The sequence below is a fragment of the Prionailurus bengalensis genome, chromosome A2 (assembly GCF_016509475.1).
Source record: "Prionailurus bengalensis isolate Pbe53 chromosome A2, Fcat_Pben_1.1_paternal_pri, whole genome shotgun sequence".
Classification (NCBI taxonomy): domain Eukaryota; kingdom Metazoa; phylum Chordata; class Mammalia; order Carnivora; family Felidae; genus Prionailurus; species Prionailurus bengalensis.
Window position 1 is genome coordinate 192,496 of NC_057348.1, and position 66,161 is coordinate 258,656.

The 66,161-nt window shown below is 62.0% G+C and overlaps 5 protein-coding genes, 2 long non-coding RNA genes and 1 other non-coding gene across 13 annotated transcripts in view; 5 read left to right on the forward strand and 3 right to left on the reverse strand.

Moving 5' to 3' along the window:
- The first annotated feature begins 3,585 nt into the window (after positions 1 to 3,585).
- Positions 3,586 to 13,042, forward strand: BSG (basigin (Ok blood group)). 3 transcript variants are annotated; one of them, XM_043585969.1, is made up of 8 exons: positions 3,586 to 3,729; positions 9,822 to 9,978; positions 10,718 to 10,800; positions 10,927 to 11,063; positions 11,146 to 11,422; positions 11,994 to 12,018; positions 12,179 to 12,240; positions 12,365 to 13,042. In XM_043585969.1, the coding sequence occupies exons 1-7, from the start codon at positions 3,663 to 3,665 to the stop codon at positions 12,237 to 12,239; spliced, it is 807 nt and encodes a 268-aa protein (XP_043441904.1). In that variant the 5' UTR covers positions 3,586 to 3,662; the 3' UTR covers position 12,240; positions 12,365 to 13,042. The 3 variants fall into 3 exon arrangements, with proteins under 3 accessions (XP_043441904.1, XP_043441903.1, XP_043441905.1); XM_043585968.1 differs by having other exon boundaries at positions 3,608 to 3,798; XM_043585970.1 differs by lacking the exon at positions 3,586 to 3,729 and adding an exon at positions 4,107 to 4,140.
- Positions 13,043 to 14,895: 1,853 nt separating this feature from the next.
- On the reverse strand, positions 14,896 to 17,894 carry LOC122486606. Its single transcript, XR_006298190.1, has 2 exons — positions 17,563 to 17,894; positions 14,896 to 15,255 (listed from the first exon to the last, which is right to left on the reverse strand). It is a non-coding gene; the product is annotated as an uncharacterized LOC122486606 (long non-coding RNA).
- Positions 17,895 to 18,054: 160 nt separating this feature from the next.
- On the forward strand, positions 18,055 to 39,786 carry HCN2 (hyperpolarization activated cyclic nucleotide gated potassium and sodium channel 2). The gene is made up of 8 exons (XM_043585972.1): positions 18,055 to 18,674; positions 29,086 to 29,509; positions 30,045 to 30,206; positions 30,720 to 30,938; positions 32,368 to 32,514; positions 35,885 to 36,125; positions 36,325 to 36,489; positions 38,329 to 39,786. Exons 1-8 carry the CDS (start codon positions 18,055 to 18,057, stop codon positions 39,039 to 39,041), a joined length of 2,691 nt encoding a protein of 896 aa, XP_043441907.1. The 3' UTR covers positions 39,042 to 39,786.
- Positions 39,787 to 39,865: 79 nt separating this feature from the next.
- Positions 39,866 to 54,308, reverse strand: POLRMT (RNA polymerase mitochondrial). Its single transcript, XM_043585971.1, is given in 22 exon segments — positions 39,866 to 39,977; positions 40,077 to 40,147; positions 40,232 to 40,323; positions 40,535 to 40,607; positions 41,497 to 41,595; positions 41,679 to 41,731; positions 41,814 to 41,927; positions 42,012 to 42,098; positions 42,392 to 42,571; positions 42,818 to 42,940; positions 43,205 to 43,327; positions 43,648 to 44,436; positions 44,619 to 44,843; positions 45,121 to 45,288; positions 45,364 to 45,528; positions 45,788 to 45,937; positions 46,748 to 46,940; positions 47,064 to 47,194; positions 50,524 to 51,131; positions 53,574 to 53,672; positions 54,205 to 54,262; positions 54,264 to 54,308. Coding segments are annotated over 22 exon segments (3,681 nt in total). The 5' UTR covers positions 54,294 to 54,308; the 3' UTR covers positions 39,866 to 39,927.
- Positions 45,808 to 46,319, forward strand: LOC122486609. Its single transcript, XR_006298191.1, has 2 exons — positions 45,808 to 45,919; positions 46,038 to 46,319. It is a non-coding gene; the product is annotated as an uncharacterized LOC122486609 (long non-coding RNA).
- Positions 54,309 to 57,255: 2,947 nt separating the features above from the next.
- On the forward strand, positions 57,256 to 57,340 carry TRNAR-UCG. The gene has a single exon. It is a non-coding gene; the product is annotated as a tRNA-Arg (tRNA).
- A 3,344-nt stretch (positions 57,341 to 60,684) lies between these two features.
- Positions 60,685 to 64,908, forward strand: FGF22 (fibroblast growth factor 22). Its single transcript, XM_043585978.1, has 3 exons — positions 60,685 to 60,949; positions 63,339 to 63,442; positions 63,616 to 64,908. The coding sequence occupies exons 1-3, from the start codon at positions 60,736 to 60,738 to the stop codon at positions 63,808 to 63,810; spliced, it is 513 nt and encodes a 170-aa protein (XP_043441913.1). The 5' UTR covers positions 60,685 to 60,735; the 3' UTR covers positions 63,811 to 64,908.
- Positions 64,909 to 65,193: 285 nt separating this feature from the next.
- Positions 65,194 to 66,161, reverse strand: part of RNF126 (ring finger protein 126) — an 11,250-nt gene continuing 10,282 nt past the window's right edge. For all 4 annotated transcript variants that reach the window (XM_043585976.1, XM_043585974.1, XM_043585977.1 and 1 more), the window contains exons 7-9: positions 66,006 to 66,099; positions 65,810 to 65,925; positions 65,194 to 65,696 (exon numbers count right to left, since the gene is read on the reverse strand). In XM_043585976.1, the coding sequence (XP_043441911.1) occupies positions 65,547 to 65,696; positions 65,810 to 65,925; positions 66,006 to 66,099 (360 nt within the window). In that variant the 3' untranslated portion in view covers positions 65,194 to 65,546. The remainder of the gene's footprint in view (positions 65,697 to 65,809; positions 65,926 to 66,005; positions 66,100 to 66,161) is intronic.

Consider the following 66,161-nt stretch of genomic DNA (forward strand, 5'->3'; position numbering starts at 1 on the left):
CCTCTTCTCAGGCCCCTCTCCCCTGGGCGGCTCTGATGTCTCCCTAGAACACAACAGACGACGGACCGCCCTGGCTCAAACCCCTCCCAGGGCTCCCTAACACCAGAATAAAACCTGCCCTGTCCTCCTTCAGTCACTGCCTGGAGGGGGTGGATTTCAAAGCTCCCCCTTTCAGAAAAATGCACATAAAAAACTAAGCTGAAACATTTTAGCAGTGGACAGATGGGTAACAGAATGAAAGTCTGATGTCATCTCCTCATCTATGAGTTTGAGGGTTGTTTTTTGTTTTGTTTTGTTTTGTTTTGTTTTGTTTTGTTTTGTTTTTTACGTTTATTTAAGTGACCTCTAAGCCCAAAGTGGGGCTTGAACTCACAACCCTAAGGTGAAGAGCTGCAAACACCTCTGACTGAGCTGGCTGGGTGCCCCTGAGAGGTTTTGGAAGAAAAAGCAGAAGGCAAATGAACCAGAGCAGACGCCGTGTCCTGTGATGGGGCAGGGGTGGCATGCTGGGGCTGAGGTCCTGAAGACACGCTGCCCAGGACAGTCTGGTGGTCACTGGGGTGCAGGGAGGGAGCCAGCGGCACCACACGGCAGGACTCCGAGGCAGGACACGGGCCAGTGAGGCCTGAGGGGTCGGCAGGGGCAAGGTTTGCGGGTCTCCAGAGATGCTGCACAGAGCAAAGCTGCAGAAACAGGCCAGAGAGCTGGGCTGCTTCCTTGCCTTTCTGTCTGAGGAAGACGTCCAGATCCGGAACCTGGGACCGTCCCAGTGAGGGTGCAGGCCTAGAGGCCAGGGGTGGGGGCGCGGAGTGAGGAGGGTACCCTGTGTCCCTGCTCTCACACACAGGTGGGTTGGACACGAGGTCACAGAAGGGACCAGTGCAAATGAGGGAAATGACAGTGGGTGATGAAGCTGGGCTGCTTTTAAGCAGATCAGATATAGAACAGATACATTTTAGCATAAGTCTACCCCAGATACTGCATGGGATAGACTAATACTTTTAAAATCACTCTTGTTTTTTTTTTTTTAATCTGAAATTCAAATGTACCTGGGTGTCCTGCCTTTCTATTTGCTAAATCTGACAATGGATGGCCCTAGAAGGCTTCTCCTGCCCCAGGTGGGGCTGGACTGAGCAGCAAAGGGATCCATCTGACCAGTGGGAGGAGACAGGGAAGACTTTCCAGAGAGGGAGCCAGAAAACTGGGCCTTGGAGAGGACACAGCTTGGTTTTATAAACAAAAGCAAAGACTGCCTGGTGGCCCTAATATTTCCCACGAGATCTGTCCTCAGCCCAGCCCGGGGAGGGCAGGAAAGGGGGCCGTGGAATTCTATCCAGGCCAGAGGGACTTTGAAGCCAGCTGGCTGCTTTCCGCCTCATTCCGCACGTAGCCCTTGAGCCCCGACACTGCCTCCTCCCCACTCCCGACCGGCTGTTCTCGGACTTGCAGCTCACCTCCCGCGGCTGCGGCCTCTCTGAACAGCACAGCCTTCAAGAAGCGGCTCCAACCTAGAGCCGCCCTCCCTTTACCCACAAGGGGCAGAGAAGTTGCCCTGCTTCCCTTTCAGGTGCTTTGGCTGCTCCAATGATTAATGGATGTAAAACAGATGAGCAGGAGAAAAACAGGCAGAAGAAGTTTCGTAACACATGTACTGAATGGGAGACAGTCGCGAAAACCGAGTGACACTCAGAAGTGCGGAAGCCATCCCCTTCAGAGAAAGCCAGAGATGGCGCTGGGGGTGGGGGTGGGGGGTGTTACAGGAGGTGACCCGGAACCGCACAGTAGACGGGGGCAACCTCCTTACAGGGTTCTGAAGGGACACACCCTTACCCAGGGACTGTCCCTTGTGAATGTAAATGTTTCTTGCAAAAGGGTAACGGCTGCTCGACTTTTCAGAGCATCTCAGGTATCTGCGGCTCTTAAATATCCAGTTGAAAACAATCAGGATGCACAGGAGGGACGCGGTGCCTCACCTGGCTGTGACCGGCACTCCCTGATGCCTCACGATGGCCGGCGTCTCCTCATGGGCTTGTTGTCCATTTGTAGGTCTTCTTTGGAGAAGCGTTGTATTCAGACCCTTCATCCATTTTTTTTGATACTGATTTTTGAGAGAGAGAGAGAGAGAGAGAGAGAGAGAGAGTGTGTGTAAGCAGGGGAGGGGCAGAGAGAGGGGGGACAGAGGGTCTGAAGCAGACTCAGTGCTGATAGCATCAAGCCCAACGCAGGGCTCAAACCCATGAACCACGAGATCGTGACCTGAGCCGAAGTCAGATGCTCAACCACCTGAGCCGCCCAGGCGCCCCTATTTGTACTTGTTTTAAATTGAATTGTAAGTGTTCTTTATATTGGATGTGAGTTTCTTATCAGATCTATGATTTCCCAGTGTTTTCTCCCATACTGTGGGTTGATCTTTCACTTCCTTCTTGGTGTTCTTTGAAACACAAAGTTTTTAATTTTGATGAAATCCTATTTATCTATTTTCTTATTGTTGCTCAGGCTTTTCGTGTCACAAGTAAGAAACTACTGCCTAACCCAAGATCATGAACAACAGACTACCTGTTTTGTTTTTTTTTGTTTTTTGAAATTATTTTGTCATTTAACAAGGTATTTGCTGTGGGGGCGCCCGGCTGGCTCAGTCAGAAGAGCATACGACTCTTGATCTCAGGGTCATGAGCTCAAGCCCCGAGTTAGGCGTGGAGATTACTTAAAAATAAAATCTTAAAAAAATAGGGGCACCTGGGTGGCTCAGTCTCAGTTAAGCCCCGACTCTTGGTTTTGGCTCAGGTCATGATTTGTGAGTTCAAGCCCCACACCGGGCTCTGCACTGACAGCTCAGAGCCTGCTTGGGATTCTCTCTCTCCCTCTCTCTGCCCCTCCTCTGCTAGTGCTCTCTCTCTCGCTCGCTCTCTCTCTCAAAATAAGTAAATAAATTTAAAACGTTTTTAATAAATAATCTTAAAAAATTAAAAAAGTATTTGTTGTAAAGCATGGGGAACCTCAGGATGGGTTTTCCAGACAAAATACAGGACAGCCAGTTAGTGTGAATTTCAGATAAACAGCGAATGTTCTTGCACAGCCACGTCCATATGTTGCACGGGATACTTACATTCAGAAATTACTGGCTCTCCACCTGAAATCCACACTTAACTGCCATCCAGGTATTTTTATTTGCTAAATCTGGCAGCCCACCCCAGCCCAAGGCACACATCCCACCTGTTCACAGGGATCCCCACCGCCTCCCTTAACGCTTTGTTTCTTTTCCGTATTGTGGTAAGATGCACATAACATAAAGCGAGTATTTTAACCTCTACAGAGCACGCACTTATCTGTTCTGTCATCACCCTCCCGAGAGGCTGAGGAAACAGAGGCGGGGCCCAGCCCAGCCCTCGCAGGCCCCGCCCCCGTTTCCTAGCAACGCAACCACGCCCCTAGCCCGTGAGGCGTGGCCGCCAGGGTCACGTGGCACCGCTGCAGCGCCCGCTCGGGCCGTCGCCTGCGTATGTGCGTCCGCGCGCATGCGCAGGGGGCGGCTGGCGTGCCGTGCGCGCCCCCGCCCCGCCCCGCCCCGCGACGTTGCCCTGCGCGCGTGCGCCCGGCTCCTCCCGGTTCTTATAGTGCCGCGGGCGGCGGTTGGTGGCGGGGACGGCACGGACGGGGGCGACATGGCGGTGCGGCAGCTCGTGGTCCTGGCGCTGGCGCTGCTGAGCGCCGAGGGCGGCTCGGGAGCAGGTGAGGGTCCTGCCCGGCGCGGGTGGAGGCTCAGCCACGGCAGGGGGGGCCCGCCAGGCGGCCCTGCAGGTGGAGTCCCTAAACCCCGGCGGCCGGGGAACGCGAGGGGTCCGAGGGCTGGCCTGACCCCTGGGTGAGGGGACCTGGGGTGGGGTCTGGAGGCGGAGCCCCGCCCTTCCGCCGTCCCCGCGTCCGGCGGCGGAGGCCCGGGCCGGAGTCCAGGAGCGGCCCCCTCTCAACCGGCGGGGTCCGCGCCCGCGGCGTGCCAGTGCCACCGCGGGGTGCATTGGCGCGGCCCCGGGATCCCGCGAGCCCTGCCGAAGCCTGTGCGGCCTGGAGCGGTGGCCGCCTCCACAGGCCCTCACGTGGACGCTGGAATCAAGGACTGAGGAATGCCCGCCCCTGAAGCCGGTGGGCTGTCTGGCACAGGAAGGGATTGTCATTCTTCCCAGGATTTAGGTCCCATGTCTGGCTCTGGGTAGGCACCTGCCCCCTGGTGTTTGCCCAAACCCTGAAACCTCCGGCAGGAAGCCAGCACGCTCTGCTTCCTTTAGTTTTGTCTGATTCCAGGCCACAGAATGAGGTGGCAGCTGGTCCACCCTCCTCCTTTAACAGGAGTGGAAACTGAGGCCCAGGGCGCGGGAGGAGGGGACGTGTTCCAAGGTCACCGTGAGGTCGCTTTGGCAGCCCAGTTCTGGGCAGGATGTGTTGAGAGGGTGTTTTTAACGGAGTCACAAACAGCACTTATTTCTGGGAGGTCTGCACCGTGTAGAGAACGCTCAGGGGAAAATGGATCAAAGCGTATTTTTCAGGGGAAAGCAGGACAGCCTCTCTTTTGCCTGATAGAAATTTTCTTCCTTGATCGAGACTTCCCGTTTTGTTCTGGGTTAAAGATTTATAGTGATGGGCATGTAGGGAACAAAGTGCAGAGAAGGGTCTGGGGAGGCAGGAGTGCAGGGTCACACTGTCTGCTGGGGGTGGGGGGCAGGAGGAGCTGCCTCTTGTGGGAGCTTCACCCACTTACTCCTGACCCACTTCAGGAGCTCAATTGGCCTCTTTCCTCTTCCTTATGATCAGAACGGCCGTTCATTGAACGCCTCTGGGCAAGGGCCTTGGCGCCTGGCGTGCACATGGCTCACTGCCCGCCAGTGGGTCCCTGGCCACTGGAGCCCTTCAGGAATAGCTCTCCCTGGCGGGAGGTGGCCACGGACGGCCCCGGGGACGGTGGCGGGGGGGGGGGGGGGTAAGGAAGTCTCTGCGCTTGCTCCTCCCGTCGGGGGAAGCCCTGGGTTAGCGCCTTTTCACCTGTTTCCTGGGACCAGGCACCGGAGCTGTAGCTGGAAGCCCTGCGTCTCGCGTAGGGTGTGTGTGCTGGGGAGTCTAGGTGTGTCTGTGCCGTGTCTGAATCCACCTGGGACCTTTTTGTCACCTTTCCCGGGGACCCTCACAAATACCATGCGTCCCTTTTCTCCTGGGACGTGTGAATTAGTGACCATGTTCACCTCTCGTGGCTGGGTCAGCTAGCTCCCCAGAAACTTGTTTCAGGAGCTCTGCCAGGGGGACCCCTGCTCTCCCTGGGACTGTCCAGGGCCCCGCTGTCCTGGTGCACCAGGTTGGGAGGGCACACACGGGCACCAGGTTGCTAGCTGGGTCCTGCGGGCTGGTGATTTGGCCCGAGCCTCAGGTGAAGGGAGCAGGAGCAGCCTCCTGGCCAGATGGGGGGGAGGGGAGGGTGGAGAGGCCCAGAACCCACGCCTGGCATCCCAGAAATGTTCTCTTGCTCCTCCTACCTGAGTAGAGCTGCTGAGTTGGGTGGGGAGGAGGGTGGGTGCCGGGAGCCTCAGTCTCATCCCCAGCTCGTGGGCTGTTTCCCATAAGGCCTGCCTGGCCCTGTGCCCTGCCCAGCAGCCTGAGGTCAGGGAGGAGGGGTGGCTGTTTTTAGATGAAGGTGACTTTACTTGAGAACGTGGGTCACAGTCACATGGCCAAAATGGGGGGGGGTCAAATGTTCTCCCTTGTTCCTCCTTCCTGTCCCTGTGGCCCTTAGGGTCCCTGTGAATTCCGCGGGTGCCCTCCCCCCTCAATCTGCTGGGCCAGGTGGGGCGTGTCTCAGTTCCCTGCTGTGTGCTACCCTCAGGTCAGGGCAGGGGTGTCAGCCTGTGGTTCCTCAGACAAGGGAGGAGGGAGGCAGGGTGGGGGAAGCTGTGCCCCGGCCCTCACTGCTCCCGCTGGTGGAAGTGGCCCTCAGGCCTGTGGCCTTTGGGCGACTTCTTTCTCTCCCAGGGAGGCAGGGCGCGGCTGGGTAAGATCGGATTGACCTTTCTAGCAGCCTCTGGGTGAGGGGACAAGGGCACAGACGCGAGGCTAGGAGGAGAGCATTCTCTGGCTTCACTTCCTGCCCTGACTCACCCTCCCGGCTCTGCACCGGCTGTTGGGTTTTGCAATCTTGGGAAATCTTGACTCCTGAGAAATGTGGGTTGCCGGGAGGTGATCCTTCTGAAGAGACAGCACAGCCACAGAGGGCTCAGGGCGGCCACAGAGCCCCAGCTTCACCCTTCTGCCTGCTTGGGATTGGCCTGTTTTGAGTCCTGTGAATGGGCTTTGGGCCACCCCAGGGGCAGGCATGAAGGTCCACCTTGCCCCAGAGCAGTAGCCCGCGCCCTCCGATACGGACTTGAAGCCGTGAGTGTGTGCACGCACGTGTCCCTATGTGTGCTTTGGGTGTGTGTCTGCACACACGTGTATACGTCTGTACTCACGTGTCGTGTGTATGTGTCTGAACCCATGTGTCCACGCGTGCGTACACGTGCTGTGTGTGTGCGCACGCCCGTGACCACCCCCGTGTGTGTGCACGCGTGCGCGTGTGTGTGGTGCTGTGTGCGTGTGCTGCATGTGCGTGCACGCGCCAAGGGTGGGTAGTGCCTAGGGCAGCAGAGAGGAGCCTCCCCGTAGCTCCTGTCTGGCTGCTGCTGAGCTGTCTGCCTCTTCCCCTGCCCGTCTAGAGTCCTGGGACCTTGTGTCCTGCCCTCCGCTGGCCTCAGGTCCTGCCTCTTCCACACAAAGAGGCCACCGCTCCCCGGACTGGAAGTGCCTGCCTGTGGCCAGTCTGTAGCAGGACAGGGGAGGGGAGGATTCAGTGATCTCTCTCCAGTAAAGCTCGCCTGCTGCCCTTTGGGTCAGGTTAAATTTTCTTAATGACCGACCCGGTCTCTGGACGGGAGAGCCTGCTTCTTGTCGCTGCTTACTTCACACTGTGGCTTTTTAAATACAGTCTCACATTCCGATTTTCCACCCAGTTTTGTGCTGTAGGCGTCTCCCTGCAGACTGGATGGAAAAGAAGCTTATTGCCAATAGCCCCGGGATGGATCTCTGTGCCCAAATCATCTGGGCGTGGTCTTCTAGAAGGGACGCCTCTGGGGCATATGTCACCGGGGAGGCGAGCTGGGGACAATGTGGGATTCCAGGATGATGGCACCAGAGCGTCCCTGTGACACCTGCTCTGAGCCCCGGGATGGGGCTGTGACGTGCACAAGGATGGGGCTGCCGCCTCACCGATGCCCAGTGTCTGGTGTGGAGGGAAGTGGGGGGGGGGGTCCTCCTGGTTCATTCTCATAGCTCCGTGCCCCTCACCTTCGACCCGTGGGTCCCCTTGAGCGCCTGACAGTCTCTCTCCCTGAACTCTGCTTCCTGGAGGGCAGCCCTCCCTGGCTCAAGCCTCCTTGCCTCAGCAGGCTTCTTACCGTCTGGTTCTAAGTGATTTTTTTTTTTAATGTTTTTATTATTTATTTTTAAGACAGAGTGTGAGTGGGGGAGGGGCAGAGAGAGGAAGACACAGAATCGGAAGCGGGCTCCAGGCTCTGAGCTGTCAGCACAGAGCCCGACGCGGGGCTGGAACTCAAGGACTGTGAGATCGTGAGCCGAGCTGAAGTCGGACGCCTAACCGACTGAGCCACCCAGGCGCCCCTGGTTCTAAGTGATTTTTGATTCCTAAAGAGAACGTCTCAAGCCAGTGGGGAGGTTTGCCTAGTTGGAAATTGAACAGAAGGGCCAGGCCCTGGGAGTCCACCAGCAGTGCCTTGGTTGTCCCTACAGAGAGGCTTAGTGGCGAGTGGGGGTGCGCTCTTGACCTTCCGGAAGAAGGTGCCGTTCAGGACGGGGCAGCTGGAGCCAGCAGGCCCTGCCCCGGTGGGAGGTCCCCACCTCGGATGGCCCTGCCTTGATGGGAGGAGGGGTGGGGGGGGTTCCCCAGGGGCCTCCAGGGAATGGCGGCTGGGACTATGCTAGATTCACTTGTTTATTTATTTGTTTGTTTATTTTTGAGAGAGTATGTGAGCAGGGGAGGGGCAAAGGGAGAAGAACTTTTTTTTTTATGTTTATTTTGAGAGAGAGAGAATCCCAAGCAGGCTCTGCTCTGTCAGCACAGAGCCCGACATGGGGCTCGAACTCCTCTGAGCTGTGCAAGTATGACCTCAGGCAAAATTAGAAGTCAGATGCTTACCTGACTGAATCACCCAGGTACCCCCAGTGGATTTATCTTTTTTTTCTTTTAATTTTTTTTTCTTAATGTTTACTTCTTCTGAGAGTGAGAGCATGAGCAGGGGAGGGGCAGAAAGAGGGAAAGAGAGAATCCCAAGCAGGCTCTGTGTTGTCAGCGCAGACTCCTGTGTGGCGTTTCATTTCCCCAACTGTGAGACCTGAGCTGAAATCAAAAGTCAGAGGCTTAACTGACTGAGCCACCCAGGCGCCCTTAGACTTATCTTTTTTTTTTTTTTTTAACATTTTTTTTTTTTAATTTTTTTTTTTCAACATTTATTTATTTTGGGGACAGAGAGAGACAGAGCATGAACGGGGGAGGGGCAGAGAGAGAGGGAGACACAGAATCGGAAACAGGCTCCAGGCTCTGAGCCATTAGCCCAGAGCCTGACGCGGGGCTCGAACTCACAGACCGCGAGATCGTGACCTGGCTGAAGTCGGTCGCTTAACCGACTGCGCCACCCAGGCGCCCCTTTAACATTTTTTTTAACATTTTTTTTTTTTTAACATTTACTCATTATTGAGAGACAGACACAGGATGTGAGCAGGGCAGGGGTATAGAGAGAGGGAGACACAGAATCTGAAGCAAGTTCCAGGCTCCAGGCTGTCAGCACAGAGCCCGACACGGGGCTCGAACTCCTGAACCGTGAGATCGTGACCTGAGTCGAAGTCAGTCGCCCAACCGATGGAGCCACCCAGGTACCCCAGATTTATCTTTTAAAAGAGGAATTTCGGAGGTGCCTGGGGGGGCTCAGTCAGTTAAGAGTCCGACTCTTGGTTTCAGCTCAGGTCATGATCTCGCAGTGTGTGAGTTCAAGCCCCACATCAGGCTCCGTGCTGACAGTGTGGAGCCTGCTTGGGATTCTCTTTCTCTCTCTCTCTCTCTCTGCCCCTCCCCCACTCACTCTGTCTCTCCCTCAAAAATAAATAAATAAAACTTAAAAAAAATTAGAAAATAAAAAAAAGAGTCCAACTTCAGCTCAGGTCATGATCTCACAGCTTGTGAGTTCGAGCCCCTCGTGGGGCTCTGTGCCGACAGCTCGGAGCCTGGATCCTGCTTCTCATTCTGTGTCTCCCTCTCTCTCTGCCCCTCCCCCCCTCACAGTCTGTCTGTCTTTCTCAAAAATAAATAAACATTAAAAAAACTTTTTTTAACACAAAGGAATTTCAGGTCTGTGCTGGGCTGGACCCAGCAGTCCATATCTTGGCCAGGTTCTGGGGCCAGGGGTGGTTATTGGCTTTTGTCTCCAGCACCTGAGGCCCAGCTGGTTAGAATGTTTCCCGACAGAACCTTCATCGAGCCCTCTTCTCTGCAGCAGTAGCTCTGCAGACCCCAGGCTCCTTTAACTCCACAGAAGGTGTCCTTCCAGAAGGAGCCAGGTGTGATTCAGGACTCCTCTCCTCTGGGCCGGCTCAGGACAGTGTGGATGGCCTGGGGTGTCCGGGCCGGGCCATTGCACGCTTGCCACAGGGACAAGTGGGCAGGTGGTTCAGGGTCCTGGGTTTGGGTCCTTTCTTTCCCTGACCTTTTGCCAATGTTCTCTCCTGTGGCCACCTAGGGAGCGGGATCTGGACATCTGTAGATGATGCTGGCTCCAAAACACGCCTCACCTGTGCCTTGAACCACAGCACCACTGATATCGTCGGCCACCGCTGGGTGAAGGCGGGCAAGGTGCTGAAGGAAGACGCGCTGCCCGACCTGAAGACAGAGTATGAGTGAGTGGGGCCTGCCTCAGGGCCCGCAAACACACCGGGCCCCATCTCAGCCTGCAGGCGTCACCCCCAGGCCCCTTCCTGCCCCTGCTCCCACACCGTGTTGCTGCTCACGGCCTCTCTGGTCAATCAGAACTGGGGTTGTAGTCGGCGGGCCTGCTTTGGACAGACGTTAGACACAAGCTCTGCTCAGATCCCTCAGTGTGAGAAGCCCAGGCTTCTGGGGTCTGAGATGGCCAAGGCCTGGCATCCAGCGAGGGTCCCCTGGCTGCTGAATGTAAGGCTGGACTCCAAGACCCTTCCCTTCTTTCTCCGGGGTGCCGGCTGAGGAGGGCAGGCAAACCTGGGGTCTCCCAGCCCGGAATCCCCAAGCACCTGGCTCCCTGAGGTCTTGGGGCCTCTGTGCCACCCTGCTCTGAAGCCTGGTCTTAGTCGATGCCTGAGCCAGCTCCAGAACTAGAGTCTGGTTTCAGGGGTGACTGGGCACAGGGGCTCATCGATGCAGGCACCGGGTCAGTCAGTGGGGGGGACCAGTTCCATCTGCCACCCATGCCTCCTCGTCTCTCCCTGATGGGAAGCGGGCAGCCTGTGCCCTCGTACCCTGCAGGGACTCCCGAGTGTGGCCTTGCTCTGGCCCCCGGTGGGAGTCCCCTGCGGCTCGCAGAGGTTTGAACTTCCCCGAGGACAGGATGGTGTCCGTCCCCACCACGAGCCCCGCTCATGGCTGCGCGTCTGTTTGCAGGGTGGACCTGGATGACCGCTCTGGTGAGTACTGGTGCGTCTTCCTCCCAGAGCAAGCAGGCAAGACCAGCATCGAGGTGAAGGGTGAGCTCTGGGGGCCCTCGGGGGCATCGGGGGCGGGGGCGGGGGCCAGAAGGACCCCCAGAGAGGGACAGCTCCTCCTCCAGGGTCATGGGCTCAGGCTCCTGCCTTGCTCGGTTACCCCTGTAGGGCTCCCCAACATCAAGGCCGTGAAGAAGTCCGAGCACGCCACCGAGAGGGAGTCGGTCGTGCTGGGCTGCAAGTCTGACTCCTTCCCCCCGGTCAGCGACTGGGTGTGGTACAAGATGGAAAGCTCTGGTGACCAGGTGAGGCCCACGCCTGCCGGGGGAAGAGCTGGCCTCCGCCCCGGCCCCGGCCCCGGCCCCTACAAAGTCCGCCCACCCCCAGGTCATCAGCAACAGCTCCCAGAACAAATTCTTCGTGGTGTCCTCGGAGACGAAGACGGAGCTGCACATCTTGAGCCTGGACCTGGAGACGGACCCCGGCAGGTACGCCTGCAACGGCACCAACTCGGAGGGCACCAGCCAGGCCGTTGTCACGCTGCGCGTGCGAAACCGCTTTGCCGCCCTCTGGCCGTTCCTGGGCATCGTGGCCGAGGTGCTGGTGCTGGTCACTGTGATCTTCATCTATGAGAAGCGACGGAAGCCGGACGAGGTCCTGGACGGTGAGCCCACGGGCCCTTTGCTCGCTGTGCAGCGGGGGGGTGGGGGTGGGGGTGGGGGCAGGCCACTGTCCGGGAGTGCGGGACAGAGGAGGGCGCTGTGGGGTCAAACGGGTCCCCGGCTGGAGGTCGGCTCGCCTGTTGCCTGGTCTGCCCCGCTGTCCTCCCTCACTCGGCTGCAGGTGGGTGACCTCCGAGGGGAGTGGCTGTCCTCTTGGCTGCTCTGCCCCTGCCCATGGCGGCTGCTGAGGGCCCAAGGGTTGTAAGCACCAAGCATGCTCTTGACTTTGCACATGACGGAGCTCAGGAAACCTGAGCTTGGCCCCTGCCTGGCTCCTGCGGGCCGAGTTCGTGGGGGAGCGGGCAGGGCTCCCAGGCACCCCTTGGGCCATGACCCCAGACAGCTCATTTTGAGGATGCACGTGCTGGCAGCCGGGCCGGTTGCCTGCACTTAACAGTCAGGGAAACTGAGGGCAGGGCCCAGCAGGACCGGTGCCAGCCCACGAGGGGCCTTGTCCCGGGACACTTCCTGATGGCCTGTCCTCTCTCTACATGTGGCCGCGCGTCTGCACAGATGAGGACACCGGCTCCGCTCCTCTGTAAGTCGTGGCCTTGCTGGGCTAGCAGGCAGGCAGTGTTCCCCGGGCAGGGCCTGGAGGGGCTGCTGGCCTGGATAGCCTGCACCCTGCACGTGGTGGGTGGGAGCAGGGACACCGTTGTGTCTTCCCGAGCGTCCGTCAGCCCTCTGTCCCTCCCCAGGAAGAGCAGCGGGCACATCAACGACAAAGGCAAGAACGTTCGCCAGAGGAACGCCAACTGAGGTGAGATGGGGCGGGGGGGGAGGGGAGAGAGGACTACCCCTCCCCACCCCACCCCACCCCCACCCCACCCCCCCCCCCCCCAGCTTCGGGCTGCTGTCTGAGCGTCTGTCCTGCCTTCACACAGGCCTCCAGCCTCTGTCCGGAGCAGCTCAGTGTCTGCTGTTCGCAGAGTCCACGTTCTTTCCTCTTAAAGGAGACCCGCCCCACGAAAGCAGACCACACTGTGGGTCAGCTCACGTTTCTTTCCTTTTTAAAACTAAACTAGGGTTTTCTACATGTAGATTCCATTCTTTAGGAGTTTTGGTTTTCCTTTTTAAATATTTTGTGAGCGCCTTGAGGAAGCCATGAGCTTCCTGTGAGATTACTGGTGCCCTCTGTCCATCCCCTCGCTGCCCACTTGTCCCCTCGCTGTCCTCCCCCCCCACACACACACGCAGACACCTGTCCCTCCCGTCCCCCCAGCCCATCCCCTCGGCATCCCACCCCACCTTGGGGGTTATGAAGGGCAGACTGGCCTTCTTGTGGGGCTCTACCTCCTGAGGCTGCTGGGCCTCGTTGGGACCCTTTGCAGAAAGTCACGGGTTGTGCGGTGGGAGCATATCGTGCCTGCCTGTCTGTCTGAGGTCTGTGCTGCCGGGTCGCCTCCAGTCTGTGTTGCGTGTGGGGACAGCTCGAGGCAGGCAGAGCCCCCGACATCCCCGCCTGGCTGTGGAGGAGTGGTGTGGCGGCCATCCTGCCAGAGCTGCGTCCTGACCTGCCCGCCACCTGCCTGCTCACCAATAAAGGCTGACCCGTGTCCGTCTTTCCAGGCTCCTGTGTGCGCCGGCCCAGGGTCTCAGCAGGAGAACCAGGGCAGGGGCGGGGGGGGGGGGGGGGGGGGGCAGAGGGGCCGGGCCTGTGGCAGGTCTGGGAATGGGGGGGGCTCACCAGCTGGTTCCCTCCACACAGCAGCCCTTCCCTCTGAGTTTGTTTCTTGCCGTCAAAGAGGACCAAACAGGGGCACCTGGGAATCCTTCCCATGGGCCCCCCAGGACAGAACAGACAACCCCCACCCACAGCTGCCTGGCACCCACCTGCCCTGGGCAGGAAGCTCCCTGTGGTTTGAGTGGGAGGTGAGGGGGTGGGGCGTGGGGCAGGCCCTCATGATGGATCATCCCAGCAGGTGTCCGTAGTGGAGCCAGCCCCTTGGGACTTTGTCCAGCTGAAGGGGGGGCCACTGAGGCCTAGAAAGCCCCGAAGGGCAGTGCTGTGGTAGGGAGGTGGCCCTCTGAGCTGGCCCCCGGGAGAAAGGGAGTCCCTGTTTGCACAGCCCAGCCTGACAACTGCAACAAACATGGGTGGGGCTGAGGGTCTGGGGAACACTCCACAGGAGGTAGGGCCTCATGAGCTTCGTCCTCGCCAAACCTGGGGGCTCTGGCCCGTGCCATCTAGGCCTCCTGCTTGGTACAGAGGAGGAGTGACCCCGCAGCCACTCCTAGGGAGTGTGGTCATCCCATACCTCCCCTCTGGGGTCAGGAGGAACCAGAGGCCAAGGAGCCCTGAGCCAGCTATTCCCAAGTCTCCGCAGCAGCCGGAAATCGGGGCTTGCATGTGAAATTCTTAATTTTCAATGTGGGCAAAAACTCCAGCGTAACGACGCCCGCGAGGCCAGGCCTGGCCCGCGAACTGCCAGTTTGAGACTCCGGGCTCTGAAATGGAGCTGACCGGGGTGCCCCTACCCCCGCTGAGCTCTGGCGGCCACACTGTCAGCTGCAAGTATTCCCTGGGCTTCTGTGGGCAGAACGGGTGTCCGTGATACAGCCCCCTCCCACCCCCAGGTCACCGGGAAGAGCTGAACCCGCTGGGCTGGGGGAGCTGCGGACCCGGCCTTCCCCCCCTGGCCGTCACCAGAGGGCGCTACGCACTTGCCGTGGAGCAGGCTCTAGGGGCCAGCGGAGCCCCTCCTCTACAGAGGGCTCTTGGGGCTGCACCAGCCTGGCCCTGGACACAGCTGGCCCAACCTCCCTGCACCCTGGGGTTCCTTGGGGGCACCCACCACTCACACTTTGTGGAGATCACGAAGCAACGCTGGCTGGGCACCCGTGTCGTGGCTGGGCTGTGGCGGGGGAGGAGGTGATGACGAGCTGGCCCCTCGCTGGGGAAGCTGCCGGGGCTCAGGTGCAGCCTCCCTCGTCGCCCGAAGTCAGAAGGCACACGTGCGCACTGGGTTGCTGGGGCTCTGTGTCCCCTGGGAGGCCAGGGCCCTGTCCGTCTGCTTCCTGCCGCGCTCTGCACTGGGTCCAGACGGGACGTACGGGAGCTTCTGGCCGGCAGAGCCTGGGGCAGGAGCGGGGCTTCCTGGAGCGTGGGGGGTGCTGTGGCGAGGCGAGCGAGGCTCGGCCTCCTTAGCAGCCCTCTCTGGTCCTCCTAGCCCAAAAGACCCTCCCCTCACAGATGCCCCTCACGTGGACGCGTAATTAGCCAAACTGGGACCACTCACAAGCAGCTTTGTAAGCTTCCTTTGTAAGTACTTAAGTATTCATCCCTCCCTCTGTAAGCATTTAATGAGCACGGCAGTGTGCGCTCTGTGCCGCTGGGGGGCGTTCTTGTTAACAGCCTGCTGGAGCCTGCCTCAGTTTCCCCAGAGTGGGGTGAAGAAGTGACAGCAGCCAAGTCTCAAGAATCCATGGGTTCATATTTGGCAAGTGCTAGGAGGCTCAGGAACCGGTGTCTCGGGGTCCCAATCTGGGAGGGCAGAAGGGCAGAGGGCTGGGGTGTCCATTAGACGAAACGGCACGTTGCCGGTGCTGTTTGGAAGTGCCCCACGGGCATCTCTGGGCCCACAGAGGGGGCTGTGCATCCTCTCCCTGGGACACCCCACCCAGAGCACCCCAAGGTCTCACACCGGTTGGCAGCAAGGGAGGGATTGGGGGTCTTGCCCGGCAGCAGAAGACAGAGCAGGAACGAAGTAGGACAGAGGTGGCTGGGGGTCATCAGGTTTGGCTGTCCCGCCCCATCCGCCGGGGAGAGTGATCTCTGTGAGGAAAGGAAAACCCTGCTGAGTCCTAGGTTAGCAGAACGGAGGGCATCCTCACTGCAGACACCAGAAGCTGAGGTCACTTGCCACTCTGGGCGGGACCCCCAGAGCACAATGGTGGTTGCATGTGTGGCTCTAAGACCTGGGGCACGTCACCCTCTCTTTCCTAAGCCAGCCGTCCTGCCACCCATGTCTGATCAGACATCTCAGTATTCTTTGAGTCCGGCAGCCCCTGAGGCTTAAACTCCGGGACAGTCACTGGTCTGGGGCCTGCCAAAGCCCTGGCCTCGTTTTGTCTTCTTGTTCTTAAATTATTTTTCACTCAGAGGGAGGGTGCCCAGACTGTCTGGGCTTCAGGGCCTCCAGCCTGGACTTGCCCCAGCTGGAGAGGGAGCAGGCTTCTGAGTGGAGGTCCGAAGGTGCCCCCAGAGCCCGTGCCGCGGGTAGCACCGAAGGAGGGACGGTGCCAGGGGCTCAGCGCAGCAGAGGCACTGTCCGTAGAGTCCAGGAATGGTGAGGAAGGATGGGGGGCTAACTGGATGGTGCGGAGGGATTGGGGTTTCCTTCCAAAGGCACTGGGGAGTCCAGAGCAGTTTCAGGCAACAGATCTGCCTCACCCACTGCTGTCTCAGTGTCCTCATCATCTTCACCCACCCCCTGGGTCCTTGATACCCCTTCTTCTCCCACAAGCCAGGCACCATCCTGCCTCAGGGCTTTTTTGCACAGGCCTTGCCGCCTTTCAGACACTCTTCCCGCAAATGTCCACATGATACCAGCCCTCTCTTCCTTTTGGTTTTCCCTCAGGGAAGCCTCTGGACATCACCGCCCCCCCCCCCCCCCCCCCCCCGGCACCTTTTGCCTCCCTTTCCTGGCCTGAGTTGCGTGGCACTGGCCACCTTCTAATTATCTCTGAAACGTAATGTTTACTGTGTTGACTGTCCCCCCTGCTTAACTGTTGGCCTGTGAGAATCAGTTCTGAATTCCAGCCCCTGATCAAGTGCTTAATGAAGATTTGTTGAATCAATGAATTGAATGAATGCAAAGAACACTCTGTCCTGGGCAGGTGGTGACAGGGTTGGGAGACGCACGCTGGTAGCCATCTGGCCCAGGGTGGAGTCTGTGGGAGGAAGGGGAGTTGTTGGGACCTGTGAACAGGGTCCCCAAGGCTCAGGAGGGGCCGGGACCCCCCCCCCCCGAGGCGACTCCCAGGTCCAGGCCTGCCTCTCCCACCCCCAGGCCTGGTGGGTCCTCAGGCTGGGCCACAGTCCGCCTCCCTCCCGCTCTCAGCCACAAGCCCTGGGGCTCTGGCGGCCTGCCCAGACTGACATGCTCCCAGGGTGAGCATAAAAGATCCCCCTTCAACTGGAGCACACATCTGCCCGGGGCGGGCCGCAGCCTGGCACTGCCAACCCTACTGCCCATCTTCTCGCCACCACCTCAGGACAGAGAGCAGCCCTGCCCGCCCACCCGCCTGGCCGTAGGTCTGGCCACAGGCAAGGTGGCAGTGACCCCAGGGAGGCCAGGCCTGCCTCATGGAAGCACCGGGGTCCCCGGGGCTCGAGGCAGCCTGGTGGGGGCTCAAGATGGCCCGGCTCAGTCCCTCTCTCAATCACCAGTGAGCACCCACCGTGTTCAGGGACAGTTACATCTCTGCTCTCACGGACCCAACATCCCAGCAGGTGGATGTGCCCACGGAACAGTGCTATGAAGGCTGGAGGCTCCCGGAGGCCAGGACGTGCCTTCTCCTCTCTGTCTCCCTCCATCACCTGCCTCTCAGGACGCCTCTCCCCCACTCTGGTTGAGCCCAGCTAGGGACGAGGGCCTAGGGGCTAGGGACCAGGGGCTAGGGCCTGTGCTCCCATGTCACTTAACACCAAGTAAGTCCCCAACCTGGCTCCTGGTCCCGGCACAGAGCCTCAGGTGTCCCCCCAGAGGTGGGGGCTGGGCCCAAGAGGCAGAGAAATGGGGCAGTCGGGTGGGACTCCCATGTGGGCATCAGTGGGAAGTGGGCAGGGACTCTGAGTTCCCCTCTATGATCCTGGGACCCGCCAGCCTTACAGGAGATCCCAGCCCTCCATTGGATTTTAGGGGGTAGGTGCCAACACCAATGGGTGGCTCTTCCTGTTGGCCACAGTTTTCTTCACACGCAGGAGGCGAGAAAGACCTGGAGACTGGCCGCATGGACCCCATTTTGCCCCTCCGCACACAACACACTCCCACGGGTCTTTCCAGGGCCCTCGAATTACAAAGCCAAGGCCCTTCTGGCCTTTAAAAACATCCTTCTTATTACGGAAATTCTCACTTACAGAAAGGAAGGAGGCTGGCACGGGGGCGGTCTCGCTTCCCTGCGCCTGGCTGTGGCATCCAGGCGGGTGAACCCTGCGCGCGGGGAAGATCCCTTGCGAAGGTGGAGCGCGGAGGAGGCTCTGGTCCCCGGGGCTGGGCTCAGTGACCTTGGACGTGTCCTTCCGCCTCGCGGGCCTCAGTTTCCCTTTCTGGAACGAGGCCTGAGCAGGTCTCCAAGGCCTCAGGCCGCGTGCCCTTGGGCGGTCACCGACCCCGCGGCCTCAGTTTCCCTGGCGCGGGGGTCTGGGCGCGGCGCGCCGGGAGGGGGCGCGGGCAGAGGCGGGGCCCCCAACCCGCCCCTGCCCCTGCCCCTGCCCCTGCCCCTGCCCCTCCCCGGGGCCCCGCCCCCGCGGCCCCGCCCCAGCCCAGGCCCCGCCTCCCCCCCCTCCCTCGGGCTCGGGCCGGCGGCGGCGGCGGCGGCTCCGCTCCGCACTGCCCGGCGCCGCCTCGCCATGGACGCGCGCGGGGGCGGCGGGCGGCCCGGGGAGAGCCCGGGCGCGACCCCCGCGTCGGGGCCGCCGCCGCCGCCGCCGCCCGCGCCCCCCCAGCAGCAACCGCCGCCGCCGCCGCCGCCCGCGCCCCCCCCGGGCCCCGGGCCTGCGCCCCCCCAGCAGCCGGGCCGGGCCGAGGCGGCACCCCCGGAGGCGACGGACGAGAGCGGCCCGCGGGCCCGGCTCCGCAGCCGCGACAGCTCGTGCGGCCGCCCAGGCACCCCGGGCGCGGCGAGCACCGCCAAGGGCAGCCCGAACGGCGAGTGCGGGCGCGGCGAGCCGCAGTGCAGCCCCGCGGCACTCGAGGGCCCGGCGCGGGGGTCCAAGGTGTCGTTCTCGTGCCGCGGGGCGGGCGCGGGGCCGGGGCCGGCGGATGAGGCGGGCAGCGAGGAGGCGGGCCCCGCGGGGGAGCCGCGCGGCAGCCAGGCCAGCTTCATGCAGCGGCAGTTCGGCGCGCTCCTGCAGCCCGGCGTCAACAAGTTCTCGCTGCGGATGTTCGGCAGCCAGAAGGCCGTGGAGCGCGAGCAGGAGCGCGTCAAGTCGGCGGGGGCCTGGATCATCCACCCGTACAGCGACTTCAGGTGTGGCCCCGGCGGGCGCCGAGGGGGGCGCCGTCCTTGGAGCACCTCGGGGAGGGCGGGGCTGCGCGCCCCGTGGGTGACCTCGGGGCCCCTCGGTGACCTCGGGCGCGTCCGAGACCCGCCCCGTGATGGCCTGGGCGCGGGAGGCTCCGCCCTGGGGCAGGGGTGGGGGTGGGGGGGCTCTGGGAAGCGCGCGCAGGCTCCCGCGGTGACCCCTGAGCGCCCCCTCCCACGCGCCCTGACATCCCCATCCCTGCGGGATGGGCGCGCGTCATGAGCCGCAGGACCAGGGTCTGAGCGCGGAGGGGCGGAGAGGACGAATAGAGGGGAACGTGGGCGCAGGGGAGGCGGCAGAGCGGAAGGAAGGAGGAAGGAAGGGCGCCCGGGAAGGACGTGCCTGGGAGAGGCCGGCGGAGAAGGGGTTAAGCGAACGTGGCTCGCTCCCAAGGTCTCCACCTGCGCCCCACAGCTCAGGGAGGAGCGTTCCGGTCCGCGGGCCTGGGTATTGCGCGAGGAGAGGGCGCTGAGCGTGCTGGGGTCCCCAGGCTGTGTTCTCTGAGCCGCAGCAGCCGGAGCCACTGGGTGGCGTGCCCATGTGTCAGTGGGTGTGTAGACGTTGTCTGTGTTCAGGCGGTTGATAGGTGCAAAGGCTCAGAGCAAGGCCCAGCGCAGGGTCACGGCTGAGTATGTTTGTGGTTCTCGTTCCTGGGTGCGCGCCCTGTGGCCTGCAAGCGTGAAGCGTGCATATCACTGCAGGCTATGTGTGTGATGGGGAGCATGTGACTGCAGGGGGCGTGGGCCGAGCGATCTAGGGGGCAGGCGGGTCCCTAGGGGTGTGTGTGTGTGTGTGTGTGTGTGTGTGTGTGTGTGTGTGTGTGAAGTTAAGTGGCCGTCAGGGAGGTGTGACTTGGCACGCAGAGGGTCTTCACGGGGCCGAATCCCAGGGCGGGCGCGGCTTCAGCACCACGGACAGCGGCCCACGGCGCTCTCGGAACCGCGGGTTTCATCAAGCTCTGGGTCCTGCCCGGAGCCTGAGCCCCTCGCCCCCACCCGGGAACTGGTTCCGCGTTTGCTCCCGGATGTCCGGAGCTGGGAAAGGGGGCTGTGGGATTCTCCCCTGTTCTGACCCTTCCGCAGCTCCAGTGCTTGACAGCTGAGGAAACTGAGGCCCCAGGGGCACACAAGTCAGGGACAGAGACTGGGATTCCACCTGCCTACTCTTCAGACCTTCCCTGGGGGGTGAAGACACCCTTGACCAATGGCTTGAGTTCTGGGAGAGGCCACGGGTGGGGGGACCTGGGGTGTCCGAATGAGGTGCATCTGGATGGTCCTGACCTGCACAGGGGCTCCCCATTCCGTGCAGGTGGTCCAGGCTGGGAGAACTTGGGTCAGTGTTTCTGCTCACGTTCCAGCGACCTGGCCAGCTGGCTGGGAAGGGACATCAGGGACATGGGGGGGGGCAGGGGAAGGTGCCTGCAGAAAGTAGCCATTGCCCTGGGTCTTCTCCAGCACGTCTGCCTGCAGCCAACCTCCCCCCCCGCCCCCCACAACCACCTGCCCACTGCCAGCGGTGGGGGACCCTGGGCTTCCTCTTGGCTGCAGAAGGGGCGGCTTACAGCCTGGGGGGAGGGGATGTCAGGGGGAGGAGCTGGGCTTCCCGGTGCTTGTGCCACTTGGAGCGTGGTCACCTGTGAGGATCTGGGCAGGCCACGTGGTCTGGGCTGGGCAGATAAGCTGTAAAATAGGGTTGAGCAAGCAGGGGGATGGGGACTAGGGGAGACACTGTCAAATTGAAAACAGGGTATTTCCAATCTGGGATGCCGTGGGGCCTCTACAGCCCCCTGTGTCTTAGTGGAGGGCTGATTCAGTATGGACACAGGCCCCAAGCTTCCTGAGGCTCCCTGGGCGGCCCAGGTGCCATGGCAGCACCTTACTAACACTGATTCAGTCATGTCAGCTGTAAAGTGGGAAGGGCACAGAGAAGTTGAGTCACCTGCCCAAAGCTACACAATGAATCGGGGCAAATTGGGGGTTCGCACCCGGGCAGGCTGGCAGCCCAGCCTCTGGCCGCGTCCCATCCAGACCGGGAAGACACGGCAAGGAAAAGGCTTGCTGGAGACTGTTCGAGATATCGGGGTACCCGAAGGCGGGCTGCAGATCGTTGCTATGCTTCTATGCGTGTGTGAGTTTTTGCGAAACTGCTCACGGAGCAAAAGGCGGAGGAGCCTTTCTGGGCCCGCTTTTCCACACGTGCCCCCTTGAAATCTGACCCGACGGTGCCTGCGTCCACACACTGTGCAGGCTCTCAAGCGGAAAGAGATTCTGAGGTGCAGGCTCCCACGCCAGCCCCCACGCCTGCCCAAGACCAGGGTGTCTCCACTTCCCTGAGCTCTCGCTGTTGCTTGCCTGTGAAGCCCTTCCCGTGCCCATCGGCCCGGCCCCCACCTGGCACGGAGAACGGGACGACGGGTGTCCGCTGAACTGGAGCCGCCCTGGCACCGCCTCGTGCGCCAGCGGGCATACACCTTCCAGGGCGTGGGGTGCTTGTGGAGGCCTCGAGGAGGGGGAGCTCTTGGCACGTGGGAGTGGACAGAGGAAGGTGTCCGGGAGGAGAGAGCGTCCGGGGGAAAGGCCAGAAGGCAGCCATCTGCAAAGGGCCCCGTGCTGCCTGCGGCTGGGCTCGCGTCCTCTCTGGGCCTCCCGCCTTGGTTTCCCCAAACGTGAGAGGCGGTGGTGTGAGCAAACGGGGGTGTGTGACTTTCTATGCCATTCCGGCCCCTCCCCCTGTTTCCCTGGAACGACCAGCCTTGGCACACGCTGTCCCCTTCCCCACCCCTGCCCGCACCCCAGCTCTGACCCACTGCCGCCTTGTCTCACGGACGCGCTGCCGGCACACCCCGACGCGGCCATTTCCACTTCATGTTGCTGGCCTGCCTGCCCCTCAGCGCCTGCCGTGGGCCTGAGGGCCCGTGAGGTCCCTGTCACGTCTGGGGTCTCAGGTGTTTGCGAGCTCGCTGAGCTCACACAGGCGCTCCGTGGTGCCCGTCCCTGGGCTGCGATGGACCAGCCCAACCCCTTCTGAGGCTGTTTCTCCGCGTGGAAACCGGGCATGTGGGAGGCACCAGGGCCAGGACGGAGAAGCCCCGGGACCTGTTCCAGAGGGGCTCGCAGGGGGCAGGGGTGGGGGGAGAGGGGGAGCAGGCGGAGAAACAGGTCCAAGGGACAGAGGGAACAGTTTGGGCTTGGGAGGCTTGGTGTTCCTTCTGGGCACCCTGAGGTCCGTGCCCCAATGGGAACAGGTGTCAGAACAAGAGTGCGAGGCAGGGGGGCAGCCACGGGGCCGGTGTGGAGGGCCACAGTCACAGCCGGCACCTCACGGAGTCCCCTCCCCTCCAAAAACATGAGAATATAAGTACAGTTAATTCCCGTTCCTTTCACCTGGACCAGCACTGATTCTAGAGGGCAACAGGCCCCACGTGTGTGAAGCTCATGGGGGAACAGTGGGTGGGCAGGGGACCCCAGCAAGGGTGGCCCCTGTGGGGCCCGGCTGGGACCTGCAGAGACGACCATCACTCATTCTGGGTTGTTCTCCCCCACTGCCTCCTCATGTGGTTGTCACTCTGGTAACTGAGGCAGCCCCGGGGCCCGGGGCCCCGGGCAGGTCTGAAAGTTTGGGCGAGTGGCTTTCAACTTGCTCCTGTCTGTAAGTGCCTCTGAGGTCTGATCTGAGTCTCTGCCGCTGCTGCTGACTTTCCTGCAATGATCCCCAGTTGTCTACCGCGGGGAGGCCCCGTGTGAGGGGAAGAGATGAGTCCTTTCCTGCCCCTCAGAGGCATTTAGACAAAGCCGGGACCAGTGGACGCTGACCTGTGTCTGTGTCACGTTCTCTGGGGTCCCCGGGGGACTGGGCCGGTGGAGGGGCTGGTCTGAAGAACCGGATGGGACTGGAGGCCCCTGTCTCCTACCCCAGATGGCCTGGCGGATCCGAGGGAGATCAGTGTGGGAGCACTGTCTGCAAATCCCCGCATTAACTCACGGGAATAAATCCTGCATTATCCGGGGAGGGGGGGGGCGGGGGCAGGGGTGAGACAAGGGTTTCCCTGGCTCCAGACCCAGCACGGAGGCACGTGGGGTGGGGACAGGGGACAAATCCACTTCCCCAGGTGAGGGTTGAGGCCCAGGGCCCACCTGGTGGAAGGAAGGAAGCTCCATGATCCATATGAAGGGTGAGAGGCCATCTGTGGCCGAGGTCCCCCTCCTCTCTCCAGGGCACTCCTGCCAGAATTTGGAACTTCTGGTCCCTGCTTTAAAAACCTCATGTCTCCAACCCCCTTGCTCCAACATCATGGGGACTGGGCCTCCTCAGACCAGACCCTGCTTCACTTTTCCCCGTCAAGAAGCCGGCCCCAAATCCAGCCACTACAGGCCATTCCATCTCCCTCCTGCCCCCTTCCTAACCTCCCCACTGCCAGCACGGGCCTCTCAAGGTACATTTGTCCGTCTTTCCCCCTCACTTATGGCCTCCCAAGGGCCTGCAGAACCCAGCTCCTGCCCTCAGCCATTTCCTTTCGTGCCTACTCCAGCACCAGGCCACCTGGCCAGCCTTGAGAGGGGAAACCCCAGTGCAGCCACAGGACCTTTGCACCTGCTGCCTCCTCTGCGTGGGGCGCAGGGTCCCCTGAACTCTGTCAAGCAGCTACTTCTCCATTGTCTGCCCAAGTGCCACGCCCTCTGAGCAGCTCTCCCCACCCACTCTGAAGCATCCCACTCACTTATCTGTTGGTGTGGAATGTCTGTCTCCCCCACCCAGCCTGGGGCTCTGAGGGAGAGCTGGGTCTGTGTGGTCGCCAACTGTCCTCCCAGCCTGGCACACACCCTGCCCCCACAGCCTGCCCAGGCCCGGGCTCACCCAGGAATCCGCTGATCTTTCCGGGAGGTGTCTTCCTTTCCTAATCCCTGACACTCGACTCGGATTTGAAACTCCATAAGGGAGGGCTCCTGTCCGCCCTGGCCCTAATCCCTTCAGATTTGCCTGATTTGTAATTCCTGGACTGCTTCCTGCCAGGTTCTTAGTGTTGGGATCCTGCGGGTGGGGTGGGGGGTGGCGGGCTGCCTTGGTTCAACAGCCCTTATCTGGCCTGGAAGTCTCTGCACCTGGGTTCTGTCCCTCAGCACTCGCCGTTCAGGGTGGGGGCCCCAGCTGAAGTCCCGTGCCCCTGTGGGTGCACGCGGGTGCATCTGGGACAGGGCTCCAGGACCTTCTCCCAGCGGCAGGGCACTGGAGCTGAGACGTCCTGGGCCTGGGGGCTGGGGGTCATGGCTGTCGAGCCCCGAGCTCCCTGGGAGACCCTGCATCATCCCAGTGTCCCTGGGGCTGAGCCTGTGTCATTCAGCCAAGAAGGCCGCTGCCCTCCCGGGGCTGTGCTGGAGACAGAACCGAGGGATCCGGGTGCTCCCACAGAAGCAGGGGCCCCTCTGGGGCCTCATTGTTATTTGTCAGGGAAGGTTTTTTCTTTTAATGTTTATTTATTTATTTTGAGAGAGAGAAACAGAGAGACCGTGTGAGCAGGGAGGTGCAGAGAGAGAACAAATCCCAAGCAGGCTCCAAGCTGTCAGCCCCATGTGGGGCTTGATCTGGCAAACCGTGAGATCATGACCTGAGCCAAAATCAAGAGTCAGACACTTAGGGGCGCTTGGGTGGCTCAGTCGGTTAAGCGTCTGACTTTGGCTCAGGTCATGATCTCAGGGTTCGTGGGTTCAGGCCCCACGTCGGGCTCTGTGCTGACAGCTCAGTCTGGAGCCTGCTTCGGATTCTGTGACTCCCTCTCTCTCTCTCTCTTCCCTTCCCCCTGCTCATGCTCTGTCTCTCTCAAAAAATAAACAAACATCAACAAATATATATATATATATATATATATATATATATATATATATAGTGGGATGCTTAACCGACTGAGCCATGTTAGGGAAGATTTTAAAATATGGGATTTAATTACGGTCATTGAAGGCCCTGGGTAGCTGAAAGCTAACGGTGAGCCAGGCCTCTGCTGGCTGCCTGGGGAGGCCCTTGTAGTCCCTGGGCCCCAGTCCTGCTGGGGTGGCCCAGTGAGGGAGGGCTGCCAGGATTGGGCAGATGAGGCACTGAGGCTCAGAGGAGAATGGTTAGTCCCAGGCTGTGCAGCCCAGGAGGGAGGTCAGGGGAGGGGAAGGGGAGGGGCTTAGGGGGAAGACCGGGGTTCCTCCGTCCCCTGACCAGATCCTCTGCCCCAGTCCTTAGGTCCCCCTTGGTGGGTGTGTGCAGGGCCCTCTTCCTCCTCCTGTCCCCTTCCAGGGGACCAGGGGGCTGGTGAGGACAAGGGTCAGGGCCTCGGGCCCCTTTTGGGGCGTCCTGGTTGGAGCAGGTGGGGTACCCTAGTGATGGACCTGGGGATTGGGTCACTCTGCCCCAGAGCTGCTTCAGAGCCCCTGTCCAGCGCTCTGTCCTCTGTGGTCTGACTCCTCATTAGCTCAGGGGACACCATCCAATCTGGGAAGACAGCCCGGATAGAGCGACAGGACCAGGGATCGCTCCCCAGGGACCAGGGGCCGTGGACAGGGCTCCAGGCCTGCAGGAGGAAGGTTAGCCCTAGCCCTAAACAGACGGGCAGCAGACGGAGGACAGGTCCTGAGGGCACCAGGCCTGGATCTCGGTTCTTTGCCCCCACTCCCTGGCGGGGCCACCTCTCTGGTCTGTCAGTGGGGAAGTGTGATGCTTGCTCCTACCCTCATCCCAGGAACAAAGGCAGAGAATGTCTGTGAAGAGTCACCTGTGAAGCCACCTTGCACTCTGGCCATTTAGATTGTTTCTAGACTCCCCCTGGTGGTTTCTAACCGCCCCCACCCATGGTTTCTAGGTCCTCCGGCCTTCTCAGTTACTCTTTCCCTCTTGCTCTGCCCCAGGCGTGTGCCGGAAGTGGGGGAGGGGGCAGGGCAGGCCTCAGCTCAGAGAGGGTGAGGGGTGGGACTACAGTGGAAGCGCTGGGAGGGAGGGTGGGGGGCAGGGAGCAGGCAGGTGGGGCCCCTCATCCCGCACCCCACACCTTGCCTAGATTCAGGCCAAGAAAGGTCCTGAATTTTTAGCAGCCATTCGATTTTGCCCTTAATACTCACCCCCAGGGCACTCAGTCCTTTTAGCTCTCAAGGTCTTCAGGTCTTTGTCCCCATCCCCAGGCCCTCCCATCACAGCCCAGCCGGGGCCTCACGACCACCACCGAGAGGAGGCTCCCGCTGCAGGTGTGGGTGGGACAGGCTCGTGGAGGGCCCTCACAGGCTGCCACTCCCCGGCCCCTTTCTCCCCCATGGAGAGAAGAGTGGGGGTCCCAGGGGCTGTGGGACTGGCGCACGGCCGCATCCACCAACAGCCCAGAGAACTGGGTGTCAGCCCGGGTCTGGCCGCTGCCACCGAGGTGTTAGGCGTTGGGTGCCTTCCAGCCTTTGGCTCTCGAAGACTGAGCTACTGTGAACATCTTGGTACAAATTGCTTTTTAATTTTTCTCTCTTCCTCTTGGACAGTTTCCTTGGGATCACTTCCCCGAAGTGGAGGGCCTGGGCCAGCCGGCACACACGGGGCTAACTGCTGCTCCCCGCAGCGCTGCCCAGAAAGGAGCTCCCAAAACACAGAGCTCACTGTGGCCAAGCCAGTCTGCAGCCTTCGGCTTTGCTTCAAGGTTTTTTTTTTGTTTTTTTTTTTGTTTTTTTAAGTTTACTTATTTTGAGAGAAGGAGCACATGTATTTCAGCCAGGGAGGGGCAGAGAGAGAGGAGAGAGAATCTTAAGCAGGCTCCTCGCTGAGCATGGGGCCCAAAGCGGGGCCCAGTCCCAGGACCCCAGGACCATAACCTGAGCCGAAATCAAGAGTTGGATGGTCAACCGACTGAGCCACCCAGGCACCCCTGGGTCTTATGGCTTTTTATTTATTTGTGCTAATTTGGGCGAACGCTGCAGCCCATGGACCCCTCCTCTGCTCCTCCAGCTGGCCAGCCAGCAGGAGGATCCAGGGAGCCACAGCCTTTAGGGGCCTCTGGGGCCTGTCCCTCCCACAGGTGACAGAGCTTTCTCTAAGTGGATGTGGGGACCCCCACCGTGACGGGGAGGGCACTGGGCCCACGGCAGAGCCCTGCACAAACCTGTCTGGGAGAGTGACGACCTGGAGAGAGCTCACAGGGCTGACGCGATCCAGGGGTGGGGGTCTCTCTCTGCAGTTCTCAGTAAGAGCAATTTCAAATAAGCGACTTTGTTCAAAATTCGAGACTCTCCTTTACCTGGATCTAGACAGGATGTGTGGACCCAGACCCCAGATCTGGGGCACCCGCTCATCACGGAGACCCCCAACCCATAGCCTCAGAGTTCTTTTGTTCTTTTATGTGACATAAAATTTGGCATTTAGTCATTTAAAAGTGTACAAGTGAACGGCATTAAGTACATTCACAATGTTGTGCAGCCATCACCACCATCCATATCCAGAACTTTCTCATCTTCCCTAAAAATCCCCAATCCCCCGAGCCCCCCTTCTGTCCGTGGATGAGCCTGTTCTGGACGTTTCACACACGCGGACTCACACCCCACGAGGTCTGTTGTGTCGCGTTCCCTCCCTGAGCGTCGCAGGTTCAGAGTCCGTCCGCGGGCGGTGGGGGGGGGGGGGGGGCCTCGCTCCTGCTCGCGGCCGAGGGATGTGCGCGTGCGCGGGGAACACGGTCGTCTGTGGACGTGCGCGTGCGCGGTGGACACGCTCATCCGTGGATGTGCGCCTGCGTGGTGGATGCACCTGAGGGGCGTGCGCGTGAGCGGTGGCCACGTTGTGTGAATCTGCTCCCCCATCGAAGTTTCCACCTTTGGCTTTTGTGAATCCTGTTCCTGCGAACACGCATGCGCAGTTATCCTTAGGTTCCTGTTTTCAGTTCATGGGGTTCACACCTAGGAGTGGAACTGATGGGTAAGACCATGATTCTATTTTTTTTTAAGCTTATTTATTTATTTTGAGAGACAGAGCGAGAGCAGGGGCGGGGAGGGTGGGAACAGAGAGAGAGTCCCAGGCAGGCTCCTCGATGTTAGTGCAGAGCCCGACTGGAGGCTCGGTCTCGTGAGCCGTAAGATCATGACCTGAGCCAAAAGCAAGAGTCAGACACTCAACCGACTGAGCCACCCAGGCGCCCCGCTACCGTCTGGACTTTTGAGGACCTAACAGAACAGTTTTTCCTTGGAGTAGTTTTGATTTGCATTTTCTCGATCGCTGCTGTGCTGGGCATCTGTCCACGTGGCCCTTCTGAACCTGTATGTCCTCACGCTTTGTTCAGAACACCAAGCCCAGCCGCCAGCAGATGGCCCTTGAGTGGACAGGCCTTTCCCTGAACGTGCTTCCCAGGCGGAGTGTGGAATGGGCCTCAGGGACTTGGGGGTGGAATCCGCCAGTCAGCACTTTTTCAGGAGAATTTGTCACATGAAATGTCCTCTCTCAGCCTCTCCCAGCCACCCACCTCCAGCCTGGGGGGCCTAGGCCTCTTTCCCCCTGCCCCCCGCCCCCCGGGGTGCTGCCTGAGATGGAAGTTGGGCCAGGAACCCCTTCTGGTGCCTCACTCGAAGCCCTGCTACTCAGGACAGTGTGCGCCCTGCATGCCCCGCCCCCATCCCGCACCCCAGACCCTGTTGTCCCCCACTGTGCCTGCCCCCCCTGCGTGCCCACCGCCCCTTGCTCCAAAGCCCCCTACTCCCTGCCGCCCCAGCTCCTCCTTGCTTGTCCCCCCTTTTCTTTCTCATACGGAATAGTTTTGTGGACACTGACCCTGTGTCCTGCACATTGAACTTTTTTGGTCATGGGCAAGTTTTCACCAATTTGGGGGGCACCTTTTGGGCTCTGCCAGGTCTCCTGCCTTTTTTTTTTTTTAATTAAAAAAATATTTATTTTTGAGAGAGAGAGACAGCACACGAGCAGGGGAGGGGCAGAGAGAGACGGAGACACAGAATCCCAAGCGGGCTCCAGGCTCTGAGCTGTCAGCACACAAATTGATGGGGGGCCCGAACTCACGAACCGGGAGATGGTGACCTAAGCCAGTTGGTGGGAAACTCCACCAACCGAGCCACTCACGCGCCCCTCTCCAGTTTCTTTAAGGAGGGAAGGTCGTGGGCCGGCTAGAGGAGCCCAGGCTGTGGGGGCCCAGCGGGCAGTGGGGGTCATCAGGGGGTGGGAGGGCTTCCTGGAGTTGGGGTACACACTGTGATTCGAGGCCCAAGTCTTAGCTTGGAGGAGCCGAGCTCCGGGCTGGCCCTCGAAGGCCTGTGTGTGCTTGCGCGCACCGCCGTGGGGACAGCGTGCCCTGCGGCTGCGTGCCACGTGGGCCAAGGCCTGGCGGCGTGACGGCCCACGCTTCGCCCCCAGGTTCTACTGGGACTTCACCATGTTGCTCTTCATGGTGGGAAACCTCATCATCATACCTGTGGGCATCACCTTCTTCAAGGATGAGACCACCGCCCCGTGGATCGTGTTCAACGTGGTCTCGGACACGTTCTTCCTCATGGACCTGGTGCTGAACTTCCGCACGGGCATCGTGATCGAGGACAACACGGAGATCATCCTGGACCCCGAGAAGATCAAGAAGAAGTACCTGCGCACGTGGTTCGTGGTGGACTTCGTGTCTTCCATCCCCGTGGACTACATCTTCCTCATCGTGGAGAAGGGCATCGACTCCGAGGTCTACAAGACGGCGCGCGCGCTGCGCATCGTGCGCTTCACCAAGATCCTCAGCCTCCTGCGGCTGCTGCGTCTGTCGCGCCTCATCCGCTATATCCACCAGTGGGAGGAGGTGAGCGCCGGGCCCGCGGGCAGGTGCTGCCGGCGGGTGCGGGCAGGGGAGGCTCGGGGAGGGGCTGCGAGGGGCAGGGTCATGGGGGCCGCAGGCGGAGCCCTCCACGCATTCGCGCCCCCCCCCCCGCTTCATTCTGCCCTGTAAAGGGGGGATCCCGCCCCTCGCCCCCACTGGCGGCAGCGAAAACAGGCCCAGAGGAGCGAGGTCACGCCCCCTCTGCCCCGAGTGAGCCGCTTCCGGACTGTCCTCCAGCCCGCTGCCGGCAATATCGCCCCCAGTTTCTGGGGCCGCGGCAAGGCTGGGGGGGGGGGGGCAGCGGGTGGGGACGGGGTGGGAGGGGACCTGGGCCACGCGCTCTCGTCAACCCGGAGGGCGACGGGCTGGGGGGTGGGGTTAGAGCTTGCGGTGAGGCGGGGACGCCCGTCGCAGGTCTCGGGGGCTGGGGGTCCGGGCCCGGGGGCGTCTTCCTCCCACCGCCCCGGTGGGTGAGAGGCGGCGGGCGGGGGACCCTCACGCCGCGCCCCGCCCGCAGATCTTCCACATGACCTATGACCTGGCGAGCGCGGTGATGCGCATCTGCAACCTCATCAGCATGATGCTGCTGCTGTGTCACTGGGACGGCTGCCTGCAGTTCCTGGTGCCCATGCTGCAGGACTTCCCGCGGAACTGCTGGGTCTCCATCAACGGCATGGTGGTGAGCGTCCGGCCCACCGTGGCGCGCAGTCCCCGGACCCCGCCCACCCCAGTGCCCGCCTCAGGTGCACGCAGTGTCCGGACCCCCCCCCCCCCGACCCCCCCCCCCGCAGTGACCGCCTGGGTGCTCTGGTGACTTTGAGACCTTCAGACCCCAGCCGCTGAGAGGCGGCTTGTTGACCAGAGTGCCTAGGACAGCTCTGGCACCACACACAATGTCAGCAACGTTTCCTCTGTGTCCACTCTTTACTTACATACACTATGTCGAAGAGGGCTTGTGGTACCCTGACCCTGAAGTGGGAAAGCAGTATCTTGGGCCGGAAGAGAGAAGACCCCACCGAGGGAGGGCGCAAGCACCCGTGTGGATTCCTGGCTGAGACGCTGACCATTAAGAAGGGCGAGTCCCGGGGCCGGACGTGGGCCTAGATGGCAGGATGGGCGGGTGGGGCCCCTGAGGTCAAGGGACTCCCCGGGGTGGCGACCGCAGGCCCACCTGCCCCTCGTGGCTTTGCAGAACCACTCGTGGAGCGAGCTCTACTCCTTTGCGCTCTTCAAGGCCATGAGCCACATGCTGTGCATCGGGTACGGGCGGCAGGCCCCCGAGAGCATGACCGACATCTGGCTGACCATGCTGAGCATGATCGTGGGCGCCACGTGCTACGCCATGTTCATCGGCCACGCCACCGCCCTCATCCAGTCGCTGGACTCCTCTCGGCGCCAGTACCAGGAGAAGGTCTGAGGGCAGGCGGAGTCTGGAGGTCTGGGGGGCCCGCCCTGCTGTCCCCCAGCTCCCTGTGTCGTGCCTAGGACAGGGGCCGGCAGGGAATGTGGGGGCTGAGGACCCTAGAGGGGTCCGTGGCTGCGATTAGGGGGAGTTGGAAGGTCCCCAAGACAGTGAGGAAGCTCGGGGCCCTTTAGGAGGAGGGCAGTCCGGAGCCTGGGTGGGAGACATGGTGGGAAGGGTTGAGGGGGACACAAGCTGAGGATAGGGTGGGAGCTGCGGTGGGGGGGGGGGGAGGTCCCAACGGAGCAAGGCCAGTCCATGGCGCATCAGGGAGCCCCTGGGGGCTGCCTAGGAGGCGGGGCTCATCACCCCAGGGGTCTCTGGGCCAGCGTGGGCGAGGCCAGAGCAGGGAAGCACAGAGAGGGGTCCAGGAATCCTGGGGTCACTTGAGGACGTGCTGGGTGACTGAACCCACTGAGGAGGCTCCTGGGGGAGCAAAAGGATGTCTGGCCCCTCGGACCTGGCCTTTGGCGGGGGGCAGCCCCCCTCTGGGGGGGTGGCGCCAGGGCCCCCGGAAGGGGGCAGGAGGGGCCAAGGGGAGTGGGCAGAGGCCCCGTGTGCTGGCCCTTTCTCGAGTTCTGCCTCGAGCTCCACCCTGCCTCAGTGTCCCCCTTCAATGCCGAGGTGTGCTCGGCTCTCCGGGACACAGCCCCGTCCGTCCTGCACTGCTGCCTAGTGGCCGGTCCTGGCTGGGCAGCTGCGAGCGCCCCCCCCCCCCCCAGCCCCACAGCAGCGACGGCTGGGTCGGCCGGGTCAGCTGGGCCTGGTGCCAGGCGCCCCGGCTGTCCGGAAGCCACGGGTCTCACACCCAAACATGAGCTGGTGCTGCCACCCGCCTGGCATCACGGGTTCCGCTGAGCTCAGGGCAGCTGTGTCCGGGTGGAGCCGGGGCGGAAACGGGGCTGGGGGCACCCTGGGAGCACCATCCTGGGGACAGCAGGGCCTGGCACCCGTCTAGTGCCCACAGCCCCGCCCTGCTCAGGAGGGGCTGAGCCGGTGGTTTCTGGAAAGCTCTCTGGGGAGGGGAGGCAGGGCCACTGACCGATTCGGGAGCCTCTGGGATGGGCTCCGGCATCCTGGGGGACCTGGGGAGTCTGGCCCAGCCCACTGTGAGGGCCTAGAGCCAAGCTGACCCCCCACTTCTCGGGGGGGGGTTCCCAGATAAAATCCAGGACACAAAGAGTAACTTACCTTCGCATAAGCACGGGCCAAATATTGCACGGGTACCGTTAAATATTTTTGCTGTTTATTTGAAACTCAGATTTAACTGGGCACCTCGTGTTGCCGTTGTTGAAGCTGGCAGGCGTGTCTGGGCTGCAGCAGGGGCCGCCGGAGGTGGCAGCCGCTGACCCGGGTCCCCCCCCCCCCCCCCACACAGTACAAGCAGGTGGAGCAGTACATGTCCTTCCACAAGCTGCCCGCCGACTTCCGCCAGAGGATCCACGACTACTACGAGCACCGCTACCAGGGCAAGATGTTCGACGAGGACAGCATCCTGGGAGAGCTCAACGGGCCCCTGCGGGAGGTGAGGCGGGGCCACGGGGCTGTCCCTGCTGCCAGGCCCTCCTTCCTGGGGTTGAGCGGGGGGGGGGGGGGGGGGGGGGGGGGGGCTGGCCCTGGCCCTGGCCCGGCTGCAGCTAGATGTGTCCTCCTCAGGCTCTGACCCTCAGCAGGTGCCCCTCTGTGAGTCTCCACGTGCTGCACCCCCACGATGCCCCTCGGCGCCCCAGACCCCGCTTCTGCAGAAGTCCCGGGTCCCCCCCAGCCACTGCCTGATTCCCCTTACCCCGTCTGGGGTCCGAGCTGGACAGAGGGGAGGCGGCCCGGAGCTGGCGAGCCCAGGGTGGTGGTCGGGCTTTGCTAAGCACAGGAGCCCTGCCGAGCACCGGCTTTGGGCGCCGGCTCTGCCGGGACAGCCCGTGTGACCTCTGGCGAAGTTCCTGGGGCAGCTGTAATCAGTTCCCGCCAGCTGGGCGGCTTCACACCCCAGAGATGTGTTCTTTCACATTCTGGAGCCTAGAAATCCGAGATCCAGGTGTGGCGGGGCCACGCCCCCTCCAGGGGCTCCGGGAGGGGCGGTCCTTCCTGCTTCTCCCGGCTCCTGGTGGGAGTCCTCGGTGTCCCTCGGCTTGTGGACACCTCTCCCCGATCTCTGCCTCTGCCGTTACCTGGCCTCCTTCCCTGTGTCCCCCCACCCCTCTCTCTTTTTTTTTTTATGTTTATTTTTGAGAGAGAGTGTGAGCAGGGGCGGGGCAGAGAGGGGGACAGAGGATCTGAAGCGGGCTCTGCGCTGACAGCAAGAGAGCCCATGTGGGGCTCGAACCCACAAACCATGAGATCAAGAGTCGCGTGCTCTACCCACTGAGCCAGCCAGGCGCCCCACAGCGCAGTAGCTCTTAGTGTATTTAGAATTGTGCGGCATTACCCCCGTCTAACCCACAGCACCCTTGAACCCCAGGACACCGCTGGCGGCTAGTCGTCACTCCCCATGCCACCCCCCAGCTCCTGGCAAGCCGTGTTTGGTCACTATTTGCTCACACGGTTCCAAAGTCACATTTACAGAAACACGTATGTCCAGACAATCTCTGGCTCCCGTCCTGACTTCCTCCCGCCACATCTCCCATTTCCTTCTTCGATGCAAACCCAAGGCGTGGCCACCGCTCTCAGCTGCCTTCACTGGACCCTTCGGGCTGTGGGGGCCTCCAGGCACCGAGGCCCCAGGGTCCGCCCTCCTTTCCCCTGAGTTTCTGGCACGCACCTCTGGAGTTTTGCTCATGTATTTGGGACGGGGCTGAGGGATGAGGGGAGGGTCCAGGCCCTCTGGGCAGCCAGCAGCGCTGTGAGGCACCCAGCCCCAAATGCACACGTGAGAGGGGCGTCTGGGCTCTTTATGTGATGAAAGGCTGTTTTGTGTTTCTCCTTCTGTGAACCGGCCATAGGTTGCGTTTGTATTTCTACAGGATTTTTCATCCTTTTGTCATCTTACAAATCCTTTATGTGTGGAGGACTTCACGTGATGCAAATCTGCACCCCGGTGGCTTTTAACTTTGCTTATTGAGTGTGTGTGTGTGTCTGTGTGTGTGTTTTGCCGTGCGGGATTTTCATGCTCTATGAGTGCTTGCTGTACACAGCAGGTGTTAAATGTGTGCCTGCTGCACAGAGTGGGTGTGCAGTGGTCAGTGTCTATCTTCTGTACACAGCAGGCGCTCTGTGTGCTTCCTCCACACACTAGGTACTCAGTACCTAATTGCTGCACAGAGTAGGTGTTGAATACCTACTGTCTGTATACAGTAGGTGCACAGTACATACGTGCCGACATAGTAGGCCCCAATACCTGGCTCCCGTCAACAGCAGGTGCACAGTACATGCTTGCTGTGCCACCCAACTGTGGGGGTTCACCCACACTTCCTTATAGCACTTCTGCAGTTCTGCTTGTTGGGCTCATCCTGGACTATCCCGTGGGGACGGGATGCGGGTTCACCTTCTGCTCTCGGGCTGAGACGTCTGGTTTGGCCTCGGAAGTTGTGGGGCAACCCTCAACTCGCCGCGTCGTGCCTGGGCACGTTTCTGGCCTCCCGGTGTCTCCCGCCGGCCCGCCTGCTCTGTGTGCCAAGCCCACACGGAGTCTGGAGGCCGCACAGCGTGTTTCAGTGTGCTGGGGGGTCAGTCGCCCCTTCTGCTCTTCGGCACGAGCAGGCTTCCCTGCGATTTTTGCTCATTTGTTCTGAACGGCCTTGCGTAGCTTCAGTAATTAACGAGCAAACCTGATGGTGTTTTCTTTGGGAGCACGTTACGTGTGTGGATGAATAGGGAGAACCGTCGTCTTTGGTCCTCGTGACGGTGACGAGCTCTGCCTAATGACCGTGCCTTTTGGGGGGCTCTCCAAGCTCCCCTCACTCAGGTCCGGACATTTCTTGACCTCGTGCCGTGCTGTTTTACTTTGCTCTCTGTGCTGGTGTCAACGGGGTCTTCCCATGTGTTGTGTCTTCTTCTGAGTGGTTTTTGTTTGTATACGTAAAAGCCATTGAGTTTCCTTTTAAGGTTAAGCTTCCCTTTTTATTGAAATGTATCTTACAGAAAAAGTGCCCACGTCGTGAGGGCACACTGGACGGATGAGAGCGACACCCTCGTGTACCCACTGCTTGGATTGAATGTGGGACATTTCCACCCCTCTCAGAGGTTCCTTGCCGGGGGTGACCATCACCCTGGTCTCTGCCACCACTGATTCATTTTACAGTTCTTGGGTTTTATGTTGATTTTTCTAATCGCTTGCTATTTTGACTCTTAATGTTGTAGTCGTACGTGGAGTCTTTTGGATCTTCCAGGTCCGTCATATTAAAAGAGTAAAGAGATTTAGTGTCACTGTTTCTTTCCCAGTCCTCATGTCTCCGATTGCCTTTTTCTTGTCTAATTGCACTGGCCAGCATTGCTAATACAGCGTTAAATGGCAGGGTGTCACTGCACATTTTTTTCTTGCTCTTGCCCCTGGCGGCAAAACCCTTCGATGTCTGCCCTGTAAGTAAGATGCCGGCTTTTGGCCCGAGTATTTGAAACTCCTTTCATGGGGCGCCTGGGCGGCTCAGTCGGTTGAGCGTCCGACTTCAACTCAGGTCACGATCTCGCGGTCCGTGAGTTCGAGCCCCGTGTCAGGCTCTGGGCTGACGGCTCAGAGCCTGGAGCCTGTTTCCGATTCTGTGTCTCCCTCTCTCTCTGCCCCTCCCCCGTTCATGCTCTGTCTCTCTCTGTCTCAGAAATAAATAAACGTTAAAAAAAAATTAAAACTCCTCTCATAGATGAAGAAACTGCGGGTGTGCAGGAGAGGCAGCCCCTAAAGGAGGGCGAGACGGAAACAAAAACCTGCGCCCTGTGTCACCCCCTGCTTCCTGCCCCTACAGGAGATCGTCAACTTCAACTGCCGGAAGCTGGTGGCCTCAATGCCACTGTTTGCCAACGCCGACCCCAACTTTGTCACGGCCATGCTGACCAAACTCAAATTCGAGGTCTTCCAGCCCGGTGACTACATCATCCGAGAAGGCACCATCGGCAAGAAGATGTACTTCATCCAGCACGGTGTGGTCAGCGTGCTCACCAAGGGCAACAAGGAGATGAAGCTCTCTGATGGCTCCTATTTTGGGGGTGAGCCGGGGACCAGGGGCTGGTGAGAGCTGGACCCCCTTCCTGGGGGTGGGGCAGGCGGGGAGCCTGCAGGGGTGATGCTGTGGGCATCAGGAAGGACCTGCGGAAGGGCCCTACTAGCAGAGGGGAGGAGGCGGGATGGGCGCCGGCGGGTGTGGCCCGGAAGCTGAGGTCGTCTCCCTCGGCCGCGCGCGCGCAGAGATCTGCCTGCTGACGCGGGGCCGGCGCACGGCCAGCGTGCGCGCCGACACCTACTGCCGCCTCTACTCGCTGAGCGTGGACCACTTCAACGAGGTGCTGGAGGAGTACCCCATGATGCGGCGGGCCTTCGAGACTGTCGCCATCGACCGCCTGGACCGCATCGGTGAGGGGGCTGCTCGGGGCGGGGCGGGGTGGCGGGGCATCCGGCGAGATAAGGTGGTGTCACCCAGCTGACCGCAAGTCCCCTTGTAGTCCCCAGACCAGACTCTCTGACCTGCTTTGTCCCTTGGCCAAACATAGTCCCGGTTCCCCAGGAAAGAGCAAGTGCAGAGTGTTTCCAGTTGTGCACAACTTCTGCTCACTTGGCAGAGATTTGTGTGGCACCTGCAGCGTGCCAGGAGGTGTGGACGCTGGACCAAGAGGCTGGCTCGGAGGCCACCCTCGGGCTTATGTCACAGAGGAGGGGGTGGGGGTGGCAGGGCTTCTGCGCGATGCTGAGTAGAGGCCAGGCTGGGTAGCTGTTGCCAGGTAGAAAGGGACAAAGTACATTCTAGGAGTGAACACAGCATGTGCAAAGAAAGGCCTGGGGCGGGGGGGGGGGGGGGGGGGGGGGGGAGGCCTGGAGCCCAGGGAGTTGGAGAAGCTGGGAGGTCGGGGAGGCAGGCAGGGACCAGGTACACGGGACCTACCGGGCTGCGGATGGGAGTTTGGACTGGGAGCAGTAGGGAGCCATGGATGATTCCGGGCAGGGAAGGGTAGCATACAGGAGAGAGATGGCGGCCTGGCCTCGGGTGTAGGGAGAGCCAAAGGGTAACCTCGGCAACGGTCGGGAGGTGGGGCCCTCAGCACTTGCTGCTGACTAGACACGCGAGTCAGAGAGGTGGTGGCCCCTGGTGCTATTTTTGGAAGTGAAGACAAGTGGGAAAGGACTGGGTGGAATGCAGTGGTGTTAGAGGAAAGACTTCCCAGCATACAGAAAGCATTCAATTCATGTTTGCATACAACAGGCACTCAATAGTGTGCTCTATACATAGGTGCTCAGCATATCCGTGAGTGGCAGGTGCTTAGAGGTGTTTGCGATACACAGTAGGCTCTCGACATACGCTTGCTCCACACGGTGCGCACTTAGCACCCGGGCTGCGTACAGCCGAGTGTTCTAGGTGTGTTGCTGTATACTGCAGGTACTCAATACACTGATCACTGTACGTAGGAGGTACATTGCATGCTCGCTACGGTGTCTCATACCTGCTTTGTGTACACAGCAGGCACTTTAAGTGCTTGCTGTACACTGTGGGTGTGCAATACGTGTCTCCTGTATGCAAGAAGTGCCCCGGGCATGCTGGAGGTATACAGTAGGTGTCTCGTGCCTGCTTTGCCTATGCAGTAGGTGCTCTAATGTGGTTGGCTACACACAAGTACTTGATTAATACTGTATACAGTAGGTACTCCATACCTGCCTGTTACATACAGCAGCAGGTCATGCGTGCTTATTGTACACAGTAGGCGCTCAGTTTTGCTGGCTACACTACACACAGAAGACACTTGGTACCTATTTGCTGTAGGCAGGAGGGGCTCCGTGCGCGCTTGCTGTGTAGAGTGCTTACTTGTACGCAACGGTTTCTTGACGAGTGTGCCAGCTCTATGTCGTAGGTGTCCGACACCTGCCCGCTGCTCTACACTGCACGCTCTCCGTGCGCTTGCTCTATACAGCAGGTGCTCCATACGTGCCTGTCATGCACAGCGGGCGCTCAGATTCTGGCCTAAGATGTGCAAAAGGTGCTCGGTGCGTGTCAGCTACAGCAGGTAGGTAGGTACGAGCGGGGGCATGGTGCACACTGGCTGTGCCGACGAGGCGCTGACAGCCTGACGCAGTGCACGCAGCGGTGTGCGCCCTGGATGGGCAGAACAGGTGCCCAGTACCTGCGGACCCGCTGCCGGAGGCGCGCCGCGGATGCACACGCCCCAGGGCTGCAGCCCCCTGACGCCCCTGCCCCGCCCCCAGGCAAGAAGAACTCCATCCTGCTGCACAAGGTACAACACGATCTCAACTCGGGCGTGTTCAACAACCAGGAGAACGCCATCATCCAAGAGATCGTCAAATACGACCGCGAGATGGTGCAGCAGGCAGAGCTGGGCCAGCGCGTGGGCCTCTTCCCGCCGCCGCCGCCTCCGCAGGTCACCTCGGCCATCGCCACGCTGCAGCAGGCCGTGGCCATGAGCTTCTGCCCGCAGGTGGCGCGCCCGCTCGTGGGGCCACTGGCCCTTGGCTCGCCACGCCTCGTGCGCCGCCCGCCCCCGGGGCCCGGGCCCGCGCCCTCCGCCGCCGCCGCCGCCGCCGCCTCGCCGGGACCCGCGCCCGCCGCCAGTCCCCCGGGCGCGCCCGCCAGCCCCCGGGCGCCTCGGACCTCGCCCTACGGCGGCGCGCCCGGCTCCCCCGCCGCACCCCGCGCCGGACCCGCGCTGCCCGCGCGCCGCCTGAGCCGCGCCTCGCGCCCGCTGTCGGCCTCGCAGCCGTCGCTGCCCCACGGCGCGCCCGGCCCGGGCCCCGCGGCCTCCGCGCGTCCGGCCAGCAGCTCCACGCCGCGCTTGGGGCCGGCGCCCGCCACCCGAGCCGCCGCGCCCAGCCCGGACCGCAGGGACTCGGCCTCGCCCGGCGCCGCCGGCGGCCTCGACCCCCTGGACTCTGCGCGCTCGCGCCTCTCGTCCAACTTGTGACCTTCGCCGTGCCGCCCCGCGGGCCCAGGCGGGCCGGGGGCGGGGCCGTCATCCACACCAAAGCCATGCCATCGCGCGCTGCCCCGGCCGTCGTCGGCCGCCCGCCCCAGAAGCCATAGAGGAGTCCTAGGTAGTTGTAGTCGGACGGGCGGGCCGGGGCGGCGCGGCAGCCCCCTCCGAGCCCCCGCCGTGCCCTTCATCGCCCTGCGCCCACCCACATCGTCCTTGCCCCCGGCGGCGGCCTCGCCTGAGTGCGTGCGAGGGGGCCCCCCTTCACCTCGGTGCCTCAGTTCCCCCAACTGTGAAGCGGGGACGGGGACGGCCCCGTGGCCGAAAGGAGACGGCTGTGGAGTCCTGCCCGCCCCCACCCTCGTAGGTGGCCCGTCCGATGAGGATTCTGTTTTTTAAGTGCAATACTTGGCCCGCCGGCTTCCCGCTGCCCCCATCGCGCTCACGCAATAACCGGCCCGGCCCCCCCCACCCCCCCCTCCCCGACCCCGTCCGCGCGCGCGGCCCGCGGTGACCTCCCCCCCCTCCCCCCCCCCCCCGGGAGCGGGCACACCCCGCCCCCTCCGGCGCCCAGGGGCGGGCAGTCCTGGCTGCGCCCGGGCGCGGGGGTCGGAGGTGAGGCCGGGCCGCCGTGATGAATGTACCGACGGGCCGAGGCAGCAGCGCCCCCACCGCGCTCCACGCCCCTAACCCCCACACCCCCATTCCGCGCAATAAACGACAGCATTGGCGTCCAGCCTGCCGGCCTCTGACTGCTTGGTGCCGGGGCCCAGCTGCTCGGGTGCCCCGAGACCGGCGGGAGACGCTCGACCCCATGGGTGGCAACAGCTTTATTTACACTATGGTACAGGGCGGGCAGCGGCGCGGCGTCGCGGCGTCAGCTGAAGAAGTAAGTGGAGTGTTTCACCTGCTTCAGGTCGAAGGCCCCTGTGGAGCAGAGGGCCCAGCGGAGACCTTGCGGCGGGCCCTGGGCGACACCTCCCGCGCCCCCCGCCCTCAGGGAACGCTCAGGGTGTCGGGCCCTACCTGTCTTAGGCACCGACTTCAGCGTGTCCTGGAGCTTGCCAGTCCGCATGCTCTTCAAGTGCTGTGGGGACCTGAGGCCGAGGGCAGGGTGGGCGTGAGGCCCAGTGGGGCAGGGAGGGGTGGTCCCGGCCGCACTGGGGGAGGGGGCGCTAAACCTGGAGCCAGAGCAGAATCGCTTCATCAGGAACCTGGACAGGTTGTGCAGGATGGGCTGGCTGTGCAGGCGGACAAACTGCTCCCGGCATACCTGGGGGCAGGGGGCGTCGTCGGGAGGGAGAACAGGGGCCTGAGAGGGGCGGGGGCAGGAGAGGGCGGAGCTTCCCAGGTCCCGCCCCAACCCGGGAACTGACGGCTGGACTGAGGCTGCCGGTGCCTGGTGCCTGGGGCAAGGGCGTGGGGTCAAGGGGACCCGCTGCCCTCTGAGGGGGGGCCGGGTGTGGGCGCAGGGCGGGCAGCACCTGGTTCATGACCTCCACGTCAGCTGCGTGGGTCCAGAAGCAGTCGTGCACGGAGACAAAGGTCAGGCCTTTCCTGCGGTGGCAGTCGGGGTCTCCCGTGAGGGGGGCTGCCCCTCCAGGACCACTCCCCCCTCTGCTCCTTCCCATCCTCACCTCAAGCCCCCCCACCCGCGGTGGGACCCGGCTCCCCACCGGTCAGCTCACCTGTTCATGGTCCCGCCTCACACCCTCTTCACACCTCCTGACCCCCCCCACCCCGTGTCCCAGCCACTGACTGTTTGCCAGTCTTGTTAACCGGGAAACGGTTCTCCTCTTAGTGAGAAAACTCTGTCCCATGTCACTGCCCACCCCCGCCATCCCCAGTTGCCGCAGCCGATACTGTCCCCCCACCCATCACTACAGGGCTCCGTCCCTGGGGTCCTGTGCCCCCCGCAGGAGGCAGGCACAAATGGCAACCTGTCTCTGAACGCTGGCTCCTTCCTAACCCAACTATCCACACACCTGCCCTATGGCCATGCTTGGGTGCCTCTGCAGAGCTCAGAACAGAAACCCAGACGCTTCCCCCTACAAGGCCCACGAACCCGTCAGAACAGTGTGCTGCCAGCACTCCCTTGGATGGAACCACAGGCACTTCTCACTCGGAGCAGTGACACCTTCCCCACCGGCCCAGCCAGCTGCTTCCCCCTCACACACACCTCGCCGCCTCGGGGCCTTTGCGTGTGCTTACGTGTGGTCCTTTTCTGGGCACCGGGTCCCACGACCCATGTGACTAGGGTCCTCGCCTCCTGTAGGCCTCGGTCCTGGTCCCGACCCTGTCTGACCCGGCCTCACCACCTGCCTTCCCCACTCTGTGGGTCCCCACTGTGTCCCCAACACCCAGAAGAGGGTGTGCACACAGATCGCTAACAGACACAGTCTGAGCACGCCCGGCCCACGAGGCAAGCTGCAGACGTGGGGCCCACCTGTAGCAGTGCAGGGCTGTGAGCATCATGTGTGAAGAGTCCAGAGAGTGGATGAAGTTGGGGGGGAAGCCATTCTTCTGCTTCAGTGTGTTGGGCCTCCTGGGGAGGGGGAGGACTCAGCCGCCTCTAGCCTGGTCTGACCCGGGGGCAGCCCCCAGCCCAGCACCCCCACCGGCACTCACTGGCTGGTATCCCCACTGTGGCTGAAGGTGAGGCTCTGGATCCCGCCGCTGATCTGCAGGAGCGGGGTGGGGAGGGTCAGGAGTCCCGCCTGGACAGGGACACGGAGCGGGGGGCGGAGGCGGGGCCGCACCTACCATGACCTTGGAGTCCCGGTGGTAGGGCTGGATGATGGGAATGCCCAGGGGCGTGACCCACTCCACAGCCGAGCCCGCGTGGGCAATGAGCCGGGCGCTCTCAGTCAGCCAGTGCTGTGGGCACAGGGCACGGGCTCAGGGCAGGGCCCCCCTCGTCAGGGACAGCCCGGTGGGCCCGGGGAGGGGGCGAGGACACACCTGGATGGCCCGCGTGCCCGAGAACATCTCCTGGAGACTGTTGAACACCTGGCGCACCAGGTAGTGAGACGCCTCCCACACGAACTCCTGGAGGGGGCGCGGGGCAGCGGTCGGCGGGGGCACAGGGTGGGCGATCACCCACCCACCTCCCCCCAGGAAAACGACCTCACGGCACCCTCTGGGAACCCAGAAGCCCAGCCCCATCTTTCTTTCGGAGAGAGACACGGGAGCCCCTGAGGCTGGGGGGTCGGGGGGGGGGGCAAGCCCCACCCCCAGGACTGCTTGCTGTCCAGCAGCTGGCCGTTCAGGGCAGGGGGCGGGCCGGGGCCGGGGGAAACCTCGACACTGCCGCGGGGCCAAGCGCCCGCCAGGCTGCGCACCTGGGGGAAGTCGCTGAGCTCCCGCAGGCGCCTCTCGATCTGCAGGCGGCCCCCGTAGCGGGTGACCCCGTACACCACAGTCATCACCGTCTGCTTCACCACCTTGCGGCTGATGAACCCCTCGAGCACCTGGGCGACCCGCACGCCCCGCTTGGCGTCCTGACTGCGGAACACCTCCACCTGCGCAGGCGTTCGGGGTCAGCGGGCGGGTGCGTAGACCTTCTGCCTCCCGCCCTGCCCGGCAGCCCCTTCTCTTCCCAAGGACCCCACGGTTCCCTCTTCTGACACCTCCCTGGGGAAGCCCACCCTGACTGCCTGCTCCCGTCACAGGTGACTGGGGCCACGCGACCTGCAAATCCAGGTGTCCCCAGGACGGAGACCCCACGCGGGCCCTGGGCACGAGCAGGCGGGGACCGCGGTGCCCACCTGCGCGGCCACTCCGCTGTACACGTCCTGCGGCACGTCCGAGGGCAGCAGGTTGACGGAGGCGGCCCCGATGCTGTCGCGGCCGAGAGCGGCATAGTGCTGCAGCCCGTTACAGGAGCCGTCCTGGGGCCGACAGGGGCGGGGGGTGGGGCAACCCTGGGGATCAAGCCAGCGCTCCGGGGCGCCCCAGTGTGCCGCCCGTACCACCGCCGTAGGAGGTTGCCCCGCAGGGCCAGCCACTCCCACGGGGGCCGGCCTCCATGAGGGGGACACCAGCCAAACACAGCGGGATGTGCACTAGACGCCCACACTTCTACGGAACCTCACACGCCTCTAGCCGCGCCCCCGAGCCAGGCACACCCCGAGACAGGGTCCCCGCCAGCTCACCTGGTGGACCGGGAAGTGAGAAATATAGGCAGCGGGGTCGGGAGCGCGCACGGCCCGAGCGATCTCCATGCAGCAGGCCAGGGCCTGCCAGGGCTCCTCCACCTCCATCCACCACTTGCGGCCCTGAGGGAGGGCAGCATGAGGCCGGGACAGAGCCCCCCGGAACAGCGTGGTCGGGGGGGGGGGGGGGGGGCGGGGTGTGATGGGAGCGATGGGCAGGGAGGGACACCCGGGAACAGCCCCGAGCGAGCAGGAGCGGCACGGGGAAAGGTCTGGAAGAAGAGCTAACCCTGGAGGGAAGGGCCGCAGAGCCGCCGAGGAACCGGGGCCAAGGGAAACCCCGAAGGAAGGCCGCCGCCAGGAGCGTGCCAAGGGAGGGGCGGGGGTAGCGGGTGCAGGGAACAGGTGGGGGAGGGGGGGGGAGGGGAAGACCCCGCCCCTACCGTCATGGGCCGGTCGGCAGAGTCCAGAATGTCCTCCATCACCTCGTCGGCGAAAACCAGGCGCGCCCGCAGCGGCTCCCGCTTCTTGAGCCCGGTCAGGTTGACCAGGTGGACCTTGAGCCAGTCGAGGCCGCGGGGGCCGAGCGGGCGGCCCTGGGCGAACTCCAGCAGGGCGCGCGCCAGGTCACTGCCCAGGTGGTTGAAGTGGGGCGGGCAGGGGTAGGTGCGGCCGCGGAAGTCCATGTTGTGGGGCAGCCAGAAGACGCAGTGACGCAGGTGCTGCGCCAGCGAGAGGCGGTATAGCGCGTCCGACCGCAGGCTGTGCATCTCCCGGGCCACTTTGAGGCAGCGGGCCAGCTCCCGCCGCAGCTCGGCCTTCTGGGCAGGCGAGGCGTCCGGCGGCAGGCGGCCCTCGGGCGGCCGGGGCGCCTCGGAGGGCGGGGCCGGCACACCCAGGCGGGGGCAGCCCTTGGCGGCAAAGAGCTCCAGCACCAGGTCCAGCACGCGGCCGTTGACGCGCCAGGCGCAGTTGCCCAGCTGGGTGAGGGCGTCCAGGGCGCCGTGCAGCTCGGCGGGCGGGCAGCTGTCCAGCAGGCGCTGGTGCTGCGTGGTGCCCTCCACGGAGCGCACGAGCTTAGTGGGACTCAGCAGGAAGGCGCCCGTGTGCGGTGACGTCCAGGGCAGCGGCGGGCACAGCATGGGCACCTCGGTCGCCTCGAAGGTCAGCGTGTGCTCCGCTGCGGTCGCCAGCAGCTGCGTGAAGGCCGGGTGTGGCTTCAGGATCCCGATCTGGGGGCGAGGCGGGCAAAGACCGGCAGAGGCGTCGATCGCCCCGAAGGACGCACGGCGGGCAGAGGGCCCCCTCCAGCCCCGGGACCGGGCGTAGGACCCCAGCAGGATTTCCACAGGACCCGGCCACGGCCCCGGGGTCCCCACGGCACCCGGAGCCCCCCGCCTCGCGCAGGGCCCACCTGGCGGAAGCTACGGAAGGAGTACACGTGGTAGAGCACCGGGATGAGCGAGCAGGAGCCCTGGGGGGCGGCCAGGCTGCCGGGCATCCGCACCACCTCCACCAGCATCTCCGCCAGACGCTTGCCCAGCTGCACCAGCACAGGCAAGGGCCAGGGCTGCTCATGGGGGGCCTCGGGCGCCCCCAGCGTCTCCCAGTACTGCCGCGGCAGGCAGGGCACCGCCACCTGGGGGCGGGGGAGTGGGTCAGGGGCTGGGGGTCTGAGCCCGCCCCCCCCACGGGCCTCACCTGGGTGTCCGAGGCCCCCCCCCACGGGCCTCACCTGGGTGTCTGAGGCCCCCCGCCCCCCCCAAGGGCCTCACCTGGGTGTCCGAGCCCCCCCCACCACAGGCCTCACCTGGGTGTCCGAGCCCCCCCCACGGGCCTCACCTGGGTGTCTGAGGCCCCCGCCCCCCCCCAAGGGCCTCACCTGGGTGTCCGAGCCCCCCCCCAACGGGCCTCACCTGGGTGTCCGAGGCCAGCAGGTGCAGGTACTGGTAGTAGCGTTGCTGCAGCGCCTGCACCTGGCTGAGCTGCTTCTTCTGCACCGCGTGCCGGTTGAAGACGCGCAGGCCCAGCTGCTGCGCCAGGGAGAGGAGGGACTCTCCCTGCGGCGGCAGCACCTGCAGGGTCTGGGGGCGGCACCGTGAGGTGAGCAGAGCTCGGCCAGCGCCGCCACCCCCCCCCCCAGCCCGCCGACGCCCCACCTGCAGCAGCAGCCTGGCGAGCTCCCGCTCGGTGAGCAGACACAGGTACGGGAAGAGCGTGGGGCGGCCGGAGCGGGCGGCGCGGGCCTCACTGGCCTTCACGTCCCGCAGCCCCGCGCACAGCGCCTCCACCCACGCGGTGCGCAGCTGCTTCAGGGTCCTCCGCTGCGGGGGCGGGGCAGACACAGGAGTCACCGCCTGGGGGGGGGGAGGGAGGAGTGGGGGGGGGAGGGAGGAGTGGGGGGGGAGGGAGGAGTGGGGGGGGGAGGGAGGAGTGGGGGGGGTGGGGAGACCCCGGAGGAGGGGTCCTCCCGAGCCACGTGGCCCACCTCGCACTCTCCTGGGGCGGTGGGCGACCCACGGGCTGCCCCGGCCCCACCGCCCGCCGGACCCCAGGGGGCTGCGATTCAGCCGAGCTTCTCACCGCGTGCAGGACCTCCTTGGTGAGCAGCTGGGCCTTCTCCACCGACTCCACAGTGACGGTGGTGGCCATCTCCACACGCAGCTGCTGCTGGAAGAGGGTCTGCAGCTTCCCCAGAGGCAGGTGCAGCTTAGGGTATGACACGGGGCCCTCCTGCAGGGTGGGGACAGTATGACACGGGGCCCTCCTGTGTGTGGGGGGGGGGGCAAGCAGGAGGTCAGGCCCCCACAGGCTGGACTCTCCTACACGCAAGGCCCACGAGAGCAGCTGTCCGGCCTGCACGTCCAGGACCCCCACCCGCAGAGCCACATCTGCTTCTCCGAGTCCCCGGAAAATCATCCCTCCGAGAGGACGGAAGGAAGCAAGGTGCCAAAGAGCACGTGACAGCCACCCAGCATTTGCCCGGCCTCACTGGGTGGGGGTGGGAACTACCTGGGGAGACACAGCTCAGGTCTCTGGGCGGTGAGCTCATGTTTAAACTGGAAACTGTGCAAATGCGTGACCCATCCAAAAAGAGAAACTGAAAACCGCAAAACCCAGCACGCTGAGAATCACACACAGGCCCACACAAGGCAGGTCTTCTAATGACTGCACAGCGGACAGAGCCCCGGCCACACTGCCCACCTGCTGCTTGAGGCCGGCCAAAGCTCGGGCCGTCTACACCCAGCTCTGGTATGACGCCTGTGCTCTGCCCGCCGCTGAGCCTCTGGGTGTGGGAACCCAACGGCGAGGCTGTGGCACCTTCCAGCTTTAATCTTTAGGGTCAGGGCCCCGGTGGGGACTGGGACTTGCCAAGTCTGGTTCGTCTGGCCTCTGAAGAGCAGGGAGGGCATCCCTGGGACGCGGGTGGCTCCAAGAGAAATTAAAGGAGGGGCCGAGGAGACTCCACAAGGACAGGGTGGTTCCGGCTCATCCCCAACAGGACACGCCCCCCCCGCCCCGTGGGTGTCAGGGCCCTCTCACCTTGGCGTAGATCTCCCTGAGCAGGGGTGAGGTGTTGACCTGGGGCTCGGGCTGGGGCTGCAGAGGAGGGCTGAAGGTGGGCTGGGCCTTGTGCACTGCCTGCAGGAGCGCGGCCTGCTCCTCCTGGCACAGTGGCACGCTGGAGAAGAGGTCCTGCAGCCGCAGCCCATCCTGGGCCATCTGGTCCAGACACCTGTGGGGGCGCATGGTGCCTAAGGGATGGGCAGCCCCCAACACCCTGCAGGTCTCAGCGCCAGGCGGCCACGGGGGCCTTCTGGGCGGCCCGGGCCCCAGCAAGGGCCCGATGCCCACCCACCTTTGGACGGTCCTGGCGTCCTGGTCCAGCCGTCCCATGCACTGGAGCGCAGCTGCGTAGGACAAGAGGTCTGGGGTGAGGCCGGCATCTTTCACCATGAAGAACACGTAAACCAGCTCTTTGAAGGAGCCCTGGGGAGACCAAGTTGGGGTGAGGGTCCTGGGGTGGCCAGCCCGTCCCTTGAGACCTTGCTCTCCAGCCAGCGAATTAGGAAAAGGCTTGCCGGCCAAGCGCAGCGCAGGCGCTCGGTGACACCACGGCGGGACCAGGTAGGGGCTGGGTTCCCGACGGGAGAGGTGCTGATACCGCGGACGTGAACGTGCACTATTCCAGCCGCTACAAGAGGCTCTTCAGTGTTCTCTGCGTCCGTGTGCTGTCTTCCACCCGCCTGCTCCGGGGTTAGCCCTCCTCTTCCCCATTTCCGCAAGTGCTAGTCCTGTCCCTGGTTTGAGTGAGGCCTCTCTCACACAGGCGCCGTGGCTGTCAACCTCCCTCCGACACCCCCCGGCTGGAGGCACGCCGCGTTCAGGCCTCCGTTCATTTCCAAGTACAGGAAACCTTGTTTGCGAGCTAAGTCGTTCCGGAAACATGTTTGCAATCCAAAGTACTTGTGTGTCAAAGCGATTTCCCCATGAGAAATAATGGCAACGCACAATCCAAACATATTCATGTAAAAATGATTACGATACTGTAAGATAATAGAAAACATAATTCACGGTGTAAAGAAATACTCATTAACCTGCACTTACCTTTGAGAACCTCCGTGGCTGGAGCGAGGGAGACGAGAGAGAGGAGGGTGACTGTGCAGGACAACTGTCACTATCACTAAGGGAATCGCTGCTATCTATCGGCTCAATGCAATCTTCTTCTTTTCCTGAGGCTTTAACAGGGAACCTACCCGGTGACGCTTGCTTTGCCTCGTCTTGAGGGTTTCGTAAAAACGGGACATCGCGTTGTCGTTAAACAGACCCGTTGCTCACATTGCTACAGCCTTATTCGGGCGGTGCTTTGCTACACAATTTTGCAGTCTCCCACACTTCACACATCTCCCTAATCTCGTTTGAAGTGAGGGATCCCTCCGCCTTTTCCTCCTCCTCTGCAGGCGAGGTACAGACGTAGACTTCTTGTAAAATCTTGCAATTTCAGCCCCTGCACACCTCGCTCATAGTCTCCAATGATTTCCTTCGGCTTCCACCAGAATCACTCCTTCTTACCGCCTTTCTCCTCAACCTTTTTTCTGCGTGGGGGTCACTGTATACGCTGCCGCTGATGCTGACTAAGCACATGACTAATAAACTTTGGTCACGTGCCGCACTTAATGCAACTGGCAGCGAGGCAGCAGAGGACAAGGTCCCTATCTGCAGGCGGCCCGATCTAGAATGAAGCAAAGCGTTCCCGAGCTCGCTCTTGGATGGAAAAGCAAAGGGCTGTCCGCAGGTGCGTTGAGGGGACAAAAATACACGAGCGCCAACGTTCTGAAAACTCACTGAGTTCTGCCAACGAGACTGAGCATCCCAGCGTGGGCGATGATCACCCACCCCCGCAGAGAACCACTGGCTCAGCTGCGACCACATGACACTCGGCGTCATGTTCTAGGTGAACTGCAAGACCTCGCTCGCTCACCAAGTGAGAATGTATCAGGAACGTCTGCCTGTCTCGCGGAACAGCTTCCTCGCGGTCCAGGTTCTGCTGTACGTGCTACGTTCTCTTGCAGCTGCTTCCCGGACCACTGGAGGTCTGTGCCGCTGCAGACCCGCTGGAGAAAACAAGGCTCCTAGCACCCCCCACCCCCGCCCCCAGCTCCTGCTGCCTTCATCCAAGGCGTGCCGCCACACCAGGGACCACGGTGCCGGCAAGCGGGTTTTCAGGCGCTTGTCTCAAGGACCTCGCCCAGGCCGCCCTACTGGCCGTCAGCGGCCACACGTAGCCACCACGTTTAAACCTTCAGCTCTGCAAATGCTCGGGGGTCACACGCAGCTGGAGCAGGTGAACGTGCCAACGGGGAAGGGACCCCCGCCGGACAGCGCTGGTCTACAGGAAGCGTGTCTAAACCCCACGTGCCGTCTCACCTTTACGCTTTACAGAGACACACGCGCGCACGCGGACACGATGGCCGAGGCTCTAAATCAGGCCCCTCTGCCTTACACGTGGGGACACCGAAGCTCAGAGAGAAGTGGGAGGTGTGGGCCACACGGTGAGCAAGCGGCAGCCACAGGACTCAGGCTGGGTTCTGGGTAACAGCCAAGCCCCATCCCGCGTGCACAGGCCGCCCAGAAACCATGACTTCCGGAGCCCAGGATGCCTGTGCAGTCCACGCACGACGCACGATGGGCCTGGGACGGGGTTAGCAATGCCCCCAAACCCCCACCTACTCGGGACCTCATAACACGGGCCCCTGAGGGATCTTTGCTAACGGAATGAGTTCAGATGAAGCCGCGTGAGGAGTGTGAGGACAGGGCAGATGCGGGACACCTGGAGACGCCTGGGGACGCGGCCACAGGCCCAGGACCACAGGGGCTCCGGGAGCTGGAAGAGGCAGGAAGGCAGTGGCCCCGCCCGCTTTGACCTGGGACTGGAAAAAAATAACTCACTTTAAGCCACCCAGGTTTTGGTCATCGCCACAAATGCAGGAAGCTGGCGCCCGTGCCAATGGCAGAAATGTCCCGCCGTAACAGGGCCCTGTGACCTTGGGGGGAAGAAAACGATCTTCTTGCCTTCACTAACTCCCTGAAGCTAGTGCGTCCCAGTGACGAAGACGAACGTGACTGCCGCCTGTGGGGACCGGGCATCTCCACGCCACGGGCCGACGCAGACGTAAAGCGATGGTGGCCCCTGGGCCTGCTGTCCTGTCCTCGAGTGAGGCCCGGCGGTCTTGGCCACAAGCCCACGCTCACAGCCGGCGCCTCGGTCCCCACGCGACGGTCTCTGCCTCGGGCCTGAGCACAGGGAGGAGGCTCGGAGCTGCGCCCCTGCGAGGCCACGTGAAGAACACTCTTGAACAAGCAGCCCGGGCCGCCGCCGCGGGGAAATTAAAAATGCTTGGAGAGACACGGGGCATGGCCAGAGCGGACCCCGCAGGGAACCCCACGGCCACGAACGAACGCCCGCATCGCGACGCGCTGAGCTAACCCCCCACCCGAGGAAGCCCCACCTAAAGCAGCGAAGTCGCTGTCCCGAGAAGGACCTGGAAACTCCCCCGGAAGCCAAAGCGCCCCTCACACCAGTCAGGCACAGAGGCCCCGGTCGAGGCGTCCAGAAGGAAAGGGACTGAAACGTTCAGCAGGACTCCCTCCTTCTCTTTTGGCCGTTTTGGGAAATGTCCGTCGAGGGCCACGTGGGACTTATGGTTGACAAGCCGCGAGAATCATCAGGACGGTAACAAGCACAGGACTCGGCCTCTGGGGCTCAGAGCCCCGGGTTCGGACCCCGCAGACACCCCTCCCCCGGGGCCGCCGCTCACCTTGCGAGCCCAGCCGAGCATGACGGTGTTGTACGCGGCCAGCGTGAGCACCCGCCGCTGCCGCCACTTGCTGTGGCAGGTGACCAGCACGTGGTGGGCGAGGGGCAGGTGGCCCGAGAGCAGGCAGCACTCCAGGAAGGCCAGGAGCCTCTGCTGCTGGGTCTCCAGCCGCGCGGGGGCGCCCCCCGCCTCGTGGGCCCGCTCCGCCTCGCAGCTCAGCCTCCGCGGCGCCTCCCGCAGCAGCCGCGCCAGCTGCTCCTCCCAGGGGCTCCGGGGGGTCTCCTGCTCCCAGCGCAGCAGGCGCTCGGCCAGCGGGGCGCTCAGCAGCTGGGGCACCATCCGCAGCCTGTGCTCACAGGCCAGCTGCTGGGCCCGCACCTGCAGCTTCGCCTGCAGCCGCTGCTTGCGCCTCTGCATCGCCCACTTCTCCTGGTCCAGCTTCTGCGCCCAGTGGCCGCCGAGCCCCGGGGCGGTGCCCTCGCCCCCCTTCTGGGCCTTCCTACGTGGCTGGAAGCCGCCCGCTTCTGGGAGTCGGGCCGGGCGGGGCCTCCTCACGGTCACCTCCGACACACGCGCGGCCTGCAGCTGCCGCACCCGGGCCTCGAGCACTGTGGGGGCGAAGGGCGAGGACGTCAGGGGGACCCCCGTGCGAGCAACAACCTCTTCAGACCTGCGGTTTTGGGGGGTGGCTGGCTTCGCCAACTCTCGGGGCCTTGGTTCTTTTTTTTTTTTTTTAAACGATTATTTATTTTTGAGAGAGACAGAGCGTGAACGGGGGAGGGGCAGAGAGAGAGGGAGACACAGAATCGGAAGCAGGCTCCGGGCTCGGAGCTGTCAGCACGGAGCCCGATGTGGACTTGAACCCGTGAACCACAAGATGATGACCTTAGCCCAAGTTGGATGCTTAACCGACTGAGCCCCCCAGGCACCCCTCGAGGTCTCAGTACTATGTATGTCCCCCAATTTTCAGGCGCATACACCCTACCCACTCATTCAGCACCTCTGCGACAGCCTGACTCAACTTCCCAAAACCTGCCCCTCCGTGTCATCGTCACTGGCTGTCACTGTCACTGGCGGCGTGGTCCTTGCAGGCCCTCAGCCAAAAAACCCTTAAGATCGTCCAAGCCTCCACACCCAGCCTGTCAGCACACCCTCAGAGGTGTGGCGCTGCCTCAAAATCCATCCAGGTGCCCCAGGGGTCCTGCCCTCGCCTCCCCCCACTCCCCCCAGGCTGCGGCCACAATGGCCTCAGGGCCTCTGCACACTCTACTCCTGATCGCTATGATCGGTATGACCGGAGTTTCCTGCAGAGTCAGGTGCCACGGCTAGCCCTGCGTCACAACGGCTTCACAGATCACGGGAGTCCCCGACAGATCAACACGTACCCTTCTTCAGTGTCCCTCTGTTTAAGATGCCTTCTTTCACATACGTTGTTAATTCACTAACGTTGAGCCCACAGCCAACAGCACCGCAACTGTAAGCAAACACCTATTTCTGGGCGCCTGGCTGGCTCAGTCGGTTAAGCGTCTGACGCTTGATGTCGGCTCAGCTCATGAGCTCACAGTGTGTGAGTTCGAGCCCCGTGCTGGGTTCTACACTGGTGGTGTGGAGCCTAGCTGGGATTCTGTGTCTCCCTCTCTCTCTCTCTCTCAAATCAATTAAGTAAACATTAAAAAAATAAAAACGAAAATGTGTATTTTCTCCAAAAGGCACATCACAGCCTTCTCGAACTTAGGCCGGTAGAAAACACCTTGGCGCTATGCTTGGGGACCACTTTAAACAGCAAAATCACCAACAGACAGCCCCCAAAGTGCAGAAACATGGCACTACACACACCTTGAGAAGGACACTTGCTTACAATATGTGCGAAAAGAAGAGGCCAGTGTGTCACCTGCTTCAACCCCAGCTGGGGACGGGGACAGCGGGCAGCTCCAGTATTTGCTGCTCTGCACGTGTCCACAAGGGACTGGGATTTGGGGGTTACGGATGGAGTTTAGTTCTTAGGTAACTGTGCAAATACTACTGAGGACCAACGGCGCCCACGCAGTCCAGCCTCACCCGCCGGCCTCGGTCCAACAAAGACTTGCCGGAGTAAACTGAAGAGGCAGGGCGGCCTTGGCCCCTGTAGGAGCCAACACATGGGGCGTGCAGGTGGGGTACCCGTGTCTGTCGAGGAGGTGAGGCCGACATGACGTGGCTGTGCACACAGCTTTTCTCCCCGCGGTGGCAACGGTGCCTTTGGATGACAAGGCAGACAAAGGCCACATGGACCTGTGACTGGGGGGGGGGGGGGTTATTAGCTTATCCTATGCTAGAGGACAGAGTTGGCGGGTTTTTAGGCTGGAGAGTGATGTAATGTGATTCTGACTTCCAGAACCTTCCTCCATTGAACACAGGATACTCGGGCTTTAAGACAATTAGGTAGTGAGTAAGAAACGAAAGAAGGTTGCTGTTGAGGACGACGGTACTCTACTTCTCTATGTTCAGAATTTTTAGACACACTGGAGACGCGGGGCGGGGGGGGGGAAGCAGGAAGCAGTGGCCATGGTCTGGGGGGCTCCAGTGAGGGAACACACGTGCCCCCACCTCCCTGTGGCGGTGCCGGGACTGGGCCGGCCGGCCCAGGCTGTGAAGACGGCAGGACCCCGACTGGACCCCTCGGGCGCCCGAGCCCAGACAGCCGAGCCAGGGCACGTGTGTCAGTTCAGGATTCGAATCCTGACTCTGCAGGAGCAGTTCGTGCAGCCTTGGGCCAGCCTCTCCAGCTACCACGTTGGGCCTCACCAGGAGAGTAGGAGCGCCTGCGGGGTTCGGGGAAGGGGAAACAACAGCCCTCTGTGCACAGCACAAGCTTCCTGTCACCATCCGCATGAGGACACTGAGGGCAGGGGAACCGTTCAGTTACCCTGCTTTGCAGAATGCAGCCCTTCCCGTGGTGTCACTGTGAGGAAACGGGGAGGTAACCCCCCAGCAGAGTGCCCGTGGCTGGGAGGGGCGGGGGGACAGAGAGGAGGGGCTTCAGGCTCCAAGCCTTGGGGGTCTGGGCTCACCCTCCAGCAGCTCCGCGTGGCCCCAGTCCTTCCGGCGGTCTTGCTCACAAGGGCTGGCGGACAAGCTCCTTCTGCGGCCCCAGACACCACTGAGGGCCCCTGTGGGCGAAAGAGAGAGGCGGAGGGAGGCAGAAGGAGGCCCGCGGCCTGGGGGGCTGGGAGGGCCTCGCGTGGACAGAAATCGCAGGATCCTGGGGCAAAAGAGCTCTAAATTCATTGCAAACCGTCAGTGGTCACGGGCCTCACGTTGGAAAGAACCCAAGGGGTCAAAGGTGAAGGGGACCTTACAGCAAAGAAATTTGGGCGTGGGATCAACATAAAGGGTTCCTCCAACTAAAGGTGCTGTGAGAGTTCAAAGGTCAAGGGCCCTAAGTCGCAAAGAAGGGGTCAGGGGACTCCAAAAGAAACCAAGAGTCAAGCGTCAAAGTGCTGTGCCGATCCCCATCGGGGAGTGGCCTAAGGGCGAGTGAAAGCGGGGTCCAGTCAATGGGTTCCACAGAACCACACTGGGCAAGGAGCAAAGGTGGGGGGTAGCTGGATCCCGCGGACCTAAAAGCCGAAGGTCACGGCCGTGGGGAGAGGAGGCAGTGGCAGCGGCCATGGCGTCACCCTCGGGTCTCCCCCGCGTTACCTTCCTCGGCCAGGGGGCCGGGGGGGCCCGCAGGCCACAGGGCCCTCCGGAGACCGGAACGCGCCGCGGCCCCAGCGAAACGCCGACATTCCGCACGCCGACCGCCGCGCCGCCCGCGCTGTTCGCACCGCCCACACCGCGCCTGCGCCGCCTGCGCCTGCCGGGAGTTGTAGTTCCACAGCCTACGGCGGCTGTGAAGGGACCTCGCGGCGAGAGGAGGCAGCCGGAACCACGATTCCCAGGGAGCAGCGGGGCCCGGGAGTCTCCGACGCATGCGCCGATAAAGCCCTCTAATTGGCTCTTCCTCCTGCCAGGGAGGGGCGGGACAGAGCCGTTGCTTGGGTAACCCGGGGTGACTCTAAGCCGTCTCCGGGAGGACCGGGAAGCCGGATTGTTGTTGTCATTGGTCTTCTTCTTCTTCTTTCTTTTTTTTCCTAAAGGAATGGTCGCCAAATAGTTAAGACAGCGTTCTGCAATTTAGAGATTCCTGTCTGCGATCTTCATTGCTCCAACTTCGACTTTGGAGCGGCAACTATGACTAGCCCCAGTTTATTGCGGAGGAAGTTGAGGCTGGGAGAGGTCGAGCAAGTTGCCCCAACATTAGGGAGACCGCAGTGGAGACAGAGGTCTGTCTGACTCCCAGCCCCAGACCAGGGGCAGCTGGGACGTCGTTTCCAGGACGTCTCCCTCGTCCACTCCCTCCAGTCCCAAGGACAGGAGCAGAGCAGGGCGTGAAAAGCAGACCAACCTACTAAACTGATGAAAAATGGAATGAGCCCGGAGCCTGAAAGTTCCCAGTCCTGATCTTCAGGGTGGTCTCATTCGGGAGTAGTCAGAGCCAGAGCTTCAGAATCAGACCAGGAAGGCACTTGGGAAACTGAGGCGGGGGGTGGGGGGGGGGGGGGGAGAGGAGCATCAGCTGGCATGGAAGGATGAAACTAAGAATATCTGGGGTAACTGTGTTCCAGGCAGAGTTCACCGCAAGTGCAAAGGCCCTGAGGCAGAGTCAGGTGTGGATACCTGGAGAAACTTGAGCAGAGAGGGGGTTAGGAAGAAGAAGCTAAGACAAAGCTGGAGGAGTTCTCAAGGGGCTAGGCCAGTGGGCCTTTGGGGCTTCAGCTCAAGCTGCCACCTGCCCTTGGGCTCTCAGACTTGGTTATCCCATTAGCCCAGAGTGGAAGCTGGACCTGTGCTCTAGAAGGGCCAGCCTCCTCGGCCTGGCGGCCTCTTGAAAGCACATTCCAGACGCAGCTGCCCACGCGGGCCTGTGCAGTATGATTCCACCGGCTGGGAATGTTTTCAGCAGACAGCAGCGTCCTCTCAAACCTGCCCCAACCCACTCCCAGATGCCCCAGGGGCCTCGACCTCAGATCTGACTCACTCCTGGGATGGCCTTCCTGGCCCTGAGGGGCTGAATCAGTATGACCTGGTCTCCCCAAGACCTAGATACACCCCCCTCAGACCCCCTCAGTCTGGCAGAGCCAGGAACCTGTGCTGGAAGCCTAGACTTTGGAATCGGTGTGCCTTTCTGACGCCTTGGTCGTCTCTTATATGCAACGGGGCATCAGATGCCCTAAAGCATATTCCCCTGGAACCAGGGTCCTGGAACTTAGCAGTGAGAAAGTTCTTTCTGCTCCCACTCAGGCACAGGAGGTCTCCCTGAGTGCTGCCTACATCTGACTCTACCTCAGCTCTCTGGCTGTGATCCTATCGGTCTGAGAATTTGTCACATGGTCGTCTCCTCAGTGTTTCTTTTTATGGCTTATCGTCATCATGTCTGTGTGTGGTTCTGGTTTTCCACTCCTGATGGTGACATCAAGTTTCCTTGTAAAACTTAAGTAAGAAAAATATTAACAACACACGGGACAGGTGGAGGCAGATGTAATTAAACGGGGAACACAGCGTCAGAGGTTGGAATTTGGGCAACACCGTGTTTCAGAAGCTGTTTGCTTATGTCGGGTTCTGACCCAAAATGTTTGGTCAGATTCGTGCCATGAGACATTCAGATGAGCCTGGGTTGTGTCCATGTTGAGAAAGGTGGAGAAAGGCCAGGATCTCTAGATGGGAGGAGATGGTATCAGCCCCCTAGGGCTGCGTGTACCTTCAACAACAGAAAGTTATTCTCTCACATTTCTGCAGACCAGATGGGCAACGTCAGTATCTGTGAGCTGAAATAAAGGTGTGGCAGGGCTGTGCTCCCACTGGAGGCTCCAAGGGAGGGTCCTTCCCACCTCCTCCAGCTTCTGGGGGCTCCACGCGTCCCTTGGCCTGGGGCTGAGCCCCTCCAGTCTCTGCCTCCGTGGGCACGTGGCCTCCTCTGTGTCTATGTCAAATATCCCTCTTCTGCTTCTCTTATAAGGACACTTGTGACTGTATTTAGGGCCCACTGGGATGATTTCCTCATCTGAAAATCTTAATTGTATCTGCCAAGACTCTTTTTCCAAATGAGGTAAAATTCACAGGTTCCTGGGATGAGAATATGGATATATCTTGGGGGACCGTTAATCAGCGGATCAGAGACTATCCTGAGTTTGTGATCAGGAAAAAAAAAAAAAAACTATTGAAGGACATTGTGGGGACAACAGGGGCCATCTGAGCATGGATGGTGGATTAAATTGCAGTTTGATTATGACAGAGGACCTTGCCTTCGGGAGATACATCCACATGTTTAGAGGTGAACTGGTACCATCCCTGTGGCTTATTCTCGAATACCCACTTGCATAAAAAGATTACGTGTGTGTGTGTGTGTGTGTGTGTGTGTGTGTGTGTGTGGAGGCATAATGTCAACAGTGCACAGGTCAAGAATATAGCTCAGTTTCCACCAACCGGACACATGGGTATTCCGAAACATGCCCCGCCCCTGAAGCGCCCTCACGGTCCCATAGCTGCCCCAAGAGTGACACCCACATCCTGATGCCTCACACCGTGGCTGCTTCGGGGCCGTGGCAGACTGTGACATAAATGGACCTCCTTGTGTCAGGCTTCTACACAACATTATGTCTGAAATTCATCCACACTGTGCTGTTCCTGGGACATAGAATTCCTGGGGGCGCCTGGGTGGCTCAGTTGGTTGAGCGTCCGACTTCGGCTCGGGTCATGATCTCACGGTTCGTGGGTTCGAACCCCGCGTCGGGCTCTGTGCTGACCGCTTGCTCAGAGTCTGAACCCTGCTTCAGGTTCCGTGTCTCCTTCTCCCTCTGCCCCTCCCCCACTCACGCTTCATCTCACTCTGTTTCTCAAAAATAAATAAATGTCAAAAAAAATTTTAAAAATTCCCTTGTGCATATATGCTACAGGGTGCGTGCCCTCCTGCTGATGGAGAGCAAAAAGAATACCTAGAATTGGAGAATACAGGAACAGGGTGCTCACTGCACTGTCCTTACAACTTTTCTGTAGGTTTGAAGTCTTTCAAAAAAACCTCAGTGAGACATCACTCTGCCCCCACGAAGGTGCCGGTAGTCAAAACAACGGACAATCACCAGCGTCCGGAGGGTGTGTGGAAATCAGAACCCTCAGGCACGGCCGCTGGGGCGTAAGACGGGGCAGCCGTTGTGGACAACGGTCTAGAAGTTCCTCAAAACACTGAACACAGAATGATTATATGACCCAGCAATCGCACTACACATATACACGAAAGAAATGAAAGCAAGGCCACACACAAATCTGTATACCCACGTCCACGGCAACACAACTCACAGCAGCCAAAAGGTAGAAACAGCCCATGGGGCACCTGGGTGGCTCGGTCCATTAAGCACCAGACTTCGGCTCAGGTCATGATCTCACGGTTCATGAGTTCGAGCCCCGCGTCAGGCTCCGTGCTGACAGCTCAGAGCCTGCAGCCTGCTTAGGATTCCACGTCTCCCTCTCTCTCTGCCCCTCCCCCGCTCACACTCTGTCTCTCTCTCTCTCAAAAATAAATGAACACATTAAACACTTTTTTTAGGGGCACCTAGATGGCTCAGTTGGTTAAGCGTCCGACTCCGGCTCAGGTCATGATCTCCCAGTTTGTGACTTCGAGCCCCACGTTGGGATCTGTGCTGACAGCTCAGAGCCTGGAGTCAGCTTTGGATTCTGTGTCTCCCTCTCTCTTTAATGCCCCTTCCCCACTCACACTCTGTCTGTCTGTCTCTCTCTCTCAAAAATAAATAAACATTAAAAAAAATTTTTTTTAAGGTAGAAACAACCAAGTATCCGTCAATAGATGAATGATACATACCATGTGTCCACCGCGCACGCGCACGTCCCTCGGCGGCGAGCAGGAGCGAGGCACCCACACCCGCCGCCCCGCGGACGGACCCCGAACACACAACACTCAGGGAGGGAACCCGACACGAGAGGCCACACGGGGTGTGAGTCCACGTGTGTGAAACGTCCAGAACAGGCTCATCCAGGGACACGAGGGGGGCTCGTGGGGGCGGGGGCTGGTGGGGGAGGGACTTGAGGTGAATACTAATGGGTCCGTGTTTCTTTTTAGGCTGATGGAATATTCTGGAACTAGGTAGAGATTCTAGGTGATGGCTGACAACTGTGTACTGAAAACAGAGTTGTGTACTTACATGAGGGAATTGTGTGGTGTGTGAATTATATTTCAATTTTTTTAACGTTTATTTATTTTTGACAGAGAGAGAGAGAGAGAGAGAGACAGAGCATGAGTGGGGGAAGGGCAGACAGAGAGGGAGACACAGAATGTGAAGCAGGCTCCAGGCTCTGAGCTGTCAGCACAGAGCTCGACACAGGACTCGAACTCACAGACCGCAGAGATCATTGACCTGAGCCCCCCAGGCGCCCCCTGAACTATATATTTCAATGAAGCTGTTATTAACCTGCAACCACGCCTGGGGCAGGACAGCTTCCTGGGCGTGGGTCCCACCCCCCGTCACGCAGAGCCCGAAGACTGTCCTCCTGGGGGGCAGGGTGGGGAAACTCCAGGAAGGGAAGACTGAGTGTTGCCTGGTGGGAATCAGGATGTTATTCCAAGTTTGTGTGTTGCACCCTCTGCCCAGCAAGGTCACGGATTCCCTCATTCTGTCCTTCCAGCCTTCCCTTCCCGGCCCATTTTCCAGAGACACCGAGGCTTGGGGACCTGATACAAGCATGCAGGGTCCCTCAGGCACTGGCCTCAGGGCTCTGAGTGTGGGGGACATCCTCTCCCAGATGGGAGGGGGCACACACCACGCCTGGCCCTCCTGGGGCCAGGAAGAGGGATCAGGGAATCCCCAGAGCCACAAGGAAGGCATCCCAGCTTCTGGCCAGACCGGTTACCCCTCCAACACGCCATCAGGTCAGGCTTGTCACCTTGTCTTCACCCGGGTGCTATTTAAAGGTGCCACCTGGGGCTCTGGCTGCAGGACTGGGTCTATGGCAGCAGAGGGACAGGGACTGGAGCCCTGGGATGTGTCCTGCGTGGGGCTTTGGGGAAGCTGCTGACCCACTCAACCTCGGTTTCCCCATCTGTCAATGACCTCCCTTGGCTCTGAGTCTGTGAAGGTTCACTGTGCTGTTCTCAGGATCCAGGGCACAGGGTGCCTCCCAGTGGGCCCTGGGTGTGTCTGTGAATGATGAGCAGGTGTGGGTGTAAACGGAGCCACGCCATTCCCACCTCGGACATGCAGCTCCGAACGCTGGGCACAGGGTGCTGGCCTCAGTCATCACCCATGCCCCTGTCAGCCGGCCACAGATGTGCTCATGTGTCCATCCGCCATCAGCCACCTTCCCGCCCCCAGCACCCCATCCACCCCCTGCTCCAACACCTGTAGCACAGCATTCCCAGGCGTTCACTTGCTCCCCTACCTACATGCCTCCCCATGCCCACCCCTCAGTGAAGACCCTGCCCCTGAGCCTCTCAGGGAGTTCAGTCTGGAGGGCAGACAAATCCCACCTGGGCATGCCCAGTGCAGGGACCTGGCTGGCACGGACACGCAGGCCAGAACTTCCCACCCGGTCTCTGACCCCTGAGCTGCTCCATTTCTCCCGGTATCTCTCAGATCTCTCTATCTCTCTCTGTCTCTGTGTCTCTTAGCCGCCTTTCCTCGTGTGTCTCAGAGTCTCTGTCTCTCCATCTTTGTCTTGGTCTCTCCCGTAACTGTCTCCCTCTGCGTCTCTACGGGCTCGCCTCTCTCACACCCACGCCCCCGCAGCCCCTGCAGGCTAACCCGGTGACTCAGGAACACGCACTGCTGCCCTCCCCATCCCGCAGGACAAACACGCGCGGAGGCAGGAATGTTTTCCCGAGTGGGCCCCGCCCCGCGTCCTGGTCCCGCCCCAGCCGCCTCGTTGCCCCGCCCCTGCAGCGTTTGCCCCGCCCCCCCCGCGACGCCCCATTGGCCAGCCCCAGCCTCTCCATTGGTTGGCTCATTGATCGCGGCCCCGCCCCCGGCCCCGCCCCGCCCCCTGTGGAGCGGCTCCCGCCCCCGAGGCTCCCTATTGGCCCGCATGGGCCGGCCCCTCAGGGCGCCCCGCCCCCGTCCCGGCGATGGCCCGGCCGCGGACGCGCGGGGAGACAGGAGAGGGCGGCGAGCCGGGCGCGGGGACATGCGCGGCCGCCTGTGGCTGAGCCTGGTGTGGCTGCTGCTGGCGCGGGCGTCCGGCGCCGCGGGGACCCCAAACAGCCCGCGGAGACCGCGCAGCTACCCACACCTGGAGGGCGACGTGCGCTGGAGGCGCCTCTTCTCCTCCACCCACTTCTTCCTGCGAGTGGACCCCAGCGGCCGCGTGCAGGGCACCCGCTGGCGTCACGGAGCTGACAGTGAGTCCGGGGAGGGGGTCCAAGGCAGACAGGCCGGCAGTACCAACAAGGGCAACATGATAGTAAGGATGAGCCGGGCCCTCCTGCGCGCGTGGGAGCGTCCCAGAGGCTCCTCTGGCTGTGTGTGTGCTGTTGGCCAAGTCGCTTCCCGTCGGGGACCTCAGTATTCTCAACTGTGAAATGGGCCCAGCCCACACGGTGGGAGGGTGGGACAGTTAAAGTAAAGGTCACCGAGGAAGCTCCTGGCTCTGGGCCTGGCTCCGCAGCACAGAAAGGTCTTTGCAGAATAGTCGAGGCTGGGGTCACTGGGGCCATCGACAGAAGGGCAACTCTGCTCCTGGAAGGGCCCCCGGGGGGCCCAGTTACATCATGAAGTGGAGGCAGAGCTGGGGTCTGGACCCTGGACTTCCCACACTGCAAATCCAAACTCAGGATCTGCCTGAGTTAGGGACCCCTCTATTTCTTCCTAGGCATCCTTTTGGTAGATGAGGAAACTGAGGCACAGAGAGGGAAAATGAGCAGCCCTGGGACACACTGCTGGGGTGGGGGCAGGGGTGTCGCTGGGGCTCCTTCATGCCCATAACCTTGTCAAGATGTCCTGCCCAGCAAACAGCAGGCACTCAGTGTTTATGGAATGTGAGGCAAGAGGGGACATGGGCCCAAAGAGAAGCTAGAGCCTGGGACAGCTGGGGACAGTCAGTGGCCCCCGGTCCTGTCTCAGTCTCCGGAGAGCTCTGAGGCCCAGGTCAGGGAACGGGGTGGGGCGTGGGGGGCGGTGGCTGATCACTGGCCACTGCCTGAATCACCACCATTAGGGCAGATAATCACCCCCTGCCCCTCCAGCTGCTTTCATCGGGCTCCCAGGGCTCTCATTAGGTTCACCGGACAAGGGTGATGACAGGGGGACTGGCTGGGCCAGTTGCTCAGCGGTGGGCACAGGCAGGCAGGGTGGCCTCAAGATGGGTGTGGGGCCTGGATCTGCCAGGCAACTTGGGACAGTCGCTGTTTCTGTCTGAGCTGCACCTTCCCCATCTGGACAGCAGTGGCAGTGACATGGTTGATGGCTCCACAGGGTGGGGGTGGGGGGTCCTTGGAGCTCTTCTCTCCTTCATTAATTCTGTGGTTCCTAATTGGGCACCTATCGTATGCTGCCTTGGGCACGGGGGACGTAGCAGTGACCAGGACAGCCACCTTCATGGGGCTCCCACAGCAGAGTAAAGCAGTAAAACAAATGAACAGCCAATGTGGTAATTTCACAGGAGGCCACAAAGGGCGCAAGGAAAATGAAAACAGAGTGACGTCCAGGAGATGACTGGGTGGCAGCTTTGTCTGAGAGGTCTGGGGCCTCTCCATGGAGATGGGCTTGGGTTGGCTTTCATACAGGGCGAAGGAGCTGGCATGGTGACACTCAGGACCACACGGGCCCTGCGGGAGCACCGCAAAGATGTGGGGGTGACCGAGGGGGCAGGAAGGACACTTGAGCCAGCGTGAAGGCTCGCCCTGGTCCTGCCAAGTGGGAGGAAGTCAGCAGGGCAAGGACCACTTTCCTTTCTGACAGAGGAGATAGGAGGAACAAAGGCCCCATGCAACAGAGTGAGCTCCCCATCACCTCGGGCATCCAAGTCCAGACTGAAGACCAGAGGGCAAGGCCTTGACTCCAGATCAGGCCCCAGTACATCGGGGGGTGGGGGGGGGGGAGAAGGTTGAGGGTGTGGGTGGCTGCTCATCCCACAGGTCTACTTCACTGAGCAGCTCAGAGTGGGACAGGGTCACCCAGGGTCACCCATCTGCAAGTCAGGCCCAAAGCTGGCTCTGCCACTTCCCAGGCTCAGTTTCCCTCTCTAGGAAGGAGACACAGCAGGCACCTCCCACCTGGGGTTGATACGTGGGCTTGGTGGGGCACAGCGCTCCAGCAGCATCCGTGCTGTGCTCACGGAGTTGAGCACGGTAATCTGTAGACACCCCATGTCCCACCTCCAGGCCTTCGCCTGGACCATGCCTCCCCTCTGGAGGCCGACTGGGGGGTCTACGCCCATCACACCCGTCACTTGTTCTGACATCACGGCTTGCCCAGGCCATCCCCTGCCTCCTCTGGCTTGGTTTTCTCACCCTTGACCTAACTCAGTGCCCTCCTGCCCCGCTGACTTCCCCCCGCTTGGCAGGGCTGATCCTGTCTTGAGCCTTCACATTGGCTCGAGTGTCCTTCCTGCCCCTGGGTCACCCCCACATCTTTGGGGTGCTCCTGCAGGGCCTGTGTGGTCCCGTGTGTCACCATGCCCATCACAGGGCCAAGCACACAGTAGGTGCTTGGTGAATGTCACCTGAACGAACGAGAGGGCACAGGTGAGTAGATGGCGGACCATGGGCCCTGACTGCCCCCTGCCCCCAGGCATCATTGAGATCCGCTCCATCCGTGTGGGCGTCGTGGCCCTCAAGGCTGTGCACACCGGCTTCTACGTGGCCATGAACCGCGGGGGCCATCTCTACGGGTCGGTGAGTGCACAGCGTCTGTGGTGGTCGGGGGCGGGTGGGTGTCCAGTGGGGGGACCGGCGTCTGGGGGACGGGCGGGGTGTCCCGTGGGGGACGGGGCGTCCAGGGCGGGGCGGGGTGTCCGGTGGGCGGGCAGGTATCCGGTGGCCTGCCTCACACACCCGACCCCCCGAAGCGGGTCTACACCGCCCACTGCAGGTTCCAGGAGCGCATCGAGGAGAACGGCTATAACACCTACGCCTCGCTCCGCTGGCGTCACCGCGGTCGGCCCATGTTCCTGGCGCTGGATGGGCAGGGGTCCCCGAGGCGCGGTGGCCGGACACAGCGGCACCACCTGTCCACCCACTTCCTGCCCGTCCTGGTCTCCTGAGGTTCCCAGGGGCCACGAGGAGCAGCTGGACAGAGATCCCACAAGATGCCCGAGCTGCACGGCCAGGGGCCGGGGAAGCCCAGGCCCTGGCAAAGCACGTCTGGTCACTCCTCTGTTCCACAAGCAATAACGGTGTGTCCGCAGTGTGCCGGGCTGGGGACACTGCAGGACCCCCACAGATGCAGCCTGACTCCCAGGGGGCTCCTGTCTGAGTCTGCGGGGAGGTGGACGCTCAGCTGAGCACAGGCTGCAGGTGTCCGTTCACAGGCTGGGAGGGCACGGAGGCCCCACTCACCACCCGGGACGGAGACTGAAGGATGTGGCCGTGTGCTCACCGGAAGGTCTGGGAAGGGCACTCCGGGCCGGACCCGGCCCAGGCAGAGGCTCTGAGGTGGGAACCCACCGGTGTCCGAGGCAGGGAGGAGGTCTGAGGGCCAAGAGACAGAGGGCAACGTGGATGTGCCTGGGTCACAGGTCCCCATTCTGGTCCTGGGACCTGCAGATGTGTCACCCATGTGGCAGAGGGGACCTTTCAAGGCCCCCTTTCGGGGGGGGGGGGGCAGTGTCCTCACGAGGTCCTCTCGAGAGGGAGGCAGAGACAGGCAGACCCCGAGCTGCTGGCCGTGAGGATGAGGAGGGGCCACGGGTGGGCCAAGGGGGCTTCATGCCAGTGTCCTTCAGGAGCTCAGGGTCCCAGGGAGGCTGTGCCTGCTGCCCGCCGGGCACCCCCGAGCCCTCCCCGCCCAGCCCAGCCCCAATGGAAGGAAAGGGGGCAGAGCTCAGAGCCCAGGTCCAAACCCAGCTCTGCAGCCGGCCGAGCGAGATGGGATATTCTGCTGCGGGAAGGGGACAGTCCCTGGGGTGGGGGTGTGTGCAGCCCGGACGCTCACTGGGGTCAAGGCCCCTGGTCCCCCCCCCCCCCCCCCCCCCCCCCCCCCGTGGCCACACAAACACACACGCAGTCAGGCTCCCAGCGGGCAGGGGGCGGGGCGGCGCTGCCGACAGGCCCCGCCTCAGCTCACCTTCTGCAACACCGTGAAGCTGCCGCCCGCCCCGGGTCCCGGGGTCCCGGGGTCCCGGGGTCTGCGGCCACAGAGCCCGCCAAGGCCGGAGAAGCTCGGCCCGCCCCTGGCGCCGACGCGGAAGGAAGACCCCGAACTACCTGCTTCTCTAAGTAGGTGTATTTTTAAATAGCTTTCAAGATACACGTATTTTTTCCTTTAAAAAATGTCTGTCGGAGCAGTTTTGTTCTTGTTTTGCTGGTCATCCTGTGGTCCCGAGCTCCCGGCGCCTGGGTTGGGGGCTGGCGACCCGTCCAGGCGTCGCGGAGACCACGGCCTAGCGGCTCCACCCGCTCTCTCCACAGATCATGCAGGCCGCACGTGAGCTAAACGTCCATTTATTTCAAAGCAGTAATAATTTAAAATTATAAAAACCTTTCCGCCGTCGAATGTGTAGGGGTGAGGTTAGAGACAAACGGGTGGGGGGGTCGACGCGTGCCCAGGCTCCTGCGCGACACACTCCGCGGGGAGGGCTGAGCCTGCTCCGGCCCGGGGGGGGGGGGGGGGGGGGGGGTGCTGCGGTCCTCGAGGCTCGGCCGGCGGTGGCGCGGGGGCGGAGGCGGGCGGGGGTACCTCCAGGCTCCAGCCCCGCCGCGCTGCCCCCTGTCCCGCCCCGCCCCGCCGGGCCTGGCAAGGCCCAGGTCCTGTGCCCTCTCTGGAGGCCGGCCGGCGCGCTCACGAGTTGCCCGCTGGGTTTTCGTTGCTCGGCGAGCTCGAGGACGACGAGGACGACGAGGACGAGAAGCTCACGCCGCTCAGGCCCGGGGGGTTGGTGGCCGTGTTCTGTCCGGTGAGGCTCTTCCGGCACACGGGGCAGCTGTCGTGCTGCGTGGGGACAGCGGGGGGTGGGGGGGTGGGGAGGGGGGTGGTGAGGGGCCGAGCCTGCGGCGGGGGCGGGGGCCAGGGTTCGGCCTGGGGGTGGGCAGGGGCCGGCTCACCTGCTGCAGCCAGGGAACGATGCAGCCGTCGTGGAAGAGGTGACTGCAGGGCAGCTGCCGCACGCGCTCTCCCAGCCCGTAGTCGTCCTTGCACACGGGACACTCCAGCCCGGAGCCTGCGGGGCAGGGAGCCTGTGACGGCGGAGACGGGGGAACCCCCCACCCAGGTGTCCCCGGGAGGGGGCGAGCCACTTACCTACGTGTTCCTCGGTGACGGGGACGGTGGGGAGGGCCTGGATCTTCTCTTTGTCTGCTGGGGGGGGGCCCGTGTTTTCAAACTGATTGAGGAGCTGAAAGACAAGAGGCCAGAGTGCCAGGAGCTCGGCAGGCAGGCGCGGCCCCTCGCCCCGCG

Coding starts and splice junctions, on each gene's coding strand:
- BSG (XM_043585968.1), top strand. CDS start 3,663: ATGGCGGTGCGGCAGCTCGTGGTCCTGGCGCTGGCGCTGCTGAGCGCC. Junction 3,799..9,821: donor CCCGCCAGGCGGCCCTGCAG/GTGGAGTCCCTA, acceptor GTGGCCACCTAG/GGAGCGGGATCTGGACATCT. Junction 12,019..12,178: donor GACACCGGCTCCGCTCCTCT/GTAAGTCGTGGC, acceptor GTCCCTCCCCAG/GAAGAGCAGCGGGCACATCA.
- HCN2 (XM_043585972.1), top strand. CDS start 18,055: ATGGACGCGCGCGGGGGCGGCGGGCGGCCCGGGGAGAGCCCGGGCGCG. Junction 30,207..30,719: donor TCTCCATCAACGGCATGGTG/GTGAGCGTCCGG, acceptor GTGGCTTTGCAG/AACCACTCGTGGAGCGAGCT. Junction 32,515..35,884: donor TCAACGGGCCCCTGCGGGAG/GTGAGGCGGGGC, acceptor CTGCCCCTACAG/GAGATCGTCAACTTCAACTG.
- FGF22 (XM_043585978.1), top strand. CDS start 60,736: ATGCGCGGCCGCCTGTGGCTGAGCCTGGTGTGGCTGCTGCTGGCGCGG. Junction 60,950..63,338: donor CTGGCGTCACGGAGCTGACA/GTGAGTCCGGGG, acceptor CCCTGCCCCCAG/GCATCATTGAGATCCGCTCC. Junction 63,443..63,615: donor GGGGCCATCTCTACGGGTCG/GTGAGTGCACAG, acceptor GACCCCCCGAAG/CGGGTCTACACCGCCCACTG.